Source organism: Haemaphysalis longicornis, unplaced genomic scaffold (genome assembly GCF_048455015.1).
Source record: "Haemaphysalis longicornis isolate Haplotype H1 unplaced genomic scaffold, Haemaphysalis longicornis Haplotype H1 scaffold_6, whole genome shotgun sequence".
Lineage (NCBI taxonomy): Eukaryota > Metazoa > Arthropoda > Arachnida > Ixodida > Ixodidae > Haemaphysalis > Haemaphysalis longicornis.
In genome coordinates, this window is record NW_027526407.1 from 72,659,829 (window position 1) to 72,731,917 (window position 72,089).

Consider the following 72,089-nt stretch of genomic DNA (forward strand, 5'->3'; position numbering starts at 1 on the left):
AAGTATAAGATAACCGGGAGTGACGAATGGAAACAGAACTTCTGCTCTTACCGTAAATTATGTAAAAACCTTTATGAGCGGGACCAGCGCTCCTATCTCGATTCTGTAGAGAGTAGTGCGAATTCTCAGCCTGAAACATTTTGGAGATACATCCGGTCCCGTAAGAACACCTCACATGATCTTATCAATCTTGTAGATTCCTCTGGGGAAGAAGTTCATAATGTCGCCAACCACTTTGCTCAGCACTTCAGTGCCACATGCGGCCAGCGTGACGTCTCTGAAATGAACATATTGTTAAATCGCGTGCAGGGCTCTAGCTTAGTGCTTTTGGACGAGCAGTTGATTTTGGAGAGCCTAAAGCGCATGAAACCGTCATTGTCGTGCGGAGCTGACGGAATACCTCCAGCTATTCTCAAAACATACGGCAGCATTTTTGTACCTGTTTTGACGGTGATATTTAACCAGTGTCTAAAAACAAACGTGTTTCCTCTCGCGTGGAAAATTTCTCGAGTGCGTCCTATTTTCAAGTCAGGCTCCAAATCGGATGCAACAAACTACAGAGCAATTTCTCTCCTTTGTGCTTGTTCCAAGCTGTTTGAGACAGCACTGTACAAATTACTGTCAAGTTCTGTACAGAATCTTCTTGTAAGTAAACAGCACGGCTTTATATCAGGAAGGTCGACAACGACTAATCTCTCCTGCTTCATGGAGCAGGCCTCGGCAGCCATTTCTGAGAGGGGCCAGCTCGACGTTGTCTACTGTGATCTGAGCAAAGCATTTGACGTTGTTTGCCACACGCTGTTACTTAAAAAGCTTTTACAGGTAGGAATTGATACACCACTCGTGGCATTGTTGGGTAGTTATCTAGATAACCGGTTCAGTTTCGTTAGCGTTAACGGGCAGACGTCTGCTCTGTACAGATCAACAAGCGGTGTGCCTCAAGGCTCCGTGTTGGGGCCTCTCTTGTTCTCCATTTTTGTTAATGATGTGTCAGCCGCAATTAAGATGTCTTCTTTTCTTCTTTACGCTGACGACATTAAAATATTCAGACGGATTGAGTCCATTAATGACTGCATTGCCCTGGAGCAAGATATATCCTCATTTTCCAAGTGGTGCTCAGACAATAGATTAAATCTTAACTCTACAAAAACAAAGGTCATGTCTTATAGCAGGAAAACGAACCGCACTTTATTTTGCTACAGTATTAACGGCGGTTACTTGTCTAGAGTTGAAGAGATCAGAGACCTCGGCGTGCTTTTCGACAGTGCCTTAACTTTCTCACCTCATGTCACTCAACTTACTAGGCGGGCGCTACGCTCTCTTGGGGCTGTTTGCAGGTTTTCTCGAGAATTCCGGTTTCCTTCTTCATTCCTAAAACTATTCAGAACGCTTTGTATTCCGCAACTAGAATATGCTTCTGTCGTTTGGAATGGAACCTGTAGTTCCAACTGTCAACGTATAGAGCGTGTACAAACCAAATTTTCATCAATATTTAGGCATCGTTTTCCTTCGGAGCCTATCCCTATAACGGTTTCTCTAAGTTCCCGGCGGACCCACTTAGACCTTCTTTTCATGTACAAATTGCTTCATGGTATTATTTTATGCCCGGAACTACTTGAATCAATCAGTTTTCGCGTTCCACAAAAAGCTACAAGGCTCGCCCACCCTTTTAAAGCAGCTGGAGCTCTCAGCACACGTTCTCCTCTTCAAAGGATGCAGCATCTGCATAATGTTCACTCCGAGAAGCTCGATATCTTTCAGCGTCCTCTTCGGGAGTTTTTGGCCGGGTTGTCAGCTCTGACACACTAGGTTCATCTTGGCAGTGCTCTTTTTCTTCACTTATCGTCCTGACGTGTGCATTGGCTTCACCGAGCTTGTTCTTGTTCCTGTTATTCGTGTATTGTGCTGATACTGCGACTGTAATTATCGTAGAATTTTTCTTTTTCTGCCACTTTTATCATTAAAAGTTGCCATATTCACTTCATGCGTCCATTTGAAACTGAAAATGTACGCTTCCCGAATCTTGTAAAAACTTTCTTCTTTTCACTCACCCTTCCGTATAGTTACGCTTATTGTAAGATGTCTTCTTGCAATTGACCAGACATTACAGTTTCTATTGATTGTGTAATGTTGCCTAAAATTACAATATGGTATTTTTATTCTTCTTTGAAGTTGTAGCTTCTTCATATTTTTTGCTCGCTCACTGTTCTTTTGCCAGCTGTTGATGCATTTCATTGCTGTCTTATACCTTTTCTGTGCGCCAGCATGACTTGATTGTGTAAAGTCGGTTGGATTGCACTATTTTATTACTAATCTTCTTTGCCGTTTTTTGTAAGTCTTTCTGTCTTTTTTTCTCTTTTTTTTTTTTTTTTGCTCACTGAGTGTTTATTAGCAAATTGTTGATGTACTACAGTGCTGCATTTTCCCCTCTGAGTGCTCCAGCACGAAGGCCTCCGCTGTTCCTGGGCACTATAATAAACATTGATTGATTGATTGATTGATTGATTGATTATTATTATTATTATTATTATTATTATTATTATTATTATTACCAGGGCTCCGTTCTGGGCCCCCTTCTTTTTTCCATTTTCATTAACGATGTTGCTTCTGCCATTAAAAATTCTTCTTTTTTGTTGTATGCTGATGATATGAAAATCTTCAGAGAAGTGCGTAATGTTCAGGACTGTAATTCTCTTCAGGCTGATATCGTGTCATTCCATCGTTGGTGCACCAAAAACGACTTAATTTTGAACCCCTCAAAAACGAAAGTTGTTTCCTATAGTAGGAAAACTCAACAGCTGCAATACTCCTATAAAATAGCAAGCACTGCACTGCCGAGGGTGACCGAAATTCGGGACTTGGGAGTACTATTTGATTCTTCTCTGACTTTCTCTTCTCACGTTACACAAATTACCGGACGCTCTCTTCGATGTCTGGGTGCTGTCTGCAGGTATTCTAGAGAGTTTAAAAGTCCTCTTCCTTTCTTAAAGTTGTATTCGGCTCTGTGCCTACCTCTTCTCGAATACGGTTCTGTTGTTTGGAATGGAACTTGCAAGTCCAATAGTGACCGCATCGAAAGGGTTCAAAATAAGTTCCTTTCTATCTTTAGGCACCGTTTCCGTCATGTACAAGAAGACGCAAACGGCAGCATGTCTTGTCTCAAAAGTATTCCTTCCCTTTGGTGTCGACGAATGAGAGCTGACATTATCTTTCTGTATAAACTTCTTCATGGTGATATTTTGTGTGATGACTTGGTTGCACTTATCAATGTCAACTTGCCGAACAAACTTTTCCGAAAATTTCGAACTTTCAGAACAGATGCTTTAAGTAAACGACGCTCGTCCATCTGCAGAATACAATGTGCATATAATGAATATTCCGATCGTCTTGATATATTCCAGAGCTCTTTGTCTTTGTTCTCTGATGAATTGAAAACTGTTGTAGCTTAAGTGCCTTTATGTCATTTATGTGCCGTATTTCTGTTCCGTATTTATTTTATGCAAATCATCATCTTGCTTGTTTGTTTTTCACTTTTCATGATTTTGTGTTGCTTGAATTTCTGTCGGTTTAAGTGTCAGTGCTTGTAACGCTGAACTTCGTTTTTCCATTTTGAAACTTCCTAACATTTTGTTACAAAACCTTTGTTTTATGTGTATAATCTATATCCGTCATGTGCATTGAGTATTTGCTTGTGAATTTTCAATTTTGCACGTGCCTTCAACGTTTTGCTGGCCGGTTGTCATGGCTTCTAACACTAGGCTTCCTTTTTTTTTTTTTTGCTGTTTTGCTGTTTTGCGTTCTGGGATCTCTGTAACTATTTTACCTTATTGTTTCTTCCATATATATGGTTTTCTGTGTTGTGTTGTCTTGATTTTAGTTTGTTTTTATGAATGCTTGTATATGGTGTGCCAGTACCAAGACCCTAGGGTTGTTCCTGGGCACCAAAAATAAAGGTTGATTGATTGATTGATTGATTGATTATTATTATTATTATTATTATTATTATTAGCTTGATATACAACCATCCCTGATATCTCTTATATGCAATTATCTATGTGATAGGTCATGTTTCGTGCATGTAAATGGACAGTCTTCTCTTTCCTATGAGGTCACCAGTGGTGTCCCTCAGGGCTCAGTTCTCGGGCCACTTCTCTTCTCAATCTTTATAAATGATGTCGCGACTATATTTAATGATTGTAATTTTCTTTTATATGCCGATGATGTAAAAATATTTAAATCTGTTTCCAACTCTGCCAGCTGTTCCGCTCTCCAGAGAGCAATCTCGTCCTTCTCGCATTGGTGCTCATGCAACAAACTCCTCATTAATACATCTAAAACTAAGGTAATGACATACACAAGAAAGACTGACAACATCTTGTTTCCCTATAACATCAACGGTGAATTACTCCCACGTGTGGTAGAGGTTAATGACCTAGGCGTCACGTTCGACAGTAAACTGAGCTTCTCTCCACATATTCAGGTAATTACTCGTAGAGCTCTTCGATCGCTTGGCGTTGTCTGTCGCGTGTCCAAGGAGTTCAAGGAGCCGATTTCTCTTCTCAAGCTCTACACAACTATATGTCGTCCTCAGCTTGAATATGCATGTGTTGTCTGGAACAGCACGAGCAAAACAAACCGTAAGCTTGTAGAAAGGGTCCAAAATAAGTTCATATCTATCTTCAACCATCGCTTTGGGGTTAGTAGTAATTATAACCCTGGATCGCCCTCTTCATTGACGCTATCATGCTTAACTTCCAGGCGGAACAAGGCTGATATTCTCTTCCTCTTTAAAATTATGCACGGCATAGTGTCTTGTGGTGAGCTGCTACAGCATGTTCGTCTTTATGTGCCGCAAAAGTGGACCAGGAAACATGATACCTTTTGCAACCCCAATTGTCTGCGTGTCTTGTGCCCTGTGTGCCGACTGCAATGCACGTACAATCGGTACTCGGATTACCTTGATATATTTAATGATTGTCCTACTCTGTTTCGCAAACATGTCTGTGAGTTTGTATTGGCGTAACTGCCAACTTTTCTTATTCTGCATTTGTCTTTTATCCTTGAGTTCATGCACTTAAATGACTTTCATTCCGTAACTCAACATAAGCTATCCTTTCGTTTTTTTTTATTTTGTATTTTATTTTGTTTTTGAAAGATGTGTGCATTATGTTTCGTGTGTTTCTGTTTCCGTGCGCCAGCACAAAGGCCGACCCCGGCTGTTCCTGGGCACGCAAATAAATGATTGATTGATTGATTGATTGATTGATTGATTGATTGATTGATTGATTGATTGATTGATTGACTGATTGATTGATTGATTGATTGATTGATTGATTGATTGATTGATTGATTGATTGATTGATTGATTGATTGATTGATTGATTGATTGATTATTACCGGGTGACCTTGGTGCCGAACCTGCCGGTCTTCGCGCGCTCCTCGTTGACGTGCTGGAGGGAATTTCCTTTCTCAGCGACCAAGTGGCCGGGCTGCGCGAGGACAACGACCTTCTGCGCCGGGAAAACGCGCGGGCTTTTGCCTACCTCCGTCAGGAGAGGGAGGGAGACCGCGCCCATTATGCGAAGTTGGTCACTTCCCTGCGTGCAGAGGTTTGCTCCTTGCGAGCTGAATTGCCTCGCCGTCCCGTAGCTTTGCAGAATGGAATGCGCGGCAGCTCGGGGAGGCCTTTTTTCACCCAAGCTGTTAACAATGAAGTGCCATCCTCGTCCGCTACGTCGGCTCCGCTGCAGGCGGTGTTTCCGGCGTCTCCTACACTGCACGCAACTCCGTCCACCCCTTTCCCAGTGCTTTCCATGTCTGTGCCTGACTGTCACCCTCCCAGTTTTGAGAAGAAGCGCCGAAGCCGGGCATGTGTGGGTGGGTCAGACACATCTGGACTGGTCGTCGTTTCGCAGCCGAAGCGCCCCAAAGCTATGTTTGTTTCCAAGCTTTCTCCGACCACCACCCCTGCGAGGCTCAATGCTCATCTGTCAACTTTAGGTGTCTCGCCCTTGAGCTGCCGACGACTGAAGACTAAATTCGACACCTATGCATCCTTTTACATTTCCTTGAATGAAGAGTGTTTCGAGCGCCTAAATGACCCCGCTGTTTGGCCGAAAGACTGCCTCTTTAAGGAGTTCCGAGGCATGTTTCGCGAAGGCATGCTTCACAGCTCTGAGCGCATCACGTAAGAAAAACAACCATGACTAGTTTAGATGTTTTTTATCAGAATGTGCGAGGTCTTCGAACTAAGGCGACTGAATGTTTTGGTAACGTTCTGGCTTCTTGCTTTCCGTTAATAGCTATATCTGAAACTTGGTTGTGCCCTGATATCATATCCAGTGATTATTTTCCTCAAAATTACCATGTATATCGTAATGATCGTGCTTTAACGGGATGCAAACAAAAAGGGGGCGGGGTCCTTCTCGCCGTTGACAAATCTCTCCCGTGTGTGCTACGTAGCGATATTGATAACGCAGATGAGTCTTTATGGGTCGAAATTCACTTCTATAAAACTGAAAAACTTCTAGTTGGTGTTTTTTACATTCCTCCTGATGTAGCTCATGAGGCGTTCAATAAGTTAATCTCCTCCATTGAACAGGTGCTTATCACTCATGGCAACCGCAAAGTCCTCCTGCTTGGAGATTTTAATGCTCCTGGCGTGAAGTGGAGCCAGCTAACTTGTTCCCACTACAACCACCACATTGAACAGAAGGGTAATAGGTTGCTAGATTTTTTGGCTTTCACTTCTATGGCACAGTGTAATCGCATAAAAAATTGCAGTGGAAATATTCTGGACCTGTGCTTTTTGAACTTTGATGGCGTTAGTGTGTTGCACTCTGATTGTTCTTTAGTAATACCGGACAGATTTCATCCTCCTCTTTCTATTTCCTGTTGCCTCCCTTCATTGCTCCACCGTTCCGTAAATTCCAACAACACGCAACCTCATTACGCTTTCGCCAGGGAAGATTATGCTGGGCTGTATGGCTATTTTTCCGCTGCCCCTTGGTCGACCGTCATTGACCACACTGATGTCAATGAACAAGTCGACCGTTTCACAGAGATTGTGCTTTCGGGTATGAAGGAATACATCCCGCAATATTTACCGAGGAGGTTCAAGTTTCCACACTGGTTTTCTTCTGAATTGCGGGATGCCCTGAAACTCAAGGAACGTGCGCACAGAAAAATGAAGCGCTCTGGTGCCAACCAGTTTGCTCAGGAATTCCGGCGCCTACGTGCCCTATGTTAAATATTGCACAAACGTGATCATACTTCGTACCTCGCGTCGGTAGAAACTAAAGTAACTCACCAACCGGGAGCCTTCTGGAAATACATTCATTCTAGATCTAGTACAACTAAAGATTCTATTCGTCTTCTAGACTCCAACGGCGATGAGGTTGTCAAGGTGGCCGACTGCTTTGCTCGTCAATTTTCTTCTTTTTTTGGGATTAGCGGTGGTAGTGACAACAGCAGCGCCCCTTGTCACCAGGGCGAGAACTCCGGTTGTTTACAACTGGACGAGAACATCATTCGGACCAGCATCAAGCGGCTCAAGCCCTCGCTTTCTTGTGGGCCAGATGGTATTCCTACTGCAATCCTAAAAACATATGCAAATATATTCGTTCCTGTGTTCACTTCAATATTTAATAACTGTCTCCGGTCGGGAACGTTTCCTCGCTCATGAAAAATCTCTCGCATATTCCCTGTTTTCAAGTCAGGCCTAAAAACTGATGCCATAAACTATAGGCCTGTCTCGCTGCTTTGTTCTGCCTCTAAAATTTTCGAGTTATCTCTTCATACGGTTTTGTCTTTCTCATTTAAACATGTCCTCATTCCTAATCAACATGGATTTATGCGTGGTCGTTCAACTCCTACGAACCTTGTATGCTTCATGGAGCAGGCTGTCCCAGCAATCGTTGGTAGAAGCCAACTGGATATGGTCTACTGTGACATGAGCAAAGCCTTTGATGTTGTCAACCACTCGTTATTGTTTGCAAAGCTCACTCTGTTAGATGTACACGCTTCTTTGGTGGGTCTTATGCGTTGTTATCTCAAGGAGCGATATTGCTATGTAAGTGTTAACGGTCAAACATCATTTAGGTACAAAGCAACCAGTGGTGTACCCCAAGGCTCCGTTCTGGGTCCCCTTCTTTTTTCCATTTTCATTAACGATGTTGCTTCTGCCATTCAAAATTCTTCTTTTTTGTTGTACGCTGATGATATAAAAATCTTTAGAGAAGTGCGTAGTGTTCAGGACTGTAATTTTCTTCAGGTTGATATTGTGTCATTTCATCGTTGGTGCACCAAAAACGACCTTATTTTGAACCCTTCAAAAACTTAAGTTGTCTCCTATAGTATAAAAACTCAACAGCTGCAATACCCTTATGACATGGTAGGCACCACACTGCCGAGGGTGACCGAAATTCGGGACTTGGGAGTACTTTTTGATTCTCCTCTGACTTTCTCTTCCCACATTGCACAAATTACCCGTCGGTCTCTTCGTTGTCTGGGTGCTGTTTGTAGGTATTCTGGAGAGTTTAAAGGTCCGCTTCCTTTCTTAAAGTTGTATTCGGCTCTCTGCTTACCTCTTCTTGAATACGGGTCTGTTGTCTGGAATGGAACTTGCAAGTCCAATAGTGACAGCATCGAAAGGGTTCAAAATAAGTTCCTTTCTATCTTTAGGCACCGTTTCCGTCATGTACAAGAAGACGCAAACGGCAGCATGTCTTGTCTCAAAAGTATTCCTTCCCTTTGGTGTCGACGAATGAGAGCTGGCATTATCTTTCTTTATAAACTTCTTCGTGGTGATATTGTGTGTGATGACTTGGTTGCACTTATCAATGTCAACTTGCCGAACAAACTTTTCCGAAGATTTCGAACTTTCAGAACAGATGCTTTAAGTAGACGACGCTCGTCCATCTGCAGAATACAATGTGCATATAATGAATATTCCGATCGTCTTGATATATTCCAGAGCTCTTTGTCTTTGTTCTCTAATGAATTGAAAACTGTTGTAGCTTAAGTGCCTTTATGTCATTTATGTGCCGTATTTCTGTTCCATATTTATTTTATGCAAATCCTCATCTTGCTTGTTTGTTTTTCACTTTTCCTGATTTTGTGTGGCTTGAATTTCTGTCGGTTTAAGTGTCAGTGCTTGTAATGCTGAACTTCGTTTTTCCATTTTGAAACTTCCTAACATTTTGTTACAAAACCTTTGTTTTATGTGTATAATCTATCTCCGTCATGTTCATTGAGTATTTGCTTGTGTATTTTCAATTTTTCACGTGCCTTCAACGTTTTTGCTGGCTGGGTGTCATGGCTTCTAACACTAGGCTTCCTTTTTTTTTTGCTGTTTTGCATTCTGGGATCTCTGTAACTATTTTTACCTTATTGTTTCTTTCATATAAATGGTTTTCTGTGTTGTGTTGTCTTAATTTTAGTTTGTTTTTATGAATGCTTGTATATGGTGTACCAGTACCAAGACCCTAGGGTTGTTCCTGGGCACCAAAAATAAAGGTTGATTGATTTATTGATTGATTATTATTATTATTATTGCTGCACAAGATGGCGCCCAGTGCAGATGTCTGTGTGCTGTGCTCCGCCGTTTTTTACGGCAGACAGGAGTTTTTTCGCTGTACGTCATGCAAAAAACGTGCGCACTCGAAATGTATTCAGCTGCCCGACACGGAGCTCCAAGCTTTGAAGACGGGTGAGCGGCCCTTTCTGTGCAACTTCTGCGCGTCCTCGGCGACGGAGGCTGTGGTTAGTCCTAGCGACGAGTCCGTGCCGGAGAGCCAGCGCATTTCCCAGGACGGCGCTCCCCGACCGGGCGACCTTGGCGGAGACGCAGCCGAACTCCGAGAAATGCTTTTCAACGCCCTCGAGGGACTATCTTTCTTGACAGACGAGGTAGCCAAGTTGAGAGGGGCCAACGACCGCCTGTGTAGGGAGAACGCACGTGCTTTCGCCCAGCAGGCAGGCGTAATTGCTTCGCTGCGGGCGGAAGTTCGCAGACTTCGAGGGGACCGGCGACCACGAGCCGGGCCCTTCCCACCCGATCGTCCTCCCCTCCGTCTTCCCCCCGCCGGCCACCTGCCGCCTCCCTCCCCTCCGACACCTGAACTTGACGGGGCGCCGCCGACACCTACCCCGCATCTTGGGCTGCATGCATCGTTCGCCGCTGCTGTGGTGAAATCAGATGGAACACCTTCAACGCCGGAGCAGCTGACCTCAGCACCGTCAACCTCTGCTGTGTCTCCCGAGGAACTTTGCGACGCCTCGGCCCTTACCACCAAAGGGAGCGGACGTGCGGCGTGTGTGGGTGCGTCTGATTCGTGTCGCATCTCTGTGGTCGAGCGCTCGAAACGCCCTCGGCGCATCTTTGTATCAAAACTGTCCCCTTGCACCACCTCAGAGCAACTGACGTAGCACCTGTCGACAGTGGATGTCGTACCCCTGGCTTGCCAGCGGCTTAAAACTAAGTATACATCGTACTCCTCTTTCTGTGTGACTGTCGACGAGGTCACCTTACAGCGTCTCCGTGATCCTTTCTTGTGGCCCAAGGGCTGTCTTTACAAACCCTTCCGTGGCAAGCTGCATGCCGACATGTTCTGTCCCACCGATGTTCGAAATGACGACTAAAAGAAGCGAAACGGTGGACATCTATTATCAGAATGCGCGCGGCCTTCGCACTAAAGCGACTGAGTTCTTTTCAAATGCGATTTCTTCAAATTTTCCGATTATTGTTGTTACTGAAACCTGGCTTTCTGATGACATTAGCTCTCACGAATATTTTCCAAAAAATTACCAAGTTTTCCGTAAAGATAGGGACTTTTCTGGGGTGAAACAAAAGGGAGGGGGGGGTGTTAGTTGCGGTCGATAGCGCGTTTCTATCAATGCAGCGTCATCAACTGGAAGGCGACAGCGAGTCTGTCTGGCTGGACATTCGTCTGACTGGCGGTGAGAAGCTTTTATTAGGGGCGTTTTACATTCCACCTGATGTTCCTATATTGTCATTTAAAAAGCTCCTTACATCTGTAGAAGAAGTCTGCTCATCACACCCGAATCACCAGCATATCATTCTGGGCGACTTCAATACACCGGGTGTACAATGGGAAGATCTTACCCATCAACACTACAATTATTACGTACAGCAAAAATCCAGCATGATTTTAGACTTCGTGGATTTCACATCCTTGGTGCAACTTAATAATATCGAAAACAGCTCTCAACATATCTTAGATCTTTGCTTTTCAGACATTCAAAGCGCGCGTGTATCGTTGTCTGACATCTCTTTTGCCATGCCCGACAAGCATCATCCTCCTTTTCTAGTGTCTGCTCACGTGTCGATTCAGCGTTGCAGTGCTACACTGAAGAATAATGAATTCGCTCCCTACTGTTATGCCCGTGGTGATTACATTGGTTTGTATAACTTTTTTTCTTCGTTCGATTGGCTGCAAATTCAAGAACTCCCAGATTGCGATGCGCAGGTCGAGCGGTTCACTGAAATAGTCAAAAGTGGCATGAATCAGTTTATACCCAAGTGTAAACCATGCCGTTCCAAACACCCCTTTTGGTTCTCTAATGAACTTCGTACCGCCCTTAAGTCAAAAGACCGCAGCCACAGAAAATATAAGAAAACCGGGCTTGATGAATGGAAAGAGGACTTCCGCTCCTACCGCAAAACGTGTAAAAGTCCTTATGAGCGGGACCAGCGCTCTGATCTCGATTCTGTTGAGAGCAGCGTTAATTTCCAGCCTGCAACATTCTGGAAATATATTCGATCCCGTAAAAATAACTATCATGAGCAAATCCGTCTTGTTGATTCCTCTGGGGAAGAAGTTCGTGATGTTGCCAACCATTTTGCTCAGCAATTTAGTACTACATATGGCCAGCGCGATGACAGAGAAATAAACCTAATGTTAAATAATGTAGAGGGTCCTAGCTTAGTGCAATTGGACGAGCAGTTGGTGCTCCAGAGTCTAAGGTGCATGAAACCGTCGCTGTCGTGTGGCCCTGACAGAAGACCTCCCGCTATTTTAAAAACATTCAGCAGCATTTTTGTTCCTGTTTTAACTGCGGTATTCAATCACTGTCTAAACACAAACACATTTCCTCGTAAGTGGAAAATCTCTCGAGTGCGCCCCATCTTCAAATCGGGCACCAAATCTGATGCAAAAAACTATAGAGCAGTTTCTCTACTTTGTGCTGCCTCCAAGCTTTTTGAGACAGCGCTGCACAAGGTATTGTCAAGTCCTGTACAGCAGTTTCTCACAAGTAAACAGCATGGTTTTATGTCAGGAAGGTCGACAACGACTAATCTCGCCTGCTTCATGGAGCAGGCCTCCGCTGCACTTTCTGAGTGAGGCCAGTTGGACGTCGTCTACTGTGACCTGAGCAAAGCATTTGATGTTGTCTGCCACGCGTTGTTACTTGATAATCTTTTGCTGTCAGGCGTTGATACACCACTCGTGGCTTTGCTGGGTAGCTATCTAAGCAATCGGTTCAGTTTCGTTAGTGTTAATGGGCAGACGTCCTCTATGTATAGATCAACAAGCGGTGTGCCCCAAGGCTCCGTGTTGGGCCCTCTCTTGTTCTCAATTTTTGTGAATGATGTGTGAGTCGCAATTAGAAAGTCTTCTGTTCTTCTCTATGCTGACGACATCAAAATTTTCAGACGTATAAAGTCCATCGAAGACTGTGATGCCCTGCAGCAAGATATATTCTCATTTGCTAACTGGTGCTCAGATAGCAGACTAAATCTTAACCCGGCGAAAACAAAGGCCATGTCTTATACCCGAAAAACGAACCCCATTTTCTTTCGCTACAGTATTGATGACAGTTTTCTATCTAGAGTCGACGAGATCAAAGACCTCGGACTGCTCTTCGACAGCGCCTTAACTTTCTCGCCTCATGTCACTCAACTGACTCGGCGGGCGCTCCGCTCGCTTGGTGCTGTATGTAGGTTTTCAAGAGACTTCCAGTCTCCTCATTCGTTCCTAAAACTTTTTATGGCACTTTGTATTCCTCAACTTGAATATGCCTCTGTCATTTGGAATGGAACCTGCACATCTAATTGTCAACGTGTAGAGCGTGTACAGACGAAATTTTTATCCATATTTATGCATCGTTTTCCCTCTGAGCCTCTCCCGATAACTGTCTCTTTAAGTTACCGGCGCACCCGTTCAGATCTTGTTTTCTTATATACACTGCTTCATGGTACAATTTCATGCCCGGAACTGCTTGCAGCAATCGGGTTTCGTGTTCCGAAAAAAGCAACAAGGCTTAACCACCCTTTCCACACAGCTGCTCAACTTAGCAGATATTCTCCCCTTGATAGACTGCAACGCCTATATAACCTTCACTCAGGGGAACTTGATATTTTTTGCCGTCCCCTTGGGGGGTTTTTGTCCGGGTTGTTAGACGTGGCGCACTAACTTCATTTCGACAGTTCTCGTGTTCCTCAGTTATTTTCCGCTTGTGTATATTGTTTCCACAGAGTCTGTTCTCATTTGTTCATATATGTTGTTAGTGCTGCGGGCGTAATCGTTGTATGTACTATGCTACACTTGTGTAGTCAACTCTTCATACATATGTTTAAGTGGCCCGGGCGAACCAAATGTTATAGAAACAAATGTTTCTATAACTTATCAGTTTATGTGAATAGTTACAAACATTTCCTGTACTTTGTTTGATACGTTTTTGTGTAATTGATGCTTCAGCCGATTGCTATGGTCATTGTACGCTGTGTTTGTGCAATGTACCATAACTTCGAATAATGTAGTTTGGATACCACTTTTACTTTTTTTCTCTGTCGTATTCCAGTTTATTGCTTTTCATTCACCCACATTTTTTCCTGGTTTTATATGTGTCAGCCGCTGATGTATTTCAATGCGGCATTTTTTCTTTTTTTTTCTCAGGGCGCCAGCACCAAGGCTTCGGCTGTTCCTGGGCACTATAATAAAGGTTGATTGATTGATTTATTGATTGATTGATTGATTGACTGATTGATTATTATTATTATTATCCGACACGCCCAGAGACACCGAGACCAGTCCTGTTTGCCCTACGCCGCCAGCTCGTCAATCCCCTTCGGAGCAGCGTGTTGACGATCCTGCCCGACCCCCTTTGACAATTGCCACAAAGGGTAAAAAGAATACAAAGAAGGGAAACAGGCCTGCATTCCTTGGAGCCATGTAGTCGTGTGCATTCTCGGTGGTTGAGCGGCCGCAGCGTCAATGGGCACTATTTGTTTCAAAGTTGAGCCCTGACACTGCCACTGCTGACCTCAAGAAGCACATTGAATCGCAAAATATTTGTCCCCTATCCTGCCGGTGGCTGAAAAAAAATATTTGTCGTACTCCTCGTTCTACGTCATGGTTGACGAAGAAAACATGAAGCGTCTGAACGACCCCTCAATGTGGCCGCGTGGCTGCATTTTCAAGCCATTCGTGGGATTCTACATGATGATATGCTCCATCCTTCAGAGTCTGTAATTGACAGTGAAGATGTGTAATTTGGACATCTTTTACCAAAACGCTCGTGGTCTACGAACTAAGCCAACTGAATTCTTCGCTAATGATATTTAGTCTTCGTTTCCTGTCATTGTGATTACCGAAACTTGGCTGGGCAATGAGATTCCCTCATCAGACTATTTTTCATCAAGTTACAACACCTTCCGCAGTGATCGTGACTTTCGTGCAACCAAACAAAAAGGTGGTGGCGTACTTATGGCTGTAGATGATTCTCTGAGATCTATTCGCCGAATGACATTGAAACTTTTCCTAAATCAATATGGGTCGAAATTAGCCTTGATCGTTGCGACAAATTGTTGATTGGGTCCTTCTATGTGCCGCCTAGCATTAACCCATTCTCTTTTAATGACATCATCTCTTCCATTGAAAATGTCATAGCTTCACATAGGAAGCACAGGATTGTTGTTATTGGTGATTTTATTACCCCTGGTATCGACTGGAAAACACTTAAACATTCTCATTACCATCAATACATAGAGAATAAGTGCGCCCTACTATTAGATTTTCTTGCATTTAATTCCCTTCAACAACATAATTCTATTGCCAATCCTTGCGGTAACATATTAGATCTCTGTATTTCGAACAATCAGCCTATCGAAGTGTCACTCTCTGACGTTTTTCTTGTTCGTCCCGATAAATTTCACCCACCACTTAAACTAACACTCTTTCCATCAGGGGAAAAACAGAGCTTTCATAAAAACATCAACAAATCGCCCAGATTTGCCTTCAAAAGAGGTGACTACGTCGGCTTACACCGTGACTTATCCTCCATTGACTGGTCTATAGTAACTGAAAAAACCAATGTTGATGACCAAATAGATCAGCTTACGGAACTTATCTTAAGCAGTATGCGCAAATATATTCCACAATATACTCCTAAACTCCAGAAATATCCCCCCTGGTTCTCCTCTGAACTTATAAGTGCTCTAAAGCATAAAGATCGCGCACACAGAAAGATTAAAAGCACTCCATCTGTGGAGCGCAAGAAAGATTTCCGATGTTTTCGAACTCTCTGTAAACGCCTATATAAACGGGATCACAGTTCATATATTGCACACTTAGAAAAAAGCGCCTCTGACAGGCCGGCTGAGTTTTGGAAGTATGTACGCAAACGGTCTAACAAAAGTGAAGAGTCTTTAATACTACTGGACTCCAATGGAACAGAACTACAAGCCGTCGCTGACTGTTTTGCCACGCAGTTCTCTTCCGTTTATAAAGCCTCTGACTCTAGCACTACTATTCAACAACATTTGGAAAACAACACACCCAATGCTCTGTCGCTAGATGAAAATCTCATCAGCGAATGCATTAAGCGCTTGAAACCATGCTTATCATGTGGTCCAGATGGTATCCCCTCAGCCATACTTAAAGCTTATAGCAGTATATTGGTCCCAGTACTGACTAGCATATTTAATAACTGTCTGATTACTTCCACATTTCCTAGCATGTGGAAAATTGCTCGTGTTTTTACAGTATTTAAGTCTGGCTCTAAAACTGATGTCTCGAATTATCGACCGATTTCTCTTCTCTGTGCCATGTCAAAGATTTTTGAGCTGTCCCTTCACCACATACTGTCTTTTAATGTGAAAAACTCATTGAATATTAATCAACATGGATTTGTTCCTGGCCGCTCAACCGTCACTAATCTTGCCAGTTTCATGACGCAAATATCTCAGCAAAGCGTTCGATGTAGTCAGTCACTCAATGCTTATGGTTACACTTGGTCATTTTGATGTTGACACCGCTGTTGTGAATCTATTGCATAGCTACCTTCGTGACAGATCATATTATGTTGCCGTCAATGGCCAAACGTCCTCCTTTTACAAAGTGACCAGTGGTGTACCTCAGGGTTCGTTATTAGGCCCACTCCTCTTTTTACTGTATGTTAACGACGTTTCTTCTGCCATTCGCAATTCTTCTTTCCTTTTGTATGCAGATGATATAAAGATATTTAGGGAAATTCTTTCATTTAACGACTGTCGCTTGTTGCAGTCTGATTTGTGTTCTTTTTCGGAATGGTGTAAAAACAATAACCTTTCTCTCAATATTTCAAAAACAAAATTCATGAGTTTCACTCGCAAATCATCTAGCGTATCTTTTGTATACTCTGTGAATTCTGTGTCTCTATGTAGGGTTTGGGAGATCAATGATCTCGGCGTTCTCTTTGATAGCACCTTGCATTTTTCAGCTCATACTAAGCGTGTTGCTACGTGGGGTCTTCGTTCTCTCGGCTGTGTTCGTAGAATATCGAGAGAATTCAATTCTCCTATGCCACTCCGCAAATTGTACACCGCAATATGTCTTCCTCAACTTGAGTATGCATCTGTGATCTGAAATGGCATCTCTAATTCTTTAAGTAACGTAATCGAGCGTGTCCAGAAAAAAATTCTAAGCGTTTACAACCATCGCTTCGCTAAAAATTACTCTGGCTTGTGTTCTAACACCGTTTAACTATTGTCACTGCCTTCACTTCGCTGCCGGCGAAATCGCGCTGATCTCTTCTTTCTTTTCAAGCTCGTTCACGGTACTATATCCTGTCCTATACTGCTCAATAGTATTAATTTTCGGATACCGCGGAAGCAAACAAGAGATAGCAGGCCGTTTCTTGTAACTACCCGCCTCTCTCAGCACTCAACCCTCAACAGGATACAAAGTCTTCATAATTTTTATTTTCTTGACCTCGATGTTTTTGATGGGTCACAGTTATCGTTTTCCTCCAAGGTTTGTACCGTTATAAGATAACATCACATGTGCAGTTTGTTCTATCCTTCTCTTTTAGTTTATCTGGCGCATTGTTGTATGTATGTATGTATGTATGCATGTATGTATGTATGTATGTATGTATGTATGTATGTATATTATCTGACTTTTCGTCATTATCATTAGCTATTTCTAATACTTTGTTAATCTACTTTTGTCCTGTCGTCCTAATATTTCTGTACTCATTGTGTCTCTTATAGTTTTCTTCTGAACAGACATCTTGTTCTATTGTGTTATTCTTCGTTTTTTTGTTTCGTTTTTTTTGTGCGCCAGCATCAAGAGCTCTCGGTTGTTCCTGGGTACGTTAAATAAATGATTGATTGATTGATTGATTGATTGATTGATTGATTGATTGATTGATTGATTGATTGATTGATTGATTGATTGATTGATTGATTGATTGATTGATTGATTGATTATTATTTGATTGATTGATTGATTGATTATTATTATTGCTGTTGTTGTTGTAACGGGGCGGATAGCTACTTTTTTATGCTCTTTGGTCATCAGCCATTGGCCTCTCATATGTCAATGAATAAGTTGACCGTTTTACTAATACTGTGCTTTCGGGTATGAAGTAGTGCGACCCCCAATATTACTCAAGGATTTCAAGTTCCCACACTGGTTTTCTTCAGTATTGCGGGCTGCTGTAAAACTCAAAGAACACGCGCAATCCAGATCAGTTTCGGCACCTGCGTTCCCTATGCAAAATATGGCGCAAGCGGGATCATGCTTGATAACAACTTCATTATGAGTCCAGAAAACTCATTAAATGGCCGCCTTTTTGGATGAACGTTCATTCTAAATGTAGTAAATTTGGCGAATGTATCGTCACTATATCACACCGGATAGGAAGTCGCAGAAGTGCTCGAGTGTTGCGTTTGTTAGTTCTTTTTTTCATTTATGGGCTTAGCGGAGGCAGTGATGACCGCAGCGTCCCTAGTTACCTGCATGTGAACTCCGGTTGTTTGCAACTGCACGAGGACATTACGCATTCCAGGCTCAAGCGTCTCAGGCCCACACTTTCTTTTGGGCCAGATGGTATTCCCGCTGGCATCCTCAAGACATATGAAAATATATTTATTCATATGTTCATCTAAATATTCAATTAGGTCCCCCTTCTGGCATCTTCTCTCAATCACGAAAAATTTCTTGTGTACTCCCTTTTTTCAAGTCAGGACAAAAACTGACGTCAATACCTCTAGGCCAGACTATAGGGAGCATTCACAAGCGGTTCAGCCGCGATGCCGCAAGGCCTTATGGGAAGGGCGACTCGGTGATTCGCCATAACGTTGGCGGTAGTTTTGTGGTGTGCTTGTTGGTTAGCAGCCTGCGGGTGGAGGTTAATAGTACTTCAGTACTCGTACACTGCTGCAACACGTCGATGCGATCGAGGTGGATGTGAAAACGATCAGCTGCTGAGCTTCCTTTTGGCGTCTGACGCTGTGCACAAGACGAAAGAGATATCGACAAAGCGTCACGCCGAGTGCACTCGGGGTGGTTTCGTCCTGTCAACGGCGGTGGCAACAACTGACAAGATACACGCCAAAGTTTACTGCGAACATTTCGTTTCTGGTAAGTATATTTACAGCTCCGCATGTGCATGCGCTGTGTCGTGCGTGCCGAGCGAGCGCGCTGGCACTGTATCGAGCTTCTCACTTTGCTTCTTGGGCGCGATCTGGCTGGGCCTGAAAACAACAGAAAAATGAAATGAACGATGCCGTCTGGACCTTAATGTTGCGTGTGCGCGCTAATAGGTTTGAGTTGCGTGATAGAAGTGTAAAAAGTGCATTCGCCTAATCGCTACTGCCCACGACGCGCACAAACAATGCGCAGCGACAATCGTCGAGCTTAGGTGCTCGGAGTCGTGCAATCAACAGCAAATTTATCTGACAGTACGTGTCCTTCTGACCGTAATCACCTGCCTTATAACCGGGTTTTTTTCCACGGGGAACGTGCGAAGCGATGGCAGCTTGAATGTTCTATGAAAAAGCTTGAAACGTGCGCTGTTATGTTCCCACGTGCACCGTATGGCTCGGCGCTGATTACTTAAAACCCCTCGATATCCTGATTGTTTCCTGTTATCGCCGCCAACAATTCTGCGTCTGCTTGGATTTTGCAGGGAAACTAGGCTGCCTGATAGTAGACACTAACTCAACGCTGGGCTCTCAGACTTAATCTAAGCTACGTCAAAGCTGCTTCGATTGAGGTATTTGCTCACTGTTTGCAGCGCAAGTTGGACACATGGTGTCCTGATTGTCTGCCTAGTGGTTATGAGACAAGTGCAGTACATAGTGAGGTGGATCTTCTTCCTTGTGTTTTGTTACATCCACCAGTTTATTTGCAACAGCAGTACTGACAGCAGAAAGCCGACGTTGTGCCCTAATTACACTGTGGGGCATTGTTCTGAATGCTGCCCTGTTATGTTTACGTGCAGGAAAATGTGTGCAGTTTTGCCAAGGATATTTTGACTGCCATCGCATAAGATGCAGGGTGAGGAATACTCGTACAATTGTTGCAGGCATAAATAACGGTCCATGAGAGCCAAAAAAAGAAGCACCAAGAAGTTGCAGGCCCTAGCTCCGTACTGCAACCTTCCAGCACAAATTGTCCAAATAATGGCAGTGTGAATGGATGTGTTGACATCGGTGACACAGCTAGAGGTCGTAATTTATTACACTCAGGTTTTCATGTTTCTTTTTTTCTTACTGGCTGCCCTTTTGTGTACAGGGCCCTGAGTCAGAACTACAATGCTTGTGCAAGACGTACAGACATAACAGGACGTTCAAAACAAAATGGTGTAGCTTGTAGTTGCATTTGAAGACAAGACGTGCAACTATGCCACGATTTACACAGCCCCTCCCCTTCTTTGCAGGTCAGTCAAGCGACTTACCCGCCGCGGTGGCTCAGTGGCTAAGGCCTTGCGCTGCTGAGCACGAGGTCGCGGGTTCGATTCCCGGCCGCGGCGGACGCTTTTCTGATGGAGGCGAAAAGCAAAAACGCCCGTGTGTACGAGATTTCGGCGCACGTTAAAGATCCCCAGGTGGTCAAAATTAATCCGGAGCCCTCCACTACGGCGCGCCTCATCGCCTGCGTTGCGTCGGCGCGTTAAACCCTACAATCAATCAATCAGTCAAGCGACTTGTACCAGGATTGTGGAACGCCGGGGGCTCAATGTTCTGTATGTGCACCTGCTTACATTGCAAAGGGGCCAGAACAAGGACACCTATGGCACACCGTGCCCACGTGCTTCAAACAGGCATTTGGAACTTTGGTGGCAGTTGTAGCATGGGTTTCGAAGTGTTACAGGCCATCTTTAGAGCAAAGACGTGGCCTAGCTACAAGAATCACAATACTGCCACGTTTTTATTTGGGATTGCCCGACAGTGAGTCATTTGTGAAGGCTGGAGAGGCAGGACAAGCAACAGGAAGGTGACAGAGTAAAGTATACTCGACAGCTTGCCACAGGTGATAGCGTATTATTGGCAATTGTGGGTGGTTCAAGTGTAATATAAGCGCGACTGGTATAGGAATCAGAGACTGACAATCTCGTCTCTCTGAGACGTCTGCATACATTTGCTCTTCGGTACATAGAAATTCACGTATGGAATAAACGTCTCCCCTTTCTCATAGACCATTCTGTGGCTAAGTGCTTCTCATAAATATTCAAACAATCAAATTTTACACAAGTAAAAAGACACACTGAATGGGCTGCTTCAGTGTGCAAAACAAGATGGCAATTGAGATAAAAGAGGAATGCACACTTGCATACCCACATTTGCAAACATTAAGCAATGATGGCGAACAAAGAACGACGAGACACATTTGGAGTACAACTTTCATTTTAACCTCACCAGCGGCAACTCCGGGAGAAATGCTGCGACTGCCTCCATACAAAAAAAGATCATAAGCAATGTGCTTACAACATGGTGCTTCCACTAAGCAACTACTGATTGGTACATCGTTACACACAGACGTCAACAAAGAACAAGCATTGAGGTGAGTCGGACACATTGAGCATCTACATCCGTTCAGCAGCAGCCATGGCTCCAGTGGCTCTGTCGACAGGGCCGAGGAGTTGTTCACCTGCGAATGTAAACAGCGTGGTTAAAGGGTGATGAAGTGGTATGTATTGAGCACCGTGCAAACAAATGCCAACACTACTTGTAGCCATCAATAAAAAAGCTTTTGTTAAGGTTACTGCAGTCAATCGTTATGACATGGACTGTTGAAATGAAACAGAGGGGCATAAGCATCCGTGAGCAAATGAGGAAAAGTTAAGTACGAGCAAAATAACGCTTACGAGGTGCTCAACAAAAACTAGGGAGGGCAAACAACTGATTCACCTGGCTGCCCTCTCCGTGCAGTTTTTTTCGCAACGTGGTTTCAATTGTCCACGAAAAGCATTGCCCTGTTGGGAACCGAGTTGTGAGCGTTCCCGTTTCATTGCTGCGCTCTAGCGCTACCGAGATCTGGCGAGCACGAAATGCGCCGTACGAACTCCGGCTTCGCGATAGCGCTCATTCGAGCATTCTTAGCCGCTAGCTGAACAGCGCCCGATTGTGAGCTTATCAGTACATAACATGACGTATGAAACAGAGCCAAAACGTAGCGAAACAAACGAGACAAGACTAGCGCGCCGTTGTTTCTCGCTTCCTCGCCTCGCCCCGTCCTTGAGCAGTCTCGCAAGTTGCATCAAGTGCGATCGCTAGCTTCCAGCACCGGTGTTTCTGTCGTACGAAATTATAAGCACTGTCACTGCCGCTAATCCAAAGTGCTACAGGCAAGGTCTTTTTAAAACGTTGCGAAAAGTGCTTCCCTTTCCGCGCACAATGACGCCGCCGCCAACTTGCTTGAGCTCTGGCCGCTGAACGATCAGCCACTAGTCAAACGGTTGTGGTCACCTAGTGACTTACTGGCTTTAAATGGCTGATGCGTCACGGAACTAATCGTGTGAACAAGGTAATATTCAATGTCCGAGCCTTCCCCTGTAGGCAGAAGCACAGAGTCGGTTCTCGAGGTTCTCGAGCAGCGACGGATCGACGCACCACCACCGCTGGTTTTTCTTCATTGAACTTTTAAGCGCCTGCACCCAAATTGAAGCATAAGTGTTCAAACACAACCAAACAACCCCCACTGGTCTGATCACTGTCAACGCCGTGCACGATAACAACATTAACGTAACGACACCGCCTCCCAGTTCGCCCAAGTAAGTTGGTTTGATCGGTTTGATCACCGCCACCGTTATGCCCGCCGCCTGCACAACCCAGGTTGCCGTGACGTCATGTAAATACTCCTTATGACTATAGGAAAAACTGTGAAAGTAATAAATGGCTTAATAGCTAGCGCTCATGCCATTTATGGTCCCGCGTTTCTATCTGAGTTGGTGACTACGATAGCGTTGCTCTAACTCAACTGCAGTTGTAGTTTCTTTCTGTGGCTCAAAGTGTAGTCATGCAAAACAGTTCAGCTTCCTAACCAACAGGCCCATTTGCGGAGTGACTTCTTCGAGTCTGGGAAGGAAGTTCTGTGGTAAGGTAATTTCTATTGATCGCAGCACATGAGTCGTAAAATGGTACTTCGCAGCGTGACTTTTTTTCCCACAGCCACCATAGGGCCTCTGGCTAACCTGTACATCCTATCACACTGAGAGAAACTTTGGAACGGTAACCTTGTTACCGAGGATAGCCAAGCGGTGAAATGTCATAAATTATTCTCTGTGACATGTAATGTCCTACCATTTACTTACAATGACAGAAACAAAGTTTCGTGAAGCTTTTCAAGACCTGCCTTAACTCATCAAAAAATATATATATATATATATATATTGCCTACCATGCCGAGGTGATTTTAAGTGTGAATGGCTAACTGCACACATTTCTTTTGATGAAAAATACATTACCCAAAAACAGACAGCTTTCAGAGTATCTGGGTGCCCTGCTACTACAACATACCTCATGCCCCATTAAATTAGAGCCATTTGGTAGGAATATCCGAAATCACTATCGCGGAATATTTTTAGATGCGATGCTGAGGGAGCATCTCTTGCCGGTGGCCCTGTCCTTCCTGCGTCCGCACAGCTGCGTCTCTCCTCCGCTCACCCCCTCTTCTCTCGCCGTGATAGCGTGCCCTCTCCCCCAACATCTGTGGCGCGCGCAGTGCGGGCACTCTCTCACTCCGCCGGTGGGTGGCGCTGCGCGCGGCGCAAGCGCGCTGTGTGCACTCCTTCGGGTGCGCTGCCCATATAAGCAGAGTGCCGCGCTCCGGCTGGTCTCTCAGTCGACGGTCGTCCGCGCTACGCTCTCTCTCTCTCTCTCTCTCTCTCTCTCTCTCTCTCTCTCTCTCTCTCTCTCTCTCTCTCTCTCTCTCTCTCGCATTACCCGACGATTGCTCATGCAATTCGTGTAATCCACCCAACGGAAACGCACAATGCAACCCCCTTCAGCGTCGCATCACACCAGGGTTCCCGCGAGGGGAGGTGGGCGTAATTTTTTTAATGTTCGCTGTGGTGAACTATACCTGAATGTATCACGCGAGCTATCAGCGTAGTTTACCCTTTTTTTTCTTAAACGATCTAAATCACTGTTATCAGACCTAAAGTTGTTCCATAATGCACAGCTTGTATGAACACTCAAGTCTGATTTTAACGCCTTTTGTTCCAGCGCGCCTTTTGTTCCAGATGGCAAGCATTTGGTTAGTTTGAATTAGTAGGAGTTTTTTAGTAAGTTGCAAGGATGTGTTTTGTAGCCCCGCAGCTGCGAAACGACACCGTTCGGGAAACAGCGCATCTCTCATCGTTGTATTTTTTCCGTCCTTATCTTTCTAGCTGCGCTATCAGCCTTTGAACGAGGAAGTTCCCCGTTCAAAAAATACCCATCCCTGCCTTAGCACTCCAGAGTAGATAGTGTCACCCGCGGCTCGCATGAGATGCCACACCCATGTTCAATAAAGAGAATGTATCCTTCAATTCCGATCAACTCCTATCGCTCACTCCGAGTGCAATGACTATAAGGTTCAGCAATTGCATTTTTCATTCCCTTGTATTAGTTGATCACGTGTACTCTCCACGTGTACCTCGTGCAGAGCTCTGCAGTGGCGAGTGACCGTTTCCCTCGTAAGTTACAAAGCAAAATATTCTTTCCATTTCATAAAGTACAAGCCCACCTCATTTTCAAAGAGTCAAGAACTCGTTTTTAAGGCATGTCGATACCGGAAGTAGGTCACAATACTCAGGGAGTCCGGCAACTAAAAGGCATTATAAAACTGTCCAGCTTCGCACTAGTGGCTCAAAACCTGGGCAAACAGCGAAGCTGGCGGCCCCACCTAGGCTATTATTGCTTCGGCTAGTTTTATGCGTGGTTATGTTTGGAGACTCGGCCACGTTTTATGCGTGGTGTCGTCGTTAGCCCTTAAAAGAACAATGAATACTCGGTTATTAAAGTTGATAGAATGTATGCGTGCCCACCGGTTTTGCGGGGAAGCTTCAAATGCAGCGGAGGGCACCACGGAATGACCGGTTGCTCAACATTTTTGTACGCACTCGTTGGCCACCATTCGGCTTGGGCCATCTATTTAGCGTGTTGGCCGCTACTTTGAAAGTTGATTAACCTAATCGCTTCTCGGTGTTTTGTATTCTTTCATTTTGGTGTTAACTGTTCTTTTCGCACCGTAAAAACTCAACCGTCGTCGCAGAAAAGGGATACAGAGAGCCATCCAGCGACGCGTTTCAAAAGCTAAGCTAGTACCCGCATAGCTCGGCAAAACTGGATGCCACTCACTCACACTCACTCACTCACAAAAATATATTTATCCTAACGCACTCACTCGCACTCGCACTCGCCACTCCGCCCTCACCACGCGCACGCACTCGCACTCACGCTCTCCACTCCGCCCTTACTACTCCCACACACTCGCGCTCACGCTCACCACTCGACTTTCACAACTCGCACCCACTCGCGCTCACGCTCATCTCTCCACCCTCACCACTCGCACTCACTCCCGCTCACGCTCTCCAATCGTCCCCACCAATCGCATTCACTCGCGCTCACCCCTCCGTCCCACCACTCGCACTCACGCTCGTCACTCCGCCCACACCACTCGCACTCACTCACGCTCATGCTCGCCACTCGTCCTCACCACTCGCACTAACTCGCTCTCACGCTCACCACTCGTCGTCACAACTCGCACTCACTCACGCTCACGCTCACCACTTATCCCCACCAATCACAGTCACTCGCGCTCACGCTCACCACTCATCGTCATCACTCGCACTCACTCGCGCTCACGCTCACCACTAGCATTCGCCGCGTACAATCCCTCGCACTCGCACTCACCACTTTCAATGGCCACTCACACTTACTCGCAATCACCACTCGCTTCCTCCAGTCACATGCACTCTCCACTCCCATCACCCACTCACGCTCACTCACAACCACCGCTAATTCACATTCCAACAGACTTTGTTTTTTTACAGCCCGGGAGTTTAAACTGCGCCTTTATTGTAAACCGCATTTATCGTTCCATTTTGCGGAGACCTTCAATGCGGCCCTATTGACACCGACACGAAAATGTTACGTGAAGCCAGAAAAAAATTGGGTGTTTTAAGAGATAAGCTTCACATTGGCTAGGAGGCATGTCCCAAAAGAATCATTAACTCCTACCAACTTCATCCAAGTGAAAAAAAGCCTGTATTACGAAAGTTAAAGCGCGAAGCTTACGACCAGCAGCCCGCCGAACACACGGCCCGGGTTTTAGGTGACCCTTTGGCTAGGCGGCCCTCAAGAGGGCCGCTTAAACGCCGGGCCGCGTCTTCCGCGGGCGGCTTGCGCTCGAGGCCGCCTGAACCGCAGCTTTTAAGCGGCTTTAATTTGACGCAGCAGCCCGCCTGCATGCGGATCGGATAACCAGGAATTGACTAAGAGTGTATAACCTACGCTTTCGCGAGGGCATTTAGGAACACTGTAAATAAATAAATAAGTAAATAAACATGGTGAGTTTTGAGGGCAATAACTTTGCGTTCCGGATTACTTTTCGTGTGTGTAGTTATGTGTCTGTGCGCAAGTTTTGCATACGCTTTACCTCTTTTCTCTGAAATGCCCTCCGTTCAATAAAACTGTGTAGCCATCAGAAATAAAGATATGAAATACATTCAAAGACGGTAAGACAGCCTTCATTTATCTAGCCTGTTTAGCAGCTCATATGGGTTGTGTAGATATTTGGTCAACAAAGATGCGTCACGTCCTATCTCTCACGTCTTATTTCGCGTATTCATAAATAGGCCATGATTTTATTTTTCGGTACTTTGATTGTGTCGACGTTCAAGTAGGTTGTGATTTTTACAAATACTAATGCGTCGAATTTGTTATGAGCGGCATTCGTGGACTTCGCTGTCAGCAGTACATATATTTTCGGGCATAAAATACTTAATGATTTGAGCTAAAATTTACCTTTTGCAGGAATGGTGTCTCAATTTTTCCTAAATATGTATTCGGTTATTATAAGCACATGTCTTGATATGTCACTTTCAAAGCGGTAATCGGCGCTGGAATCTTTTACGGAATGAACAAATTCTTGCAAATTTGCTTGAAGCCATTCATCATAACTTTTCATTTTTGTGTATGCTATTTCGCTCTGATTCTACAAAACAAAAGAAACACTGCAAATATTGACAGCGGTGGCAAACAACAGAAATAGCTCAGTTCGGAAGCTTAGAAAAGCTGTTGTCATCTGTCAAAATACTGGCTAGCACGAGCAAATATTCCTATCTCGAAGCGCGCTATCCGAGCTACTAAAATTGCGCAGTTAATTCACTCTGGACAACCCTCCAAACAGTTTATTTCAAGAGTAATCCCACGTGAAAAGGGCGCAGTGCGAGAGTGTCCAGCAAAACACCGCCATATAAGGATTGAAAACGGCAAGCATGGCGGAGGAGCGCTACTGGAGCGCTTGGCGGAGACAAGGCGAGGGAGAGAGGCGGCGCCGCGTGGTCGCACCAAATCGGCGTCGCCTGACTTTAGCGCGGGCGTACTCACAGAGACGAGTTGCCTGGCGCCCGCCTCTTTCCCCGTCCCCCTTTCTAAACGGTGCCAACCTGCCACCGAGCAAAACCGCAGCCTGATCCTAAACTACACCGTCATGCGCCCACACCGGGCACCGAAACAAGTTCACGTCGAAGATTTATACGAAATAAAGGGGAGAATAAGTCATTGGACACACACACGCACGCACATGCACGCACGCACACAAGCACGAACACCCAGGCACGCACGCACGCACCCATTCACTCACTTCTCCACTCACAAATTACGCTATCCGGCTGCCGGGAACGCCTACTATTCGTCACACCCCTCTGGGGTCACAGTACCCCTCCGCTAGTCGGCTTGCGGACGACGATCTAGATACAGGGCACAAAATATAAGGAACACTAGACTGCGAAACCCTTTTCAGCGAATCAGCGCAGCAAGCATGATGGGGACTGCAGTGTTTGGGCTGACCACAACGCTAAATACGAAAATAAAGCACAGAAGCAATTTGGCCTTCATAACTATAGCTGGTTGGCGACCGTGAACGGACAGAATGAAAAAAGCAAAATGCGGGAGCCCAGATCCCAATTTCAACTTGGGTGAGCAAATTCACAAGCGTAATGGTAAATGACGATCAATAACAATAGAGCAGCGCGAACAGCGAGTATCTTACCTTTCGCGATCTGAAGATATGAAATATATATTTCACAAAATGCACGCAACAGTAACGAATGGAACTCCGCGATTCGGTAAGGCGAATGAGGAGTCAGACATAACGTACTATTCTTGTGAATCTGCACGAACGGATACACAAACTTCAGAGAGAGACAGGGAACTCAACGAAGGGGTGCAGTCGGTGAGTCATCACGACAAATACTATGTGACGTGATGCAAAGCGAGCTTACTTCGTTTACTTGCGAAAGGTACGCACATCGGCGTATATGAGTCAATGAAACATTCACGCAACATAACGAAACGTAAACGTTTCGGTGAAGTTTGCAATAAAACAGCAGCGGTGAAGTTTTCAGGTGTGTCAAACACCCGGACAGCAGCAATTCACATGCCTCAAGGTACGCACCGTAACTGCCGTAGAAGATGTGTGACGCCAATTCCGCGTGTAAGCGAGCATCATAACAGAGCGCCGCCGTTACAAGTAATGGCAAACACTTATACGTTTATTACGCGAAGGCCTCCAAAATGAGCTGCTGCTTCGACAACAAGCAACTCGCCCATCAGAACCATTTCGTCATCCTGATACGCGAATCCGTGAAAATCTGCGATACCTTTTCAAACGAATACGGGCACTCACAATTTGCCCTTCAGAACAGCCGGTCGATTGACAGCTGCAACAAGCCGGTCAAATATGTATGTACAGCAAGTTTTACGGCACTATATCACGGTGCTTCCTAATGCCTCCATCGCAGCGATTAGCGGTAGTGAAGTGCTATCGCTTTGTTGCGACGACATTACTGACACTAATTCCAACACAAAACGCTGCCAGCCAGAAATATCATTCGCCGAGGATGCGCGCAACAGCCCCAATGAGTCATGACAGTGAGAGCATCAGTGCATTATGGCGTCAGACGTCCATCCAAATAGTATTCCTAAATCAACAGGTTACTGGAGAGTTGATTCCACGGTGCCTTAATTATAACGGGGAGTAGCCACATATTCGCGAAGCTAAAGGCAGTCGCTCCATTAACTAGTGGCTGTGCATACGAGTGGATATCATCAGCGGCAATTACCCCAGCAAGCGGCTCCTGCGACGAATGCCAACAGCGAGTGATGCTCACCGTGGTAAGCCCCGCACATCGCGCAAGAAGCGCGCGTTCACTCGCCACTCATGAGTGGTGAGCGGGGCTCGCCTTGAGTGGAACTCGCACTGGCGAGTGGTTAGTGGGGTTCACCGCGAGTGGCTTTCGCGCTCGCGAGTGCTGAGCGGGGCTCACCGTGAGTGGAACTCGCACTCGCGAGTGGTGAGTGGGGTTCACCGCGAGTGGCTTTCGCACTCGTGAGTGCTGAGCGGGGCTCGCCGCGAGTGGAACTCACACTCACGAGTGGCGAGTGGGGCTCACTGCGAGTGCAACTCGCACTCGCGAGTGGTGAGTGGGGCTCACCGGGAGTGGGCGAGTGCTAAGCGGGGCCCACCGCGAGTGGAACTCGCACTCACGAGTGGTGAGTTCCACTTGACCGCGATTGGCACTCGCACTCGCGAGTGCTGAGCGTGGCTCGCCGCGAGTGAAACTCGCACTCGCGAGTGGTGAACGAGGCTCGGCGTGAGTGGCGCTCGCACTCACTCGCACTCGCACTCACCAGGTCAAAACGACGGTGAGGCTCACTCACCACTCACTCGTGAGTGGTGAGTGGAGGGTGTGTGAGTGCACTCATCAGTGAGTTTGCCGACCTATGAGTACCAGTTTTACCGCACCTCCAACAGGTGGCAGCACGAGTCGCGCCCGAGCGTGGCGAGTCAAGGCGACGGCGAAGATACGGTGCTGGCGCGCACGATGACGCTATAGCTCAGCGAAATTTCTCTGCAGACGTTCGTCTGCCCCACTACCAACTCATACAACATTGATGTTACACTGTAGCAATTTCAAAACTTCAGAAAACTTGCCCGTGTGCACGGATCAAGAGATGCAACGGGCATGATGGCCTCATTAAACTTTCCCCTTAATAAGAGATTGTTACTTTGCCTGTTTTCATACCTAGCAACAGTTTGTTTCCGCTATCTACAAGAGCACCTGTTCTCTGTACAAGCATGCTTCCCCAGGTTATTTAGAGCAAAACCAAGCGCCGTTTTCAAATTCTGTCTTAGGGTACTTATCTTAGACCAACGAATCGTATTATTTTTGTGTCCGGCCAAAAAATGTCACACCTAATGTTAGCATGATATTAAGCCAGACGCCAGCTGCCCCCCCCCCCTTATCCCAAAGGTATTCTTTTCCAAAGCGCTAAGCGTTTCGACTTTAGCCCACATTCCCGTACTCCCTGTTTGTCGGAAAAAACTGGAGGAATTCTGTTAAGCCATCAGCTTTAAACTGTTCATCAACACAATATACATCTATTGTTCTATCAAAAGACAGCCATGGCACCATAGCAATAAATCCAGGGTTAAGACGGACTGCATTACGTTGGCCTTTGGTTAATCAGCGTGAATTGGTGTGAAATAGCCCGACAGCCTAAAGACGATCTGGATGCGCTTCCCAGGGGTACAAATGTTGAGGTTGGGCTGTAATCTAAATCAACAACCGTGTACAGCTCACTCTATATTTCTCGTTCGCGCGAAACGGTCGAAAAGGAATTACACCTCTCAAGAAACCCCAACGTACTTCCCTTCTGAGAAAAAAAGCACAAGCCCTATACAGAACTCAATGCCTTGGCCCAAATGCTTTTCCGCGTACATGCTACCCACGTCAGCTTTTTATCGCAAGCACTTGCGTTATCATCAAGGCTAGCACAGAGGGAGTTAACTTCAAGGCTGTATCGGGTGTGAAAAGAAAATTAGAATGCTGGTGGACGAAAATCAGAAAGGGGAATATTGCATAGGAAAGCTACCAACTCTTTTCTGCACTCCTAAGAGCAGCGCCAGTATTAAACGAAGAGTGAAATGCCATAAATTTTTCTCTGTGACATGTATTATCCTACCACTTACTTACAACGACAGAAACAATGCTTCGGGACGTTTTTTCAGAGCTGCCTCAACTCATCAAAAAAATATTGCCCACCACGCTGGAGGCAGATAAGAATTGAGATGCCGCACGGGAGGGGATTTTAGTTAGAATGGCTCACTGCGCATTTTATTTTATGTCATCAATAGAACAGGACTGCCCGCATTCATTTCTCTTGCTCAAAAGCACATTACGAAAAAATAGACAGCTTTACGAGTGACTCCGTGCTCTTTTTACTTGAACATACCTCAAGCCGCATTAAATTACAGCCATTTAATAGGAATGTTCGCAATGGCTATTGTGGAATATTTTTAGTGTTCGCAGCGGTGAACTATATCTGAATGTATCAGAACAGCTAACAGCGCGATTTGCCCTCTTTTTTTTTAAATGCATTATCAGACTTATAGTTGCTCCATATTGCACAGCTTGCATGAACACCCAAGTCTGATTTTAACGCTTTTGTTCCAGCGCGCTTTTTGTTCCAGATGGCAAGCATTTCGTTAGTTTGAATTAGTAGGAGTTTTTTTAGTAAGTTGCAAGGTTGTGTTTTGTAGCCCCGCACCTGCGAAACCACGCCGTTCGGGAAACAGCACATCTCTCATCGTTGTATTTTTCTCTGTCCTTATCTTTCTAGCTGCGCTATCAGCCTTTCAACGAGGAAGTGCCCCGTTCAAAAAACACCCATCCCGGCCTTCGCACTCCAGAGTAGATAGTGTCACCTGCGGCTCGCATGAGAGGCCAAACCCATGTTCAATAAAGAGAATGCATCCTTCAACCCCGATCAACTCCTATTGCTCACTGCGAGTGCAATGACTACAAGGTTGCACGATTGCATTTTCCCTTTGCCTTGTATTAGTTGATCACGTGTACTATCTAGGAGTACGTACTCGTGCGGAGCGCTATGGTTGACCGTTTTCCACCAGAGTGAAGCAAAATTTCAAGACTGCGTTTGTTTCATAAATTTTATCATGCATTGCACCTAAACCATGTTATCATTCCAGCTCATCGTCTTTCATGCCGTATTAGCCATTCGAAAGCGGTCTATCCACCCCGTGCGCATACCACTGCCCATCACTCTTCATTTTTTGTGCAAACATCAATAGAATGGAACGATCTTCCTGCTGACATCGTGCACCACTCCAGCATCGCCCATTTCAAAGAAGCCATCGAACAAATCATCTGTTTGTGAACTGTCTACCCCCTCATGTAACACCCCTTGACTGGGGCCCTTGAGATATTATAAATAAATAAGGGCTTAATATCTTTACATTTCATAAAGTACAACCCCAACTCATCTTCACCGAGTCAAGAACTGGGTTTTCAAGCATGTCAATACCGAGACTACGTCTCAAAACTCAGGGCGTCCGAAAAAAATTCATAGTTTCAAAGCCGTTTCCCTACAACAAAATAATTACTGAATTATGGCGCATGCCTAATCTACAGGTGTCCAAAAGTACCTCCGGACAATAAAGGCATTACAAACTTCGCCAACTGCGCACTAGTGACGCAAAAACTGGGCAAACTGCGGAGCTGGCGGCCCCACCTAACCTATAATTGGTTCGGCTAGTTTTATGCGTGGTTATGTTTGGAGACTCAATGAAGTTTTCAGCGTAGTTATGCTTCGAGACTCCTTCACGTTTTATGTGTGGTGTCGTCGTTAGCCCTCCAAAGAACAATGAACACTAGGTAATTAAAATAAGTACAATGTACTCGTGCCTACCAACTTTGCGGGGAAGCTTCAAATGCAGAGCCTTCTATACAACCGTAGTTGTATAGAAGGCTCTGTTCAAATGTAGCTGAGGGCGCCGCGGGACGACCATTGCTAGAAATTTTTGAACTCGCTCGGTGACTTGTGTTGCTTGTGTGGTCTAGCGTCTGGGACACTAATTAGAAAGTTGATTTACCTCACCGCTTCTTGCTCTTTTGGATTCTTTAATTTTGGCGTTAATTCTTTTTTTTCCCGACAAACCTGCACCCTCTTCGCAACAAACGATACCGAGAGCCACCCAGCGACGCGTTTACTAAGCGGCGCTTGTAGCAGTTTCACTCCACCTCCAACAGCTGGCGGCACGAGTCCCGCCCGAATCAGGGGCTGCACAGGGGTTGCACAGAGATACGCCTGCGGCTAAAAAGAGGAAAATATTCCACGTTTTGATTGGCTCCTGAAACCACTGTCAGTTGGGGACATTTAGGGAATTTGCTTTTGAAGCGAGCAGACTTGTTGGGCTTGTTGTTGCCTCGCGCGTCGCCTTCTAGGGAATTCCCTGTAAGAACCTGATTGCCCTGATTGCCGGGGTGTAGCAGCAGACGACGCAAGAAACGGCTGCAACTGAGGCTTCCTTTTATAGTTATGTCAGTTTTGACGCGTGTCTTGCCTGACGATATTTTTTACGAATGCGGAGCGTGCCTGCCTGAACGTGTCCATGGTATATCCGCGAGTTTGTCCTGCCCTGGTTTATTTGTTCTTATAAACGTCAACATTTTCCCCTCTATGTGGCCCTAATGTTACTGCTGCCGCACCAACAAGTCATCAGACTTGGAGGACGTTTTCTTCATTATTTTTCTGGCACTGAATTATATCTGCGCTTAAGTTTCTTGCTTCTTTCAAGAGCGCTGAGAAAATCAAAGAAGAATTCCGCGCGGAGCTGCGAGGTTTCCTAAAAGCGCGCGCGTGTACCGGGGAGAACAGTAATCGCAATAGCAGTTTTACTTGTGCGGTGTGCCACTTTTCAACTAAAAAAACGTAAAATAAGATATTGCCCCTTCAAGACAGTTTCCAGATCTGGTCATTCCAAAATGCACATTTATTGGTGATAGATGAACTAACCAAGTTTGTGTTATTACAGGATGCTTGATTACTATGACACTAGCCCTTTATTAGCAAGCAAGCATTAGATTGCTTCCAACTTGCAGGCTTCAAGAGCAGATGTGAATACTAGTAATAAAATATGCAAAATTTTTACAACCTTCTGTTGTAAGAGAACCTGCAGTGTTGCATCTCAATCTTTATCACGTCCTCTTGTAATGACCTTTGAATTGTTGCTCGGACAAATATAACTTTTCAGCTTGAGAAGTGCAACTTGAAATGGTTGTGAATGTTGACTACGTGGCACTAAATACCAGATAAGTGACCAGGGGATGATGACGTGCAAGAGCTCGGAAATTGTCCTCCATATTATTTTCACGTTCCTGCACTATTTTGTTTTAGAAATGTAAAAGGAATATACCAAAGGAAGGAGACCGTTTTTAGTTTTATTTATTTCCAGTTTCACAGCCATAGAAGATGACAGGTATCAGAGGTGCTCAGCACAAACGTTGTAGATGCATCCAGATGCTTGTTGAGACCTCTGTCACTGAAAAGTAAAGAAATTCCTATTTGAAAGCTGGTCAAGCACCACGGTTATTTCCTTAGAAGCCTCTCATTCAAAATTCAAATTACCAAATAGCTTAAACACAATGTACTATTATAGCGTTTTTTGTATATGTTTTCTAGTATTTTATTTTTTCTTGTACGTGCGTGGTAGCTAGGATTCTCATGTTCTTATTCTTTGTTTAATCTGCTCATGTACCACGACCCTCATTAATGCCCGTGGGGCCATAAGTGTATCCTGGATAAATAAATATAGAACATCAATAGATGGATCAACTGCCTCTACAAGTTAATGTTCATGTAGCAGTTAAAAATTGATAAAATAAATAATAAAATGGCCCATTCCCACAAAAACCCCTAACACAATTAAAAACACAGCCAACCCCAGCTTTCCTCAAAATTTTGTGTAGCAGTAGTCTCTTTATACCAGGCAATAAATCTTTAAATATCTTGCATACAATTTTGTTTGCACGTAAATTGCAGGCAGCCCAACTTGGGTGTCGCAGAAGCTGTAGTGCAACAATGGGCCTCTTCGATTTTCCACTTCTGGCTCCCCGCGGGCTGCCCGCGGGTAGTCTGAGGATTCCCCGAAGCCATAGGGATACACGGGAAAATCGAATGTTGGACTGCTTCTCGGGGAGTCCGCGGTGAGCCCGAGACTGTAAATCGAAGAGGCCCATTGACTCCCTTGCTCGTCACTCTTTTCCTGATTTTTCCCCTCTACAAACAAGTCACATCCTACAGTTGCTATGAGGTTGGTCGACCTGTTAACACATTCCAAAAAAAAGCTATTGTATAGCGCTTTTTTCTACCACTATTTTAAAGTTCTTAATCTCACTCCTGTGACACCTAAGGCTGATTCGGCTGGAGAGCACTCCTACGTGGGCAGCAAGTTTATGGTGGTCCTAAGTGGCAAAGACTCAGGAACACAAAACCTTTTCGAATGTAAGGTTGATCCTCTACCAGGCGAGTGCAAGGGTGGATAATACTTGACCTTTGCACGATAATACATTAATCACGACTACGTTCTGTTAGGTGTCCTCGACATTAGAGAGAACTGCATATCAAAAAATGTCTTGAAGAACGACTTATAAATACTGATGACCAGAAATGGGTGGTTACGGTCTCTTTTACTCCAAACTCAAAGCAAGTCAGCTTAAAGCAGGTAAAAAATACCTTAAAGAGTAACACCACAATTAAAAGTTCATAAGATGATTAGGCTCTACTTAAAAGAGCACTGACATGAAATATCAAAACTGAGATAACTACACAAAAAGTTACCTTTGTATATAGAGATTTTAATTACAACCTTTCAGTATAACATATTTTAAATAAATTTTAATCTTTCCATGCACGAGAAAGCTCAAAATGAATACCCTTTCAAAACTGGCATAAGCAATACGCGTGGAGTGCCTCGCCACGTGCTTCACCCCAAACTGCCGACATCAGGGCTCCAGTGACTTAGCCAACAAACTAGCTGCTGGTGGCGCACGCTGCACTGCCTTGTGTATCATGTCACAGTCTTAGGACTGATATCGTGCGGCCTATAGGCACATGCAACCACGGCCAGCCTGAGCGTGTTCGCTTACTCTAGCGCGTGTCCAGACTGATCACGAATCACGATGCAACGAGAATAGTGACATCAGGAGCGCCATTCTCTTATGGCAGCCACCTTGGTGTTTGTTTTGTCAAAGCTAAAACCGACAGTAATAAACAAGGCTCAAAATAAATATTTACCCTTCGGTCGACCTTATAATGTTCCATTCTATGATTCATGGGCTGGTAGGCACCCGTAGCAATGAGAAAAATGTAACACGAAAATTTAATACCAGTACTTTCATTTACATAGACACATGAACTGTATGCTAGCGGCCTTTTCTGCCAGTTGTTGCCACCATATGTCCCCCATTCCTCATCTGAGCATGAAAGACTAGTAAAATAAAGTGTCAAGCTCAGACTTGATAAGTTTTACTAGCTGAGTGATTCCAATTGAACTTTTTGTGATCTTTCTTGACAAGTATTTAACCTAAAACCACTCCTCACTGGCTTGACTCATGTACAATGATTTAGCTTCACGCACATACTGTACTTGGCACGGTTTCATTTACTAAAGTGAAGCTTCCAGCCTCTCCCTGATGCATCTGTAGTCCACCCAAAATGCACTGCAGGAAAGCCAACTTTTTCTAATGATGACGATCATGGGCGAAGTGAAAAAAACATTAAAACACTTCCCATGATCTGAACCGAACCTGGGTACCTCATGTTATGAGGCTTACGTCTATCCCATTGCTCCATTCTAGCACTGTCGAAGCAATTTGAATTTGCATGGACGTGCAAAATTACACAGAAAATGCACACCTCCGTCTAACAACGACAATGGTTGTATGCTACGGAAGTTCATAGATTGCCTGCATCAGTAAAGCTCTAGAGAGCACAATTGCAGTACAGCAAACCGTCCCAATTAAAAAACAGGTCCTCGATACTGGGCTGGTAATTTGGCATTGGACGTGATTTTGGGAACCTTTACGTTCCCCTTTTGTTGTCATTTTCACATAATAGTAGTTGACTTTTTGTTAGGCCTTCCTATCAGTAACTAGGTCACAGCTACATATTTGGTTGGCACACTACCAGGGTGGCCTGAGAGCAGACGCACTCTGTCGGCTGCTAATTTCGAGTGTACCACAAAAAGAACCACTTCTGGAGGCATTCACCTGCTTTCCACGGGTACTCGGAAAGGATGTGGACCAAGGCTTGCACTCTAGGCCCACATCGTAGGGGCCAGGTCCAAGCACTTTTTTCCACTGGAAACCCTCCTATGCAGATGCTGCAGGAACAGGATTGTCAGCACAACTGAAAGTTGGGTGAGCTGGTAATACGTATTTGAAAAACAAAAAGTGTAAAAGATGGCGACACAGAATAAGACCCCACAGGGCAATCAACTATAAGAAAAAGAACACAGCGCATCGTCCAGTGTGTTGTTTCCTGCAAAGTGGCTAATCTTTGCCGCATTGTTAATAACAAGGATCGTCCGAGGAAAGGGAGGAACAAGTTTGGTGTTAACCATGCCCAGCCTCTAGTCCGTTGTAGGATTGGCATGGTTTACAGAATTCCACTGTCATGCAAGCCCGTGTATGTGGGCCAGACAGGATGCTGTCTAAACAACCGTCTGAGAGGGCATGTGTCCACGATAACAAATTCAATGAGCGTAAATCTTCCTGCACATTATAAAAGTGTGGGTGTCACTTTTTGTTCGATGAGACTGTGGTGTTGTACAGGCATAGTGATCAGATTGTTAAAGGGACAGACAACCGATTTTTGTCGAGTATATATTCTCTATCCCAAATGAAAGGGCATCACTTAAAGCACCTTGACGAGAAACGGTTTTGCTGATAACACCCTAGAACTTTTTAAATCGAAATTTTTAGATCTACGAGCCGTATGTGTCCCTCCCAAAAATAATTGCCGGCAACCATGACATAGAGTAGCTCGGCAACATACTTTTGTCTGTATGAGAAATGAAAAACGATATTTAAAAATTGTCCCCAGCTAAGAAAGTTCGAATCGCAGGCTTTCCTGTTCCTTTATATGTTTTTTAATGCAACGGTCTTTTTTCCACGAATGCTCCATCTGTTGGCATAGAGGATAAGTAGAATCTGGCTTCACGTTGTGGAGGTCGGAAGTTCGATTCTCCCCGGGCGCAACGTTTTTTTGTTTTTTTTTTAAGCTGCCGTTGGCGTATTTGGAAACTTAAATGAAATATTTTGGCAGAACAAACGCCCCTGACTCCGGCAGAATAGTCAAAGCTCCTTCACTGGGTCTGTTTACTGAACGCTGCCGTTGATTCTGGGCATGAAGGCTCAGTTCGCCACGCTGAGAGAAACCCAGCGATGGCGGGCGGCGTGTCTTTGAAGTTTTCAAAGTAATGTTTAGAAATACATATACAATTTAACCTTGTTTAAATACTTCTGTTAAAAGGTTTTCAATACGTAAATAAACGTTTCAGCAGTTGCAGTAGCTGCCAGGTTTGCAGGTCACGTGACAAGGACACATATTGTAGTGTCAAGTTTCGACACTACGAACCGCCACCCTTCCGATTTCAGGAAGTTTGCTGCCAAGTTAAAATTATTTCCGCCAATTTGTTTAGAAATTCCTTGTGGTTACCGGGCTATATAAGACGCTCGCTTTCATATGAGCTAGAGAACATATACGACCCGCCGCGGTGGCTCAGTGGCTAGGGCGTTGCGCTGCTGAGCACGAGGTCGCGGGTTCGATTCCCGGCCGTGGCGGCCGCTTTTCTGATGGAGGCGAAAAGCAAAAACGCCCGTGTGTACGAGATTTCGGCGCACGTTAAAGATCCCCAGGTGGTCAAAATTAATCCGGAGCCCTCCCCTACGGCGCGCCTCATCGCCTGCGTTGCGTCGGCGCGTTAAACCCTACAATCAATCAGAGAACATATACGCCACAAAAATCGGTTGTCTGTCCCTTTAAGGTTGAGGCCTTCTTTATCAATGAACATATTAACAAGTGTGTCAGCAAATAGTCTGTCACTCTACACTGGCAGGACCACGCGCTAATCGGCACCATGGTTCCCTAATCTATGATTTTTTTCGTGCTTAAACTTTTTGTTTTTCAATAAAACGGCAGTTGCGAGTAAGTGCTTGTGTTTGTCCCACCTGTCTGCACCCGTTATTTGTGCGCTTTCAAGTTTTCCCGGGCCTTATGCACTGCCACGTTTGTTCTATATGCAGCTTCTTCCCTTCACTTTCAATGTACACTTTACTGGCAGTTGTTCGTGGTGCCTCCTCGTAACGTGCCCAAAATGCCGCGTAACATTCACAGCCCCTCGGACGCTATGATTCTGGCCCCCTCACTTGTTCTATCATCTCACTCTCTCTCCATTTTCCTAGTACTTTGGCTGACAATTTCACGGCGCATTTTTTGCACGCGATATTCTTACGCTTTCAGTACAGAAGCGCCATTTCCCATTTATACTCCCACGCCGTAATGCAACTTAACTGCACGAACACCTAAAGATCCGATGCGTCAAACACACGCATCACACACATCAAACACACGCGTACTTGCCAGGGACGCCGGAACCGGGGGGGGCAAGGGGGGCCAGAGCCCCCCCAAGCATTTTTATGTCAGGGCTCGGCCCCCCCTACTTCCTGCCTCATTGACATTTTTTTGCGCAACTTCCGGTCTCCAAGTTTCTATAAATTTGGCTCCATCACTGACGTGAGAGTAGCCAATTTTGCGTTGATAATACTCGCAAAACGTGACAGCTGCAGCCACGGATTACCGAACCGACACGCTGACTCTGGTCTGCGTGGCTGCAACTTGCGCTGAGGTAAAAAAAAGCGGGAGCTGTTTTCTCGTCTCCCTAGGCCTGCAGTCTCAGACGTTTCTTGTGCGGGGTTACAATAGGTATTGTACTGACTCAGCATCGCGACGTGGAATAATTGCCACCACCACCACTACCAACAACATCATCATCATCATCATCGGCCTATTTAAGTCCACTGCAGGACGAAGGCTTCTCCCATTGACTTCCATCCGCTCCTGTCCTGCGCTGTTCGAGTCCATTCTTTGCTTCCGAACTTTCGTATTTCGTCCCTCCATCGAGTTACCGGCCTTCCCCTCCTTCTGGTCCCGTCTCTCGGTAGCCACTCAGTTACCCTGGTGGTCCACCGGTTGTCATTTCGTCTCATTACATGGCCTGCCCAAGTCCATTTCTTCTTATTTTGAATTATGATATCTTCTACTCGAGCGTGTTCCCTGATCCAGGAGGCTTCGTTTCCTGTCCCTAAGTGTTACTCCTATCATTATTCGTTCCATGGCTCGTTGAGCCGACCTAAGTTTTCTTTCCAATTGTTTAGTAAGGCGCCAAGTTTCCGCCCCATATGTCAACACCGGTAGTACGCATTGGTTGTATACTATTCTTTTTAGTGATAGAGGTAGCTTAATTTTGAATATTTGGGGGTGCTTGCCGAATGCACCCCGTCCCATTCCTATCTGGGCCAGATTTCTTTCTCGTGGTTAGGGTCAGCACTGACAACCTGTCCAAGATGGATATAATCTTCTACTTCTTCTAGTATTTCGGTACCTAGGCGGAAGAGAGTGCTTCCAGCATGTTTATTTAGCATTACTTTAGACGTATTCATGTTTATCTTTAATCCGATGGCCCAGCTTTCTGACTAGGTCTTGAAGCATTTTTTACAGGTGTTCTGCAGTCTCACTGAACAAGACTATGTCGTCCGCAAACCTCAAATGGCTCAAGAATTCTCCGTTTGCCCGTAATCCCACCTCTTCCCAGTTAAGCTTCCTAAATATATTTTCCAGACATGCTGTGAACAATTTTGGTGCTCCCTTTCTGATCGTAAACTTTTCGCTTTTCGTGTGGAGGATTTTCCTGCCCGTACACCCCTTATATATGTCGTCTAGGAGTCTTATGTAAGTCTCCTCGATTCCCTGGTCTTTTAATGCTTCCAGCACTGCTGCGGTGTCTAGCGAATCGAACGCTTTTTCATAGTCTATGAATGCCATGTGAAGGGGTTTATTATACTCCGCTGATTTTTCAATTGCTTCATTGATGACATGGATGTGATCTGTCGTCCTTTTCTAAAGCCGGCTTGTTCCCTCGGTTGTTGGAAATCTAGGCTGTCGCTTATGCGGTTAACTATTACCTTGGTAAACAACCAACACACCACCGAGAGGAGGCTGATCTCCCTTCTTGTGGATAAGAACCCCCCCCCCCCCGTAGGTGCGCTGCGCCACTGCTAATGGTGCTTTACATTACCTGCTTGTAGGGAGGCGGCGGCAGCAAAGAGACGAGTGCATTGAACCTTCGGGTCGGGTTATAACTATGCGAACTGACCCCTTCTTCTGGCGGCTTTTCTGTTTTAATCCGGTATTCAAATCCATCCACGCTCTTTCTCCGTATTTTTCCACGAACAAGCGCCCTCCCGTTCCCCAACGGCGTGTCGAGGGAAAACATGAAGTACAATGGCTAATTGTGTCTTACTTTACCTGCCAGTGGCGAGGCTGCGGTAGCGCAGACACAGGCGGCGGCAGCAGAGAGACGAGACGAGCCGTTTGAACCTTTGGGTCGCGAACTGACCCCTTCTTCTGGCGGCTTTTCTGTTTTAATCGGGCATTTAAATCCATCCGGGCTCTTTCTCTGTATTTTTCCACGAAGAAGCACTCACCGTTCCCCATCGGCGTGTTGCGGGAAACGCATGAAATACAATAGCTAATGGTGTCTTACTTTAACTGCCAGTGGCGAGGTTACGGTAGCGCAGACACAGGAGGCGGCAGCAAAGAGACGATAATTGCCTGGTGGGGTCATTCTCCCCGCGCGAGAAAGCGGCAGAGGGGCGCGCAGCTCCAAGTCAGTCTGGTCGGAAAAGGGGATTGACTCGTCACGCCGTGGCGGGGGAAGCAAGGCTTGAGAGTGAGTGGAGGAGACAAACTAGAAACGACTGCTATTGATCCTTGAGGAGTGCTACCGAGGCTGAAAGGCGACGCCGAGCTTTTTCTGTCTTATCAGTAATGCTTGTCAGTAAGTGACGGCGGCAAGCGAGGTACACCAGCTTTTGATGGGTGAAACTGAAGAGAAACCGGCGAGCAGGATTTCGTATTTGTGTTGCACCGGAAGGGGCGACGGAGCGGACAATGTTACCATGCACCAGAAGCCGAGGCGGCAGACAGACGACCATTCTTGCGATGGATGACCATAGCTCTCGAAAGTACGGAGAATTCGGCGCGTCATCGTAAAAGCCACGTGGAAGACCTTAGGTTAACGCACCCACCGGCATGTGTGGTGGTTTGGCGGCAAGATAAGCCGCCAAACGATGCCGCGCCGCCGTGCAGAAGCGCCAACAACAGTTGTTCTGTGCCACCCGTTTCTCCCCTCTATTCCACGTCTTTGTCGAAACCGCAGGAGCGTTCTGTGTACATTATAGGTGTGCAGTCCTCACGTTCGTGCACGGCGTGTTAGCTCTCTGAAATGGGGAGGAACGGAGTGTTTCTATGTAAAACGCGTATGGCGGCACTTTAGCTCAACGCATCCAGCGGCATGCGTATTGTGGCGGCGGAAGGGCTCGCACGTGGGCCAGGTTCTTTAGCTTTAAAGAATAGCGCGAAAATAGCGCGAACGATGCCGCGGCGGCGTTGAACATCCTGTAAGGTGCTGCAGTGTGTCCCCCCCTTCCTCACCTATTTCCTGCGTTTTTTTCTAACCGGCAAGGGCATTGAGCGTAAGTTTGTTGTGGGTATGCAGTCTTGCAGTGCGCCCAAGGCGTGTCCCTCTTTTGAGGGTGGTGCAGCAGAGAGGGGACCTGTCACTTTTCCGATGGGACAGCATTGTTTGCGGAGACTTTCTGACGTTGGAAACCACGAAACGATGGGCAGATTAAAAGGCCCTGCGGCGGGTCACAAGGTGTTTAAATAAGCAAGTTCAGCTTGTGCGAAGCTGCACTAGTCCTTCGCACAGGAGGCACGACGGCGACCGGCCCTACTACCGGACCGGCAGACTGCGCTCGCTACGGTATGTACCGTCCTTTACAATTATTATCAGTTCGGTAGGCCTGTTTAGTCTTCCTTTTTTGGACATAGACAATCAGTCACTTATACACGCTACGCTACAAATTCACTAGGCCCGTTGGCGCAGTTTGTGAGCAAAATAGTCGTCATTTTCCATTTAGGCGTTGGAAAGGACGTTCTTATGAATTTATCCACATGTTGCCCTTAATTCTTGAGACGCGACAGCCTGTTCTGATCTTATGTTCTACTTCCTCCAATCAGCATGTAACGGCTTTGGCAGTACTTTTAGACCGAGTTTACTACATAAAGATCGGTGAGATACTGTAGGCTTTTAGAAGCAAGATGCATCCGCGCTAATACCTTGATGGACGTGAACGGAGAACGAAAAGAAGTTATGATATAAAGTTCTCATTAAAGAGCATTGCTGGTACCCGGTAAGAAAGTCGAACGTTATTTAGCTAGGTCATGAATTTTACTTGATGTTTGTTTTTATTTCTTTTGACGATTTGATATTTACGCTTGATGTAGAAAAAGAAGACTGTTTCCTTTTGATCGTAAATCTTGATCGTAATCTTCTTGCACATGAACTGGAATTCTATGCTATTCGAGGTATGGCTTTCAGCCTTATTACATTATAATTTAGTCATCGTTCCCAGTTTGTGACAATAATACAATTGCAAGTCGGATATTCAGGAAACATGTTCTGGTGTTCCCCAGGGCAGTATTCTAGGACTGCTCTTATTTCATATTTATATTAATGACATTGTGCAGATAGACCCGTCAGTGAAGTTCGTAATTTACGCCGACGACACGAGTTTGTTTATCGCAGAAGAGGCTAGCGAGAGATTACTCCAACGAGGTAATGAGGTCGTTGAAAAATTAGCCGTATGGGCTTGTTGCAGTGGGTTCAAGAATAACACTGAAAAATCTAAGGCAGTTATTTTTGGTGCAAAAGGTGAATATGTCAATAAAAACCAATATTTAGTTTTAAATGCGTGTCCTGTAGAGATTGTAGCCAGCTTTAAAAATCTTAGGAGTAGTTTGGGAACACATGCTTTGGGAATTGCACGTTGACCAAGTTGTCAACAAACTGTCGAGAGTAATGAGATTGCTTTACAAAAATAGTGACCTATTGCGGACGAATACAAAGCTACTCATTTATTATTGGCTGTTCCTGTCGTACTTAAACTGTTGTTTTCTTGTTTGGGGCCCAACAACGGTTACAAATATTCCTACAATATCTAGGTGCAAAATAAAGCTGTTCGATTTATACCCAACGTTGCAGCAGACAAGCCAACTAGATCTTTGTTCAAATAGTTTGGTTTAGTCAACACGAACAATTACTATAATTACCGTTTATGGAAGGCGTGGGTTGCTGAAAGAATAAGGGAAACGTTTTCTATTTGTACTATGTCCAACCTAACCGTTAAAGAGCATTCCTACAACACGAGACGACCTGATTATTAGACTCTCCGTCCCACTAGAACAAATTATGACGACCACTTGATGCAAAACATTGTCCCGAAACTTTGGATGAGCAGTGGAAATCGACTTACATTCAAAGATGGGCTTGATTTGTATGTATAGCGTAGTGTTTGAGCGCCATTGTCGCTAATGTAGCGTTTGTTTTTAACTTTACCACCTTTCTTATTTTTTTCCGTTTCCATTGTTTGCGAGTTGTACATCTCCCATGCAAGTGTTGTATAGGTGTTTGTAGCATGCAAATTTTGGTTTTTCTCTGATGTGAATAGCTTTGCTTGAATTATTTGTGATTTCACTGTTGTACGCCATTTTCTTTTCTCCGAGTGGGAGAACTTTAACAGTTTGGTTTGTCACCGAAGCATCCCGTGATTTTCTCACATATGTGTTTTTATGTTAATGTTTTTAATACGTTTTCTCATGTGGTATTACAACTATGTAGCTGCTGACCTCGTAATCGGGCGGGGAGAGGGGAGCAATGTCAAGCTACGAATGTTTCTATTTGCAAACATTAAATAACGTTTCTATGTCGACGTCTATGACAGCCACCACTTGGGGGGTCTCGGGGCCTTTGGGCTGTCTTTCAGATTTTTTTAAATAGGCCATAAAATATCCCGAACCCGAATTACCGAATTAAAAATACTTCTTAGCTCTCATATTATAACAGCCACATGCTGCTCGACATTTCCTAATACAAATGCAATTTAAGTTCCCATTATTCAAATTGATATAGCCCTCGGATTACGGATCACCGCTTTTCTATACAATAAAATATTTGGCCTCTATATTTTCTTTCGTACTGGTCACAAACTGTTCAAAACAGAAAAAGAAACAGGACAGAGGTCTATCAACGCTGAGTTTTGTTCAGCTCGATCCATGTTGCACTGTTAGTGCAACAAAACCAAACGAACTGGGGCATTGATCATGCCGACGTGTGTTAGGTGTGGGCAGCGTCAACTAACGGCTCTTTTATTTGATCCCAGCCCTCACGCAATGCCCGGCTCCCAAAGAAAGATCAGTGGTTTCTTTCTACCAGCTCCAAAGCGTGCATGCCTTGGAAGCAGAGATTGTCAAGGTATAATAATGCACAGATTTTTGTATATAATCACGAGTTCTGTTTGTGTGAATGCCTCCGTTCAACAATTCTCTTTGCTTCTACGCTTTTCTCTGTCGCTATCAGATATTTCTTCTGAAAGACCCGGCCTACAGTGTCATCACGCAGAGCAAGGCACAGGCCATGATGGTAATAATTGACATTTCATTGATACATTTTTGCATTTTAAAAGTGGCATTTTGAGACAGTTAAGGACGGTGCGAATTTTGCAGAAATTGGTCCATCCCGTACCGACAACACGAACGCCGTTGTTGCACAACCATTACCTGACGACAGCGCCCGTCCTCCGGACCTGTCACCACTGTCGACTGATTGCTCAGCGGGTAAGTAGTTTCAGTATATCCAAATTAAGGTCATGCCTATCGGTTATGCCAATAATACTTTTTTGTTAGACATAGGCTAGGGAAAATAGTCTAAACTTGATTTAAAAACCGAATAGGAACAGAAGAAGCAATGAATGCCTTTTATTTCATTTGTACTAGCCCAAACATCGCGGCCTGCTAGCCGGACGGAAGAAGCAACCAGCTCGGACGAAATGAGCAATCTGCAATCGCTCGCCTTCAAGAATTCGAGAGAGAGTTCAAGCGAGGACGAGTCAGCGCTGAACGACCATCCGTCACTTCCGGCAAAAAACTACAGGTTCCCAAAAAACCAAGGAGGTAGATCATGTCAACGTGGCTGGTTTGAGCGATTTTCTTGGCTGTCCTACCAAAGCAAGAGCGACTTAGTCTTTTGTCAAGAGTGCCGTCGACATTTCAAGAAAAAAGGGGACAACACTAGAAATGTGGAGCGAGCTTTTGTTAAGACTGGTTTTAACAACTGGAAAAAGGCTATCGAAAGGTTCAAATCGCACGAAAAGAGCCAATTTCACGTTGACTCCGTGAGCCTAAACTTGTCATACCAGAGAGGCATTCCTGTTTTGAGTCTCCTTTCGCAGCAATGCAACAAACATCAGGAGGATGCCAGGGCAGTACTTCGCGTCATAGTTAGCTCTGTGCGCTATCTCTGCCGCACAGGGCAAGCTCTTAGAGGACAAGGTAAACTGGATGGAAATTTTCTCGATTTGCTTCATGAGAGATCAGAGGATGTCCCGGTCCTTAAGACGTGGATGGCTAAGAGGGACAAATGGGTGAGCGGGGACGTGCAGAATGAGCTTATAGAAATTATGGCGCATACCGTACAGCGAGAGATTGTGGAGGACGTGAAATCCAGCCCGTTCTACGGTATCATCGCTGATCGAACAACGGATGTGAATGGTGACGAGCAGTTCACCTTTTGCGTGCGGTGGGTGCAGAGCAAGACCCTTGAGCTTCGGGAAGAGTATATTGGCATGTACAACGCGCCCGACAGCAGAGCTGAAACTCTATACTCTGCCATCAAGGACATGCTTTTGCGCCTGGGCCTAGACTTTCACTGCGTCCGTGGCCACTGCTTTGATGGGGCGGCAAATATGTCCGGTCGTTTTTCGGGTGTACAAAAAAGAATTAGCGATTGCGAACCGCGTTCTTTGTATGTCCACTGCAGTAATCACTGTTTAGATCTTGTACTGCAGGAGGCTAGCAGGAGCTGCGACATAATTGGAGACGCTCTTAGCACTGTTAAAGATATTTCCAACGTAATCCGCGACTCCAAAAAGCGCAAAAGTGCTTACGCCAACATAGTAGTTTCTACAGGGGGCGAAGTAGATTTGGAGAACGGTTCCAGGCCAAACTATTTACTGCCGCTTTGCCCTGCGCGATGGACCGTTAGAGTTAAGTCCATGCAAAGGTTTCTTGACAACTACGCTAGGGTACAGGAGACGCTCAAGGAGCTTTTGGAGACACCAGGTTCAGTGACAGATGGCAGCAAGGCCATTTTCAGGGGTTACTACACCCTTTTGCAGAAATTTGAAACGTTGTTAGGGATCAACATTTCCATAGCTTTTTTCGGCCCTTGTGAAGAATTGGCAAGGGCTTTCCAGAGCTCAACATGTCGAGCGGCGGGTGCAAAAGAGGCTGCAGAGGCTCTCCGCGAGGCGATCTCTCGGCTGCGCTCTGATGCCGCGTTTGAGGAGCTGTGGCAGCACACGAGCACAACTGCAGCACGCCTATGCCTGAAAGAGCCTCGAGTGTCCAGGCCGGCAAAACCGCCTAGGCGGTACGAGGCGACTGACAGGCCTGTTCAGCCAGTTACACTCGACGTTAAAGCAGCACTGCGCAAGGAGTATTTCGCTGCTGCCGATCGGATTATGAATAAAACGCAACGGCGTTTTGAGCAGCCGGGCATGTTACAGCTCGTAAAACTGGAAGGCATTTTAGCCAGCGCTGCAAGGGGAACTCAGTTCACAGCTGATGGGCTAAAGGCGTCTTTGGGAGTGCATGCAGTAGATTTTGACCTGTGCAGACTCTCGGCGCAGTTTCTGCTTCTACCAACTCTTCTACACGATGCCGATTCCACCACATCCCTGGGCATTTTGAAGATGCTGCAAAGCAAACCGGAAAACATTCGCGAGCTAATGGACCAGGTCGTGCGGTATGTTCAGCTTTTGCTGTCCATACCTGCATCGGTCGCTTCTGGGGAGCGCTCTTTTAGTGCTCTGCGCCGAGTAAAAACTTATTTGCGCAACCGAATGACCCAGAAGAGGTTGTCGCATCTTCTGATTTTGAACATTCATAAGGAAAGAACGGCGGCCCTCAGGTTAGAGGACATCATCAAAGAATTTGTGAGCAGAACAGCGGAGCGAGTAGCAACCTTTGGTCCCGTCTAGCTGTCCGAAATGCCTGCTGCTTTTGTGCATTTTTGACATTCATGTACAGTCATGGTCACATGAAGTGCGAACACAAAATTATGAACAAGAACACGCAAAATTGAAAAATGCTGTTCTTGGAGGTCCAAAAATGGCGCACTGTTGGTATATTTTGGAAGCCACATTTTCCATCTTTGTTATTGTTATTAGGCCACACATCAATGTGACTTGCATGGAGAGAAATCGCGCTATTTATGTGTTCTGGTTTATATTATCCTGGTCGCGTTTCATTTGTCCGTGACTATACATACATGTATTATAGCGTGCTTGTTCGTATTGTTGCATTTCCATTATTTTTATGTCATGTTTTTATATGCGTCAATATACAAATAGAAACAGACCTAACTTTACAGGATGGCATCAAAGAACTTTGGAGATAGCAGCAACATTTGGTTCCACCTAAGCCCCTATAGCAATAACACCACTGACTGATAAGTGTGATGCTTGTGTGCAATATTTCCAATTGTATGTATGTATTATAGCGTGGCTGTTTGTACTGTGGTATTGCAATTTTTGTATTTGTATTACGCTTGTTTTCTGCGCCATTGTATAAACGTACCAAACATTCTGTTGCTTAAATAATATGTCAAATGCGAATAAATATGTGGTCACTGAAAATTCACTCTATTTTCTGCTTAATAGTACGCGGCCTATCTTGACTAAGATGGCCACTCGCAACACATTCTCTTTCTTCCCCCTTCCCCATCCCGTTTATTTTTTATTCAATGAACGTATAATAAGCACAATTTAAAGTTAAGAATAACCAGTGGGTAAAAAAAGATTTTTGCACGTGGTTAATAGAAAAGAAGTCGATTTTTTTTCTTTCTAGCGAAACTCTGATTTTAATAGCGTAAAAATTTCGAAGTACATAAAAAAATAAAAAAATTGCTTCAGCCCCCCCACTGAAAATATAGTTCCGGCGTCACTGGTACTTGCGTTCGAGACACTCCACCTCAGACATCCCCGACTGCGCTGAGTACAGTACGCCACCAGCTCGATCAGCCTTGAGCAATGTTACGCGATCCTACACAAAAGGAACAACCACGAAATGCTTGAAATTGGGGCCGGAGTGTGTGGGGACATAGCATCGTAATTTGAATTTTGCATGTGCTCCACACTTGAACGAAAAACAGGGTCAGTGGGAAAAGACAAACCATGCGTTGGAAACCCGAAACTGGTTGTTTGCGCACCAACGACTGGTTTGTCTTTTCCCACTGTCTGTTCCTCGCCCAAGAATGCAGCGCGCGCTAACTTTGAATTCAAGATAGCACAAAAAGTGTTAACATCATAATACGATCGGGAACGAGAGTGGCAGCTAGGAGGCCGAGGCGGCCACGCAAACAAAAAGAATTCACGCAGCTTTAACTACACAGTACAGTGGTATAAACACAAAAACTACAACAAACATAAAGTAAAGATGTTACTAACCTTGCTGGGAAAATGTGCGCACAGATGTCCTCTTTCCTGCTCTTGTGTCGGTGACAGCAAATGCTGGAGACGGTATGGCTGAGCTACGTAGAGCCCATGCTGCAAGTCTCTCTTGAAATGTCGTAAGTACACATCATCGGATACGGAGCTCGCACTTGTTTTAACATTCACGGCATATTAACGCAGCTGCAGCTTGCTTTGGTCGTACTTAGGTGGCAATCAACACACTGGATACTGACTGCGCAAAGCGTTCACCCGGGAACCCACTGCGCCTATTTCATCGTTGTCCCTAGGAGCTCCAAGTGACGTCACGTTTTGATCACGTGACCCAAGGATGTCTTTCCTCCCTCTAGCCGCTCCGCAGAGATACGACCACTGCGGAGTGAGGGGGAAACGACGCTGGGGGAGGCTTTGGGATTTGGGGCGAGGGGGAACCTCAACTTCAAGGCCATATGGGTGACGAAGAGGCGACTGGAGTGGTGGTGGAGGAAAAGTAGGGAAGGGATGGGTGCGCAGGCGGAGTAATCATACGTATGAGAATTTAGAACAGCGAGGGGAGAAAAAAGGAGAGGGTTGGAGCGATTAGTTTCAACAGGCAAGAGGGGGAGATGAGAGAGAGGAAGCAAATCTATTATGTTAGCTGGGGCCCTATTCTCGACTGCACAAATTGCCGGCAATTCAGGCAATTTGCCGGAAGTCTTTTCTGATTGGCTTTCAATTTTGGTCACGTGCTTCCGTTTGACAAAGCGGTTGTGTGTGCTGTCATCATTTTGACGTTTCATGTCGTCTACGGACACCAGTTCTAAAGTTTGCCTTATTTCTCGTTACTAAAGGCGCATAATTCTTGGCCGGCAATGAAAAACCAGAATAAATGCAGCGGACATGACAACGTAAGCCTTTCTTTGCTATTCAACAACAATACTGCTTGTAATACACACCCCCTGTGTGATTGGCTGAGAAGGCGTGACGTAATTTAAAAAGTTGGCGGGAACGATTACGTCATGCATTGGCAACTTCAGCCTGCGTAAAAGTGACGTAATGTTACGTACAGCTTGAAAATGGCGGCTGTTTTTGTAGCAAAATACAAGCAAATTAGGGCACACTATTGCCCCGGCTTACTGCGCCGCGAAATGTGCGGCAATTTGCAGCAGGCGCAGTTTCGCATGCGCGCTGTTTAAAACATGTTTCCTACCGAAACAAATTATAGTTTCAACTGCTTCCAAGTCAGCGATCATGGAACATACAAATACCATGCAGTATTTCGCTTTTATGTTTGGCAATGAAATAAAAATTATTTGTTTGGCGTAACCGCAACATAAGAGGGTAGTACAAGCCTCTCCATGACAAAGAGAACCCAATGCATGGCATTTGTCCATACTTGTCCTAGTAAGCTTTTGGGTCACATGATCGAACTCAAGAGAAAAATAACAATTAAAAGTGACTATTTAGTTCATTACAGCGCTGATTGCAGTCGAGCTTGACGAATGAGTGAATCGGCGACATCGGTGCGCTCCGCGGTTATCAGGCGTAGCGCTTCGCTGCTCTTATGTGTCATAGAAGCGATGGTCGCGGCCGTCTTTTTCTGTGATCACGCCATAAGCTTGTAACATTGCAGCAGACGATGGCGTGGCGGCGGTGGCGGCAGGGAAGGTGATAACGCAACAAAGCTTGCATTGAAGCAGAGAGCCCAGCTATGTTAATAAAAGCGATTGAAAGAAATAAATAGATACGGTAAAAAAATTGTGTGATGTTCTTTAGCTCGACATCCGCCTTTCGCTCGCTTTTGGATCAACGTTACTCGATCGCCTTGTGGTGTTGGCATCAAATTTGACCTCCAGAAATGTGTTTTTCTTGTCAGCCTCAGCTACCGTCTTAATTTTTATAGTACATGCCAAGTGTTTTTATATCTTTCTTGCACTACATTTGATACCTTGGTAGCGATCTTTATGAGTGACTCGTCAAATTACACTGCTTGTCGTCATAGCTATAGGTGCAGCACGTCCCTGATTGCTTACGTCGTGCTTACGCGAAAAAACATGGGCGAAATGCCGGATATTTGTGCAGTCGAGAATAGGGCCCCTGGGCAAGTAAGCGTCATAAACAGGCAAGTCGGTTGCTGACAACCGACGACCCTATATAAAAGGAGAGACCCTAATCATCATCATCATCACCGAGTTGGGCAAGTCAGAGTGATGGCAAAGCTGATAAAGCTGCGGTGCTGGCGCACACAATTATGTCATCGCTCGGTGAAATTTTTTTGCGCACGCTCGTCTTACCCACCACCAGCTTAAACGAAATTGCTCTCACATTGTCGCAATTTTAAAACTTCTGTAAACTTGCCCGTGATCACGGATCAAGAGGTGCAACGCACAAGATTTCCTCATTAAACATTACCTGTAATAAGAGATTGTTAGTTGGCCTGTTTTCAAACCTAGTCAAAGTTTATTTTTCCTATCTAAAAGAGCACCAGTTCTGTGTACACGAATGTTCCACAGGTTGCTTAAAGGGGTACTGACACAAAATTTTAAAGGCGAGATAACTTCGGAAATAGACTGATGTGAACACATATACATCATCTGCGAAATATCAGCGGCGAATGCAGCCTAGAATATATTTAAAATCAATTTTAAAGTGTGAGAAACGCAACCGAGCAGCCAGCAGAGGACCACGCGCAATCGACATCCCATGGGTATTTTGTAAATAAACAACATCCACACACGTCACGAGTTTGTGTTAGCCGCTTCCGCACTGCCGGCGCTTTTCGCCGGCTCGCCCGGCTCGCCGCTCGAATCCCAGGGCCGGAGGGCGGAGCTTCTGCTCTCGAGAACGAACGACCCGATCGTTGGAGGCGGAGGCGCCGTGAATTCGTCAGTTCATCGGGCAGCTTGCCACGACCAAAGTTCTACAGTGATTCCAGGCACTCTGTTTCTAATAATTTTGATTTACATTGGACGCGAAAACGCACCGGAGACACGAAAAGCCCACTGAGCGAGTCGCACGGTCGCTGTGCAGGTGGCGGCCACGGCCGCGAAGTGGCCCAGGCCGGCGCCGGTAGCTCGAGTGATAGCTTTTTACAGCTGCACAAAATTGCAACCAAGTCCCAACCACGGCAGTTTATATGCGAAAAGAGTTAATGATGCGATGGCGGGTTGCATTAAAAAAAAATTGGCCGTGTATCTGCTCCTTTTGTTGCAAATGTCGACAAAAGACGATAGTCTTTGTCGACATTACAATAAACTTCAATGTTTATAGTACCGCGTTTCCCTACTCCACGTGCGTTCCTAGCAGAACATGGAACCTGTCTAGTAGAACCTTTCGTAACTATTGCCACTTGATTTCTTAAAATGCCGCCAGAAGCTATTGGCGCGGGCGACAGCAGGCGACGGCGGAGTTAATTTTTTTTTCTGCAGTTGATGAAGTATTTAATCTCGCAAAAATCAAACATGTATGATTTTTTATAAAGGGACGGTGCAAATATCACTTCTGTAATAATCTATTGTCTTATATTTGCGTAATGTCTTGTTGCCCTTCAGCAATATTGACAAGTATGAACATTACACCGGACTTAGACGGGCAAATTTAGCTGTGACTATATAAGACTATCGCGCAGGCCCTGTTTTGTTTTGGCCGGGTGGCTTAATCGAGTCACAGACAGACAGACGGACAGACAGACAGACAGACATACAGACAGACCAAAATTTCTCGGTTTAAGTAGCCCAAGAAAGACTATCGTCTTTAATTGTCATCTGCACCGCTTACGAGAGCTGCAATCGAATATCAGCCGCAGTGCTAAGCCGAACACATCTGTAGGCGGACCTGTAGGCAGACCGCCCGGCTGCTCCCAGCGCGCGTCGTTCTCTAGCCGCGAGCATTTGCACTCGCAGCGCCTTCGTCACGTCCACGGTCGCTTTTTAATTAAGCGGCTCACGAGATCAGTACGTGGGGGCATTGGCAGAAACTGCCAGCGACACGGATTCGACAAGGCTACGGCAGCTTCGCTCTGTGATATCCATCCGACGGTCACGTGGTCAGCTTTGTTCACAGAAAATCCATCGTTTCGCGGCACCCGCTGAAACCGAACCTGCGACTGCCCGCATTGAAAATGCGTCTAATTAAACAACTGTTGCACGCTGAAGCAAATGAGGTTTCTACAGGTGATAAGTAGGTCACAAGCTACTTATTGCAACAAAAAAAAACAAGATGCAAAATTTTTGTGTCAGTGCCTTTTTAAGTTTGGACTGAAATCAAGCGCCGATTTGAAATGCTGGCTAGGACAATTTGTGAGGGTAATTAGACCAAACAATCATGTTATTTATGTGTAGGGCCGAAAAGTGTCACAGCTAAAGTTAGTTTTGATTCACGATATTAAGCCAGGCGCTGCAGCTGCTGGCACCCTGCCCCCCCCCCCCAAAAAAAAATAAATAAAGGTATTCTTTTCCAAAGCGCTAAGCGTTTCGACTTAAGCCCACATTTCGGTACTTCCTGTTTGTCGGAATAAAGCTAAAGTCTGTTAAGCCATCAGCGTTAAACCGTTCATCAACACAACATGCATCTAAAGTTTCATCAACAGATAGCCACGGCACGATAACAAGAATTCCAGGGTTAAGACGGACTGCATTACATTGGCATTTAGATATTGAGCCTGAAGTGTTGTGAAATAGCCCGACAGCCTAAAGACGATCTGGATGAGCTTCTCAGGGGTAGACACGTGAAAGGTTGGACTGTACTCTGAATCAACAACCGTGTACAGCTCACTCTATATTGCTCGTTCGCGCGAAACGGTCGAAAATGAATTACGCCTCTCACGCAACCCCAACGTACTTCTCTTCTGAGAAAACAGCACAAGCTCTATACAGAACTCAATGCCTTGGCCCAAATGCTTTTCCACGTAACTGTCCCCCCGTCATCGTTTTATCGCAAAAACTTTCCTTATCATGCAGACGGCATCGGTGTCGCGTGCGCACTCGAACGCGCCTGCTTTGGAGATACCAAATGTAATAGGTTGGACGCGCGTAGAATGCTGAACTTCTCCAAGGCCGGGACCAAATTTTGACGTTGCTTTTTTTCTGGTTACAACCTAAATTCAGAATACATCCGGTATATACACCCCTATGTTCTGCGGCAATCGTAACTGCGTTATAGCTATACTCTTTTGAGTGGTATTTTGAAGACGATGCTCATTCTTGGCCTACTCCAACGCGAAACTTTTCGCCTGTCGGTCTGCATGTGTGTTTCTCAATTGACCCTTTCCGCAACAAGTTGAAACAATTCGTTAATAAAGTTTGTGTGGGCAGAACCCCTTCAAATTAGAAAACCAGGTGGCGTTAGTCATACATTCCCCCAATAATCAGCGCAAAGGAAACCTAATGCATATTTGAGGCAAAACATAATTGCTAAACCGGTATCGCCCGCTTTTTTTAGTTAGGAATACACGCTCAGGAAGTTTTTACGGCGTCTAATGAGAAAAAATGGAGGAAGCTCACAATAACGCGTAAGAATTGAAGATAGCGAAGCTCTATGCAACCCTAACGGCCATCACGAAGGCTTAAGTCCACAATTGCAGCCGATTTGCTTCTTCTTCGTGGCCGCAACGACTTTTCTCCATCAGTTCTTGTATCAGTGTCAGCTTCCTTCATTTTCTTGGATACGATAATCATTGGACGTTATCTTGGAAGTGCGTACGCTATGACGTGTATTTTTCATTCCGAGCAACGGTCGCCACGATTAAGGTGAACGCTGGAGTTTCTTTTTTTGCCAATCTTGGCCAATTTCCCTAAGTGGGTATGCTTCGCTTGACAAACGTGCGCCGGGGACGCTGGGCGGTCGCCACGAAGCACGCACACACGAGCGCTCTGTATTTTCTTGGTTTTTTCAATTGCCGGGCCGTCGCCGCGGCCACTGTCCCTAATGCCCATCGCACAGGGTGCGAATTTCGTCGGCGCATTCGCAGCTGCGGCGCCGCTCGTGCGCAAGACCATCTACTCTTGTTGCTGTGCAAATCCCCGAAAATTAGAAACCGTTGAACTTCAACTGTGAAAGCCGCTTGGCATTTGGCAATTTGTTGAAGCAGTGAAAACAGGGAAATCGATCGTTTTGCCACAAGAACACAAGAGCGGCGCCGCAGCTGCGATTTCGCAGGCGAAACTCGTATCTGTGGAAGCTTGACAAATGGGCGGTGGCGACGCTCGGCGGTCGCCGCGAGGCACGCACACACGAGCGCTCGGTATTTTCTTGGTTTTTTCAATTGCCGGGCCGTCGCCGCGGCCACTGTCCCTAATGCCCATCGCACAGGGTGCGAATTTCGTCGGCGCATTCGCAGCTGCGGCGCCGCTCGTGCGCAAGACCATCTACTCTTGTTGCTGTGGAAATCCCCGAAAATTAGGAACCGTTGAACTTCAACTGTGAAAGCCGCTTGGCATTTGGCAATTTGTTGAAGCAGTGAAAACAGAGAAATCGATCGTTTTGCCACAAGAACACAAGAGCGGCGCCGCAGCTGCGATTTCGCAGGCGAAACTCGTATCTGTGGAAGCTTGACAAATGAGCGGCGGAGACGCTCGACGGTCGCCGCGAGGCACGCACACACGAGCGCTCGGTATTTTTTTTGTTTTTTCAATTGCCGGGCCGTCGCCGCGGCCACTGTCCCTAATGCCAATCGCACACGGTGCGAATTTCGTCGGCGCATTCGAAGCTGCGGCGCCGCTCGTGCGCAAGACCATCTACTCTTGTTGCTGTGGAAATCCCCGAAACTTAGAAACCGTTGAACTTCAACTGTGAAAGCCGCTTGGCATTTGGCAATTTGTTGAAGCAGTGAAAACAGGGAAATCGATCGTTTTGCCACAAGAACACAAGAGCGGCGCCGCAGCTGCGATTTCGCAGGCGAAACTCGTATCTGTGGAAGCTTGACAAATGAGCGGTGGAGACGCTCGGCGGTCGCCGCGAGGCACGCACACACGAGCGCTCGGTATTTTCTTGGTTTTTTCAATTGCCGGGCCGTCGCCGCGGCCACTGTCCCTAATGCCCATCGCACATGGTGCGAATTTCGTCGGCGCATTCGCAGCTGCGGCGCCGCTCGTGCGCAAGACCATCTACTCTTGTTGCTGTGGAAATCCCCGAAAATTAGAAACCGTTGAACTTCAACTGTGAAAGCCGCTTGGCATTTGGCAATTTGTTGAAGCAGTGAAAACAGGGAAATCGATCGTTTTGCCACAAGAACACAAGAGCGGCGCCGCAGCTGCGATTTCGCAGGCGAAACTCGTATCTGTGCAAGCTTGACAAATGGGCGGTGGAGACGCTCGGCGGTCGCCGCGAGGCACGCACACACGAGATCTCGGTATTTTCTTGGTTTTTTCAATTGCCGGGCCGTCGCCGCGGCCACTGTCCCTAATGCCCATCGCACATGGTGCGAATTTCGTCGGCGCATTCGCAGCTGCGGCGCCGCTCGTGCGCAAGACCATCTACTCTTGTTGCTGTGGAAATCCCCGAAAATTAGAAACCGTTGAACTTCAACTGTGAAAGCCGCTTAGCATTTGGCAATTTGTTGAAGCAGTGAAAACAGGGAAATCGATCGTTTTGCCACAAGAACACAAGAGCGGCGCCGCAGCTGCGATTTCACAGGCGAAACTCGTATCTGTGGAAGCTTGACAAATGAGCGGTGGAGACGCTCGGCGGTCGCCGCGAGGCACGCACACACGAGCGCTCGGTATTTTTTTGTTTTTTCAATTGCCGGGCCGTCGCCGCGGCCACTGTCCCTAATGCCAATCGCACATGGTGCGAATTTCGTCGGCGCATTCGAAGCTGCGGCGCCGCTCGTGCGCAAGACTATCTACTCTTGTTGCTATGGAACTCCCCGAAAATTAGAAACCGTTGAACTTCAACTGTGAAAGCCGCTTGGCATTTGGCAATTTGTTGAAGCAGTGAAAACAGGGAAATCGATCGTTTTGCCACAAGAACACAAGAGCGGCGCCGCAGCTGCGATTTCGCAGGCGAAACTCGTATCTGTGGAAGCTTGACAAATGAGCGGTGGAGACGCTCGGCGGTCGCCGCGAGGCACGCACACACGAGCGCTCGGTATTTTCTTGGTTTTTTCAATTGCCGGGCCGTCGCCGCGGCCACTGTCCCTAATGCCCATCGCACATGGTGCGAATTTCGTCGGCGCATTCGCAGCTGCGGCGCCGCTCGTGCGCAAGACCATCTACTCTTGTTGCTGTGGAAATCCCCGAAAATTAGAAACCGTCGAACTTCAACTGTGAAAGCCGCTTGGCATTTGGCAATTTGTTGAAGCAGTGAAAACAGGGAAATCGATCGTATTGCCACAAGAACACAAGAGCGGCGCCGCAGCTGCGATTTCGCAGGCGAAACTCGTATCTGTGGAAGCTTGACAAATGAGCGGTGGATACGCTCGGCGGTCGCCGCGAGGCACGCACACACAAGCGCTCGGTATTTTCTTGGATTTTTTCAATTGCCGGGCCGTCGCCGCGGCCACTGTCCCTAATGCCCATCGCACATGGTGCGAATTTCGTCGGCGCATTCGCAGCTGCGGCGCCGCTCGTGCGCAAGACCATCTACTCTTGTTGCTGTGGAAATCCCCGAAAATTAGAAACCGTTGAACTTCAACTGTGAAAGCCGCTTGGCATTTGGCAATTTGTTGAAGCAGTGAAAACAGGGAAATCGATCGTTTTGCCACAAGAACACAAGAGTGGCGCCGCAGCTGCGATTTCGCAGGCGAAACTCGTATCTGTGGAAGCTTGACAAATGGGCGGTGGAGACGCTCGGCGGTCGCCGCGAGGCACGCACACACGAGCGCTCGGTATTTTCTTGGTTTTTTCAATTGCCGGGCCGTCGCCGCGGCCACTGTCCCTAATGCCCATCGCACAGGGTGCGAATTTCGTCGGCGCATTCGCAGCTGCGGCGCCTCTCGTGCGCAAGACCATTTACTCTTGTTGCTGTGGAAATCCCCGAAAATTAGGAACCGTTGAACTTCAACTGTGAAAGCCGCTTGGCATTTGGCAATTTGTTGAAGCAGTGAAAACAGGGAAATCGATCGTTTTGCCACAAGAACACAAGAGCGGCGCCGAAGGTGCGATTTCGCAGGCGAAACTCGTATCTGTGGAAGCTTGACAAATGAGCGGCGGAGACGCTCGGCGGTCGCCGCGAGGCACGCACACACGAGCGCTCGGTATTTTCTTGGTTTTTTCAATTGCCGGGCCGTCGCCGCGGCCACTGTCCCTAATGCCCATCGCACATGGTGCGAATTTCGTCGGCGCATTCGCAGCTGCGGCGCCGCTCGTGCGCAAGACCATCTACTCTTGTTGCTGTGGAAATCCCCGAAAATTAGAAACCGTTGAACTTCAACTGTGAAAGCCGCTTGGCATTTGGCAATTTGTTGAAGCAGTGAAAACAGGGAAATCGATCGTTTTGCCACAAGAACACAAGAGCGGCGCCGCAGCTGCGATTTCGCAGGCGAAACTCGTATCTGTGGAAGCTTGACAAATGGGCGATGGAGACGCTCGGCGGTCGCCCCGAGGCACGCACACACGAGCGCTCGGTATTTTCTTGGTTTTTTCAATTGCCGGGCCGTCGCCGCGGCCACTGTCCCTAATGCCAGTCGCACATGGTGCGAATTTCGTCGGCGCATTCGAAGCTGCGGCGCCGCTCGTGCGCAAGACCATCTACTCTTGTTGCTGTGGAAATCCCCGAAAATTAGAAACCGTTGAACTTCAACTATGAAAGCCGCTTGGCATTTGGCAATTTGTTGAAGCAGTGAAAACAGGGAAATCGATCGTTTTGCCACAAGAACACAAGAGCGCCGCCGCAGCTGCGATTTCGCAGGCGAAACTCGTATGTGTGGAAGTTTGACAAATGGGCGGTGGAGACGCTCGGCGGTCGCCGCGAGGCACGCACACACGAGCGCTCAGTATTTTCTTGGTTTTTTCAATTGCCGGGCCGTCGCCGCGGCCACTGTCCCTAATGCCAATCGCACATGGTGCGAAATAATTTCGTCGGCGCATTCGCAGCTGCGGCGCCGCTCGTGCGCAAGACCATCTACTCTTGTTGCTGTGGAAATCCCCGAAAATTACAAACCGTTGAACTTCAACTATGAAAGCCGCTTGGCATTTGGCAATTTGTTGAAGCAGTGAAAACAGGGAAATCGATCGTTTTGCCACAAGAACACAAGAGCGCCGCCGCAGCTGCGATTTCGCAGGCGAAACTCGTATCTGTGGAAGCTTGACAAATGAGCGGCGGAGACGCTCGGCGGTCGCCGCGAGGCACGCACACACGAGCGCTCGGTATTTTCTTGGTCTTTTCAATTGCCGGGCCGTCGCCGCGGCCACTGTCCCTAATGCCCATCGCACACGGTGCGAATTTCGTCGGCGCATTCGCAGCTGCGGCGCCGCTCGTGCGCAAGACCATCTACTCTTGTTGCTGTGGAAATCCCCGAAAATTAGAAACCGTTGAACTTCAACTGTGAAAGCCGCTTGGCATTTGGCAATTTGTTGAAGCAGTGAAAACAGGGAAATCGATCGTTTTGCCACATGAACACAAGAGCGGCGCCGCAGCTGCGATTTCGCAGGCGAAACTCGTATCTGTGGAAGCTTGACAAATGAGCGGCGGAGACGCTCGGCGGTCGCCGCGAGGCACGCACACACGAGCGCTCGGTATTTTCTTGGTTTTTTCAATTGCCGGGCCGTCGCCGCGGCCACTGTCCCTAATGCCCATCGCACATGGTGCGAATTTCGTCGGCGCATTCGCAGCTGCGGCGCCGCTCGTGCGCAAGACCATCTACTCTTGCTGTGGAAATCCCCGAAAATTAGAAACCGTTGAACTTCAACTGTGAAAGCCGCTTGGCATTTGGCAATTTGTTGAAGCAGTGAAAACCGAGAAATCGATCGTTTTGCCACAAGAACACAAGAGCGGCGCCGCAGCTGCGATTTCGCAGGCGAAACTCGTATCTGTGGAAGCTTGACAAATGAGCGGTGGAGACGCTCGGCGGTCGCCGCGAGGCACGCACACACGAGCGCTCGGTATTTTCTTGGTTTTTTCAATTGCCGGGCCGTCGCCGCGGCCACTGTCCCTAATGCCCATCGCACATGGTGCGAATTTCGTCGGCGCATTCGCAGCTGCGGCGCCGCTCGTGCGCAAGACCATCTACTCTTGTTGCTGTGGAAATCCCCGAAAATTAGAAACCGTTGAACTTCAACTGTGAAAGCCGCTTGGCATTTGGCAATTTGTTGAAGCAGTGAAAACAGGGAAATCGATCGTTTTGCCACAAGAACACAAGAGCGGCGCCGCAGCTGCGATTTCGCAGGCGAAACTCGTATCTGTGGAAGCTTGACAAATGGGCGATGGAGACGCTCGGCGGTCGCCCCGAGGCACGCACACACGAGCGCTCGGTATTTTCTTGGTTTTTTCAATTGCCGGGCCGTCGCCGCGGCCACTGTCCCTAATGCCAGTCGCACATGGTGCGAATTTCGTCGGCGCATTCGAAGCTGCGGCGCCGCTCGTGCGCAAGACCATCTACTCTTGTTGCTGTGGAAATCCCCGAAAATTAGAAACCGTTGAACTTCAACTATGAAAGCCGCTTGGCATTTGGCAATTTGTTGAAGCAGTGAAAACAGGGAAATCGATCGTTTTGCCACAAGAACACAAGAGCGCCGCCGCAGCTGCGATTTCGCAGGCGAAACTCGTATGTGTGGAAGTTTGACAAATGGGCGGTGGAGACGCTCGGCGGTCGCCGCGAGGCACGCACACACGAGCGCTCAGTATTTTCTTGGTTTTTTCAATTGCCGGGCCGTCGCCGCGGCCACTGTCCCTAATGCCAATCGCACATGGTGCGAAATAATTTCGTCGGCGCATTCGCAGCTGCGGCGCCGCTCGTGCGCAAGACCATCTACTCTTGTTGCTGTGGAAATCCCCGAAAATTACAAACCGTTGAACTTCAACTATGAAAGCCGCTTGGCATTTGGCAATTTGTTGAAGCAGTGAAAACAGGGAAATCGATCGTTTTGCCACAAGAACACAAGAGCGCCGCCGCAGCTGCGATTTCGCAGGCGAAACTCGTATGTGTGGAAGTTTGACAAATGAGCGGCGGAGACGCTCGGCGGTCGCCGCGAGGCACGCACACACGAGCGCTCAGTATTTTCTTGGTTTTTTCAATTGCCGGGCCGTCGCCGCGCCACTGTCCCTAATGCCCATCGCACATGGTGCGAATTTCGTCGGCGCATTCGAAGCTGCGGCGCCACTCGTGCGCAAGACTATCTACTCTTGTTGCTATGGAACTCCCCGAAAATTAGAAACCGTTGAACTTCAACTGTGAAAGCCGCTTGGCATTTGGCAATTTGTTGAAGCAGTGAAAACAGGGAAATCGATCGTTTTGCCACAAGAACACAAGAGCGGCGCCGCAGCTGCGATTTCGCAGGCGAAACTCGTATCTGTGGAAGCTTGACAAATGAGCGGTGGAGACGCTCGGCGGTCGCCGCGAGGCACGCACACACGAGCGCTCGGTATTTTCTTGGTTTTTTCAATTGCCGGGCCGTCGCCGCGGCCACTGTCCCTAATGCCCATCGCACATGGTGCGAATTTCGTCGGCGCATTCGCAGCTGCGGCGCCGCTCGTGCGCAAGACCATCTACTCTTGTTGCTGTGGAAATCCCCGAAAATTAGAAACCGTTGAACTTCAACTGTGAAAGCCGCTTGGCATTTGGCAATTTGTTGAAGCAGTGAAAACAGAGAAATCGATCGTTTTGCCACAAGAACACAAGAGCGGCGCCGCAGCTGCGATTTCGCAGGCGAAACTCGTATCTGTGGAAGCTTGACAAATGAGCGGTGGAGACGCTCGGCGGTCGCCGCGAGGCACGCACACACGAGCGCTCGGTATTTTCTTGGTTTTTTCAATTGCCGGGCCGTCGCCGCGGCCACTGTCCCTAATGCCCATCGCACATGGTGCGAATTTCGTCGGCGCATTCGCAGCTGCGGCGCCGCTCGTGCGCAAGACCATCTACTCTTGTTGCTGTGGAAATCCCCGAAAATTAGAAACCGTTGAACTTCAATTGTGAAAGCCGCTTGGCATTTGGCAATTTGTTGAAGCAGTGAAAACAGGGAAATCGATCGTTTTGCCACAAGAACACAAGAGCGGCGCCGCAGCTGCAATTTCGCAGGCGAAACTCGTATCTGTGGAAGCTTGACAAATGGGCGGTGGAGACGCTCGGCGGTCGCCGCGAGGCACGCACACACGAGCGCTCGGTATTTTCTTGGTTTTTTCAATTGCCGGGCCGTCGCCGCGGCCACTGTCCCTAATGCCCATCGCACATGGTGCGAATTTCGTCGGCGCATTCGCAGCTGCGGCGCCGCTCGTGCGCAAGACCATCTACTCTTGTTGCTGTGGAAATCCCCGAAAATTAGGAACCGTTGAACTTCAACTGTGAAAGCCGCTTGGCATTTGGCAATTTGTTGAAGCAGTGAAAACAGGGAAATCGATCGTTTTGCCACAAGAACACAAGAGCGGCGCCGAAGCTGCGATTTCGCAGGCGAAACTCGTATCTGTGGAAGCTTGACAAATGAGCGGCGGAGACGCTCGGCGGTCGCCGCGAGGCACGCACACACGAGCGCTCGGTATTTTCTTGGTTTTTTCAATTGCCGGGCCGTCGCCGCGGCCACTGTCCCTAATGCCAATCGCACATGGTGCGAATTTCGTCGGCGCATTCGAAGCTGCGGCGCCACTCGTGCGCAAGACTATCTACTCTTGTTGCTATGGAACTCCCCGAAAATTAGAAACCGTTGAACTTCAACTGTGAAAGCCGCTTGGCATTTGGCAATTTGTTGAAGCAGTGAAAACAGGGAAATCGATCGTTTTGCCACAAGAACACAAGAGCGGCGCCGCAGCTGCGATTTCGCAGGCGAAACTCGTATCTGTGGAAGCTTGACAAATGAGCGGTGGAGACGCTCGGCGGTCGCCGCGAGGCACGCACACACGAGCGCTCGGTATTTTCTTGGTTTTTTCAATTGCCGGGCCGTCGCCGCGGCCACTGTCCCTAATGCCCATCGCACATGGTGCGAATTTCGTCGGCGCATTCGCAGCTGCGGCGCCGCTCGTGCGCAAGACCATCTACTCTTGTTGCTGTGGAAATCCCCGAAAATTAGAAACCGTCGAACTTCAACTGTGAAAGCCGCTTGGCATTTGGCAATTTGTTGAAGCAGTGAAAACAGGGAAATCGATCGTATTGCCACAAGAACACAAGAGCGGCGCCGCAGCTGCGATTTCGCAGGCGAAACTCGTATCTGTGGAAGCTTGACAAATGAGCGGTGGATACGCTCGGCGGTCGCCGCGAGGCACGCACACACAAGCGCTCGGTATTTTCTTGGATTTTTTCAACTGCCGGGCCGTCGCCGCGGCCACTGTCCCTAATGCCCATCGCACATGGTGCGAATTTCGTCGGCGCATTCGCAGCTGCGGCGCCGCTCGTGCGCAAGACCATCTACTCTTGTTGCTGTGGAAATCCCCGAAAATTAGAAACCGTTGAACTTCAACTGTGAAAGCCGCTTGGCATTTGGCAATTTGTTGAAGCAGTGAAAACAGGGAAATCGATCGTTTTGCCACAAGAACACAAGAGCGGCGCCGCAGCTGCGATTTCGCAGGCGAAACTCGTATCTGTGGAAGCTTGACAAATGGGCGGTGGAGACGCTCGGCGGTCGCCGCGAGGCACGCACACACGAGCGCTCGGTATTTTCTTGGTTTTTTCAATTGCCGGGCCGTCGCCGCGGCCACTGTCCCTAATGCCCATCGCACAGGGTGCGAATTTCGTCGGCGCATTCGCAGCTGCGGCGCCTCTCGTGCGCAAGACCATTTACTCTTGTTGCTGTGGAAATCCCCGAAAATTAGGAACCGTTGAACTTCAACTGTGAAAGCCGCTTGGCATTTGGCAATTTGTTGAAGCAGTGAAAACAGGGAAATCGATCGTTTTGCCACAAGAACACAAGAGCGGCGCCGAAGGTGCGATTTCGCAGGCGAAACTCGTATCTGTGGAAGCTTGACAAATGAGCGGCGGAGACGCTCGGCGGTCGCCGCGAGGCACGCACACACGAGCGCTCGGTATTTTCTTGGTTTTTTCAATTGCCGGGCCGTCGCCGCGGCCACTGTCCCTAATGCCCATCGCACATGGTGCGAATTTCGTCGGCGCATTCGCAGCTGCGGCGCCGCTCGTGCGCAAGACCATCTACTCTTGTTGCTGTGGAAATCCCCGAAAATTAGAAACCGTTGAACTTCAACTGTGAAAGCCGCTTGGCATTTGGCAATTTGTTGAAGCAGTGAAAACAGGGAAATTGATCGTTTTGCCACAAGAACACAAGAGCGGCGCCGCAGCTGCGATTTCGCAGGCGAAACTCGTATCTGTGGAAGCTTGACAAATGGGCGATGGAGACGCTCGGCGGTCGCCCCGAGGCACGCACACACGAGCGCTCGGTATTTTCTTGGTTTTTTCAATTGCCGGGCCGCCGCCGCGGCCACTGTCCCTAATGCCAGCCGCACATGGTGCGAATTTCGTCGGCGCATTCGAAGCTGCGGCGCCGCTCGTGCGCAAGACCATCTACTCTTGTTGCTGTGGAAATCCCCGAAAATTAGAAACCGTTGAACTTCAACTATGAAAGCCGCTTGGCATTTGGCAATTTGTTGAAGCAGTGAAAACAGGGAAATCGATCGTTTTGCCACAAGAACACAAGAGCGCCGCCGCAGCTGCGATTTCGCAGGCGAAACTCGTATGTGTGGAAGTTTGACAAATGGGCGGTGGAGACGCTCGGCGGTCGCCGCGAGGCACGCACACACGAGCGCTCAGTATTTTCTTGGTTTTTTCAATTGCCGGGCCGTCGCCGCGGCCACTGTCCCTAATGCCAATCGCACATGGCGCGAAATAATTTCGTCGGCGCATTCGCAGCTGCGGCGCCGCTCGTGCGCAAGACCATCTACTCTTGTTGCTGTGGAAATCCCCGAAAATTACAAACTGTTGAACTTCAACTATGAAAGCCGCTTGGCATTTGGCAATTTGTTGAAGCAGTGAAAACAGGGAAATCGATCGTTTTGCCACAAGAACACAAGAGCGCCGCCGCAGCTGCGATTTCGCAGGCGAAACTCGTATGTGTGGAAGTTTGACAAATGAGCGGCGGAGACGCTCGGCGGTCGCCGCGAGGCACGCACACACGAGCGCTCAGTATTTTCTTGGTTTTTTCAATTGCCGGGCCGTCGCCGCGCCACTGTCCCTAATGCCCATCGCACATGGTGCGAAATAATTTCGTCGGCGCATTCGAAGCTGCGGCGCCGCTCGTGCGCAAGACCATCTACTCTTGTTGCTGTGGAAATCCCCGAAAATTAGAAACCGTTGAACTTCAACTATAAAAGCCGCTTGGCATTTGGCAATTTGTTGAAGCAGTGAAAACAGGGAAATCGATCGTTTTGCCACAAGAACACAAGAGCGGCGCCGCAGCTGCGATTTCGCAGGCGAAACTCGTATCTGTGGAAGCTTGACAAATGAGCGGCGGAGACGCTCGGCGGTCGCCGCGAGGCACGCACACACGAGCGCTCGGTATTTTCTTGGTCTTTTCAATTGCCGGGCCGTCGCCGCGGCCACTGTCCCTAATGCCCATCGCACACGGTGCGAATTTCGTCGGCGCATTCGCAGCTGCGGCGCCGCTCGTGCGCAAGACCATCTACTCTTGTTGCTGTGGAAATCCCCGAAAATTAGAAACCGTTGAACTTCAACTGTGAAAGCCGCTTGGCATTTGGCAATTTGTTGAAGCAGTGAAAACAGGGAAATCGATCGTTTTGCCACAAGAACACATGAGCGGCGCCGCAGCTGCGATTTCGCAGGCGAAACTCGTATCTGTGGAAGCTTGACAAATGGGCGGTGGAGACGCTCGGCGGTCGCCGCGAGGCACGCACACACGAGCGCTCGGTATTTTCTTGGTTTTTTCAATTGCCGGGCCGTCGCCGCGGCCACTGTCCCTAATGCCCATCGCACAGGGTGCGAATTTCGTCGGCGCATTCGCAGCTGCGGCGCCGCTCGTGCGCAAGACCATCTACTCTTGTTGCTGTGGAAATCCCCGAAAATTAGGAACCGTTGAACTTCAACTGTGAAAGCCGCTTGGCATTTGGCAATTTGTTGAAGCAGTGAAAACAGGGAAATCGATCGTTTTGCCACAAGAACACAAGAGCGGCGCCGCAGCTGCGATTTCGCAGGCGAAACTCGTATCTGTGGAAGCTTGACAAATGAGCGGCGGAGACGCTCGGCGGTCGCCGCGAGGCACGCACACACGAGCGCTCGGTATTTTCTTGGTTTTTTCAATTGCCGGGCCGTCGCCGCGGCCACTGTCCCTAATGCCCATCGCACATGGTGCGAATTTCGTCGGCGCATTCGCAGCTGCGGCGCCGCTCGTGCGCAAGACCATCTACTCTTGTTGCTGTGGAAATCCCCGAAAATAAGAAACCGTTGAACTTCAACTGTGAAAGCCGCTTGGCATTTGGCAATTTGTTGAAGCAGTGAAAACAGAGAAATCGATCGTTTTGCCACAAGAACACAAGAGCGGCGCCGCAGCTGCGATTTCGCAGGCGAAACTCGTATCTGTGGAAGCTTGACAAATGAGCGGTGGAGACGCTCGGCGGTCGCCGCGAGGCACGCACACACGAGCGCTCGGTATTTTCTTGGTTTTTTCAATTGCCGGGCCGTCGCCGCGGCCACTGTCCCTAATGCCCATCGCACATGGTGCGAATTTCGTCGGCGCATTCGCAGCTGCGGCGCCGCTCGTGCGCAAGACCATCTACTCTTGTTGCTGTGGAAATCCCCGAAAATTAGAAACCGTTGAACTTCAACTGTGAAAGCCGCTTGGCATTTGGCAATTTGTTGAAGCAGTGAAAACAGGGAAATCGATCGTTTTGCCACAAGAACACAAGAGCGGCGCCGCAGCTGCGATTTCGCAGGCGAAACTCGTATCTGTGGAAGCTTGACAAATGGGCGATGGAGACGCTCGGCGGTCGCCCCGAGGCACGCACACACGAGCGCTCGGTATTTTCTTGGTTTTTTCAATTGCCGGGCCGTCGCCGCGGCCACTGTCCCTAATGCCAGTCGCACATGGTGCGAATTTCGTCGGCGCATTCGAAGCTGCGGCGCCGCTCGTGCGCAAGACCATCTACTCTTGTTGCTGTGGAAATCCCCGAAAATTAGAAACCGTTGAACTTCAACTATGAAAGCCGCTTGGCATTTGGCAATTTGTTGAAGCAGTGAAAACAGGGAAATCGATCGTTTTGCCACAAGAACACAAGAGCGCCGCCGCAGCTGCGATTTCGCAGGCGAAACTCGTATGTGTGGAAGTTTGACAAATGGGCGGTGGAGAAGCTCGGCGGTCGCCGCGAGGCACGCACACACGAGCGCTCAGTATTTTCTTGGTTTTTTCAATTGCCGGGCCGTCGCCGCGGCCACTGTCCCTAATGCCAATCGCACATGGTGCGAAATAATTTCGTCGGCGCATTCGCAGCTGCGGCGCCACTCGTGCGCAAGACCATCTACTCTTGTTGCTGTGGAAATCCCCGAAAATTACAAACCGTTGAACTTCAACTATGAAAGCCGCTTGGCATTTGGCAATTTGTTGAAGCAGTGAAAACAGGGAAATCGATCGTTTTGCCACAAGAACACAAGAGCGCCGCCGCAGCTGCGATTTCGCAGGCGAAACTCGTATGTGTGGAAGTTTGACAAATGAGCGGCGGAGACGCTCGGCGGTCGCCGCGAGGCACGCACACACGAGCGCTCAGTATTTTCTTGGTTTTTTCAATTGCCGGGCCGTCGCCGCGCCACTGTCCCTAATGCCCATCGCACATGGTGCGAAATAATTTCGTCGGCGCATTCGAAGCTGCGGCGCCGCTCGTGCGCAAGACCATCTACTCTTGTTGCTGTGGAAATCCCCGAAAATTAGAAACCGTTGAACTTCAACTATAAAAGCCGCTTGGCATTTGGCAATTTGTTGAAGCAGTGAAAACAGGGAAATCGATCGTTTTGCCACAAGAACACAAGAGCGGCGCCGCAGCTGCGATTTCGCAGGCGAAACTCGTATCTGTGGAAGCTTGACAAATGAGCGGCGGAGACGCTCGGCGGTCGCCGCGAGGCACGCACACACGAGCGCTCGGTATTTTCTTGGTCTTTTCAATTGCCGGGCCGTCGCCGCGGCCACTGTCCCTAATGCCCATCGCACACGGTGCGAATTTCGTCGGCGCATTCGCAGCTGCGGCGCCGCTCGTGCGCAAGACCATCTACTCTTGTTGCTGTGGAAATCCCCGAAAATTAGGAACCGTTGAACTTCAACTGTGAAAGCCGCTTGGCATTTGGCAATTTGTTGAAGCAGTGAAAACAGGGAAATCGATCGTTTTGCCACAAGAACACAAGAGCGGCGCCGCAACTGCGATTTCGCAGGCGAAACTCGTATCTGTGGAAGCTTGACAAATGAGCGGCGGAGACGCTCGGCGGTCGCCGCGAGGCACGCACACACGAGCGCTCGGTATTTTCTTGGTTTTTTCAATTGCCGGGCCGTCGCCGCGGCCACTGTCCCTAATGCCCATCGCACATGGTGCGAATTTCGTCGGCGCATTCGCAGCTGCGGCGCCGCTCGTGCGCAAGACCATCTACTCTTGTTGCTGTGGAAATCCCCGAAAATTAGAAACCGTTGAACTTCAACTGTGAAAGCCGCTTGGCATTTGGCAATTTGTTGAAGCAGTGAAAACAGAGAAATCGATCGTTTTGCCACAAGAACACAAGAGCGGCGCCGCAGCTGCGATTTCGCAGGCGAAACTCGTATCTGTGGAAGCTTGACAAATGAGCGGTGGAGACGCTCGGCGGTCGCCGCGAGGCACGCACACACGAGCGCTCGGTATTTTCTTGGTTTTTTCAATTGCCGGGCCGTCGCCGCGGCCACTGTCCCTAATGCCCATCGCACATGGTGCGAATTTCGTCGGCGCATTCGCAGCTGCGGCGCCGCTCGTGCGCAAGACCATCTACTCTTGTTGCTGTGGAAATCCCCGAAAATTAGAAACCGTTGAACTTCAATTGTGAAAGCCGCTTGGCATTTGGCAATTTGTTGAAGCAGTGAAAACAGGGAAATCGATCGTTTTGCCACAAGAACACAAGAGCGGCGCCGCAGCTGCAATTTCACAGGCGAAACTCGTATCTGTGGAAGCTTGACAAATGGGCGGTGGAGACGCTCGGCGGTCGCCGCGAGGCACGCACACACGAGCGCTCGGTATTTTCTTGGTTTTTTCAATTGCCGGGCCGTCGCCGCGGCCACTGTCCCTAATGCCCATCGCACATGGTGCGAATTTCGTCGGCGCATTCGCAGCTGCGGCGCCGCTCGTGCGCAAGACCATCTACTCTTGTTGCTGTGGAAATCCCCGAAAATTAGGAACCGTTGAACTTCAACTGTGAAAGCCGCTTGGCATTTGGCAATTTGTTGAAGCAGTGAAAACAGGGAAATCGATCGTTTTGCCACAAGAACACAAGAGCGGCGCCGAAGCTGCGATTTCGCAGGCGAAACTCGTATCTGTGGAAGCTTGACAAATGAGCGGCGGAGACGCTCGGCGGTCGCCGCGAGGCACGCACACACGAGCGCTCGGTATTTTCTTGGTTTTTTCAATTGCCGGGCCGTCGCCGCGGCCACTGTCCCTAATGTCCATCGCACATGGTGCGAATTTCGTCGGCGCATTCGCAGCTGCGGCGCCGCTCGTGCGCAAGACCATCTACTCTTGTTGCTGTGGAAATCCCCGAAAATTAGAAACCGTTGAACTTCAACTGTGAAAGCCGCTTGGCATTTGGCAATTTGTTGAAGCAGTGAAAACAGGGAAATCGATCGTTTTGCCACAAGAACACAAGAGCGGCGCCGCAGCTGCGATTTCGCAGGCGAAACTCGTATCTGTGGAAGCTTGACAAATGGGCGGTGGAGACGCTCGGCGGTCGCCGCGAGGCACGCACACACGAGCGCTCGGTATTTTCTTGGTTTTTTCAATTGCCGGGCCGTCGCCGCGGCCACTGTCCCTAATGCCAGTCGCACATGGTGCGAATTTCGTCGGCGCATTCGAAGCTGCGGCGCCGCTCGTGCGCAAGACCATCTACTCTTGTTGCTGTGGAAATCCCCGAAAATTAGAAACCGTTGAACTTCAACTATGAAAGCCGCTTGGCATTTGGCAATTTGTTGAAGCAGTGAAAACAGGGAAATCGATCGTTTTGCCACAAGAACACAAGAGCGCCGCCGCAGCTGCGATTTCGCAGGCGAAACTCGTATGTGTGGAAGTTTGACAAATGAGCGGCGGAGACGCTCGGCGGTCGCCGCGAGGCACGCACACACGAGCGCTCAGTATTTTCTTGGTTTTTTCAATTGCCGGGCCGTCGCCGCGACCACTGTCCGTAATGCCCATCGCACATGGTGCGAAATAATTTCGTCGGCGCATTCGAAGCTGCGGCGCCGCTCGTGCGCAAGACCATCTACTCTTGTTGCTGTGGAAATCCCCGAAAATTAGAAACCGTTGAACTTCAACTATGAAAGCCGCTTGGCATTTGGCAATTTGTTGAAGCAGTGAAAACAGGGAAATCGATCGTTTTGCCACAAGAACACAAGAGCGCCGCCGCAGCTGCGATTTCGTAAGCGAAACTCGTATGTGTGGAAGTTTGACAAATGGGCGGTGGAGACGCTCGGCGGTCGCCGCGAGGCACGCACACACGAGCGCTCAGTATTTTCTTGGTTTTTTCAATTGCCGGGCCGTCGCCGCGGCCACTGTCCCTTATGCCAATCGCACATGGTGCGAAATAATTTCGTCGTCGCATTCGCAGCTGCGGCGCCGCTCGTGCGCAAGACCATCTACTCTTGTTGCTGTGGAAATCCCCGAAAATTAGAAACCGTTGAACTTCAACTATGAAAGCCGCTTGGCATTTGGCAATTTGTTGAAGCAGTGAAAACAGGGAAATCGATCGTTTTGCCACAAGAACACAAGAGCGCCGCCGCAGCTGTGATTTCGCAGGCGAAACTCGTATGTGTGGAAGTTTGACAAATGGGCGGTGGAGACGCTCGGCGGTCGCCGCGAGGCACGCACACACGAGCGCTCAGTATTTTCTTGGTTTTTTCAATTGCCGGGCCGTCGCCGCGGCCACTGTCCCTAATGCCAATCGCACATGGTGCGAATTTCGTCGGCGCATTCGAAGCTGCGGCGCCGCTCGTGCGCAAGACCATCTACTCTTGTTGCTGTGGAAATCCCCGAAAATTAGAAACCGTTGAACTTCAACTGTGAAAGCCGCTTGGCATTTGGCAATTTGTTGAAGCAGTGAAAACAGGGAAATCGATCGTTTTGCCACAAGAACACAAGAGCGGCGC

General features: G+C 47.5%; 2 protein-coding genes across 2 annotated transcripts; both read left to right on the forward strand.

Moving 5' to 3' along the window:
- Positions 1–39,660: 39,660 nt before the first annotated feature.
- Positions 39,661–47,249, forward strand: LOC144143078 (zinc finger MYM-type protein 1-like). Its single transcript, XM_077674895.1, has 6 exons — positions 39,661–42,905; positions 45,364–45,455; positions 45,561–45,623; positions 45,707–45,817; positions 45,977–47,175; positions 47,244–47,249. The coding sequence occupies exons 2-6, from the start codon at positions 45,374–45,376 to the stop codon at positions 47,247–47,249; spliced, it is 1,461 nt and encodes a 486-aa protein (XP_077531021.1). The 5' UTR covers positions 39,661–42,905; positions 45,364–45,373.
- On the forward strand, positions 47,219–49,118 carry LOC144141655 (zinc finger MYM-type protein 1-like). Its single transcript, XM_077673192.1, has one exon. The coding sequence runs from the start codon at positions 47,254–47,256 to the stop codon at positions 48,238–48,240; it is 987 nt and encodes a 328-aa protein (XP_077529318.1). The 5' UTR covers positions 47,219–47,253; the 3' UTR covers positions 48,241–49,118.
- The last annotated feature ends 22,971 nt before the right edge of the window (positions 49,119–72,089 follow it).

Excerpts from the sequence above, each read along its gene's own strand:
- LOC144143078 (XM_077674895.1), top strand. The coding sequence starts at position 45,374 with ATGCCCGGCTCCCAAAGAAAGATCAGTGGTTTCTTTCTACCAGCTCCA. Across the intron at positions 45,456-45,560 it reads TGGAAGCAGAGATTGTCAAG|ATATTTCTTCTGAAAGACCC; the intron begins GTATAATAATGC and ends TGTCGCTATCAG. Across the intron at positions 45,624-45,706 it reads GCAAGGCACAGGCCATGATG|AAATTGGTCCATCCCGTACC; the intron begins GTAATAATTGAC and ends CGAATTTTGCAG.
- LOC144141655 (XM_077673192.1), top strand. The coding sequence starts at position 47,254 with ATGCAAAGGTTTCTTGACAACTACGCTAGGGTACAGGAGACGCTCAAG.